Genomic DNA, 72,089 nt, shown 5'->3' with positions numbered 1-72,089 from the left:
ACTGTTTGAAATGGCCTCAGAAGAAATACACACAGGGATAGCTAATGGAATGTGAATTTACTGAAGTGCATATATGCAGGATGCTCTCAAACTGTCGTAAAACTCTGCAGGAATTTTACATCTGGATCACTCTTTGTAGTGTAGCTGTTTTCACCCCGGCACAAACAGATAATGAGTCTTGGCACATTATTGTGCATAGCAAGGCTCATAGAATTAATGTGTTACAGGAATAAATTATTTATATCCCTGAGAGCTGATGAGAATTGCAGTCTCTGTTTGATGGCTGGTGACTGTGATGTGTGTGGTTTCTGTTCCAGCTGCTCACATACTGTCATTTCAGGAAGACCCCTTAAATCCCCACTCAAACCTGCATCAGGGGGGAATCAATGGAGATGGCAGATAAAATCACCTGGGGACTGTTTTGGACTGCAAATTAAAATTTAAGGCAAACTGATTCAGCTTTCAAAAAGGGCAACCATGTCTTGTTTTTCTTAAGGAAGCTTATGTTTTCAGGTTGATAATTTGTTGCTGGTCATATTTTACCTGTCTTTTAGTGAATCCTTGATTGGCTGTTCTCAATCTAAGAAACATGACAAAATGGTGAATATTGTTAAACTATGTCAGAAATTCATTGGTGCTGATCAGTTATGATTTTTAAGCATATTCCATCCTAGAGGACTCTTAACACCCTTTTTTTAATTCCAACTACTCCCCTCAGTACACAGATACAGATTTCCCAACTTTAGAAACAAACAGGTTTAAGTTCTCATTTACACCTGTGGCTATAACTTAACAAATGATTCTTTTGTGTATGTAGTTGTATAAAGTTTTTGTTGGTGGTTCTTTATATTGGCTGGTGCTGCAGATCAAATTGCCCCTTGGGGAGAATAAAGATTCTCTCTCTTTAAATGAGGGTGTGATCTCTAAGAAAAAAATGATCGATAAATGCAAAACATTTCAAAACAGGAAGGTGGCCTCTTCTCATTTGAGGAAATCCGTGTACAGTAATTCACAAAACAATAAGGTAGAAATCCCTAAAGCAAGATTTGATCAGATGCTTTGTCTAAATTCTCAAAAAGAAACTCATAAAAGACATTCTGCAAGGAAATCTCTTCATGTTCCTTATGATAACTCCCTGCACTAAGCAAACATAGTACCATACAATTTCTGTGCAAATTCAAACAGTTCACTCGTTTTCAAGTAGGTATTTTTAAACCAACGTGTATTCTACTCCTAAAGCACTTTACTGTTTTGTCCCATTGTAACCCTTCTCACCTGTAAAAAGAGGGGAACTGTGATGGGGTTATTGTCTCTTTAAAACGAATGAAAAGCGACTAAACTGAAATTTGATTTCTTTTGACACAATATGAACATAATGTGTAAAAAGGGTGAAAATAAAATTGTCATGGTTTTTATGAACATCTACACCAGCTGTTTTCAGTTTCTTTAACCAGCATTTTAGCATTTTAAAATATAAGTGCATCTCATAAAATTTTTTTGGATGCAATTTTGATTTTTGGACAATGGTTTATTGTTTATTCACAAAATATTTTTCATTATTGTTTTGTAATAACGTTAGCAAGTGAGTAATGAAACCAGAAACTGTGGCCTTGTCAAAAAAAAAGTGGTATTAAACAGCCTGTGTCACATTTTCAAGGAGAATCTCATCAGCAATCCATAAAAATATTGGCTGAATTCCCTGCAAAACAAAGACCGCTGGGAGCCGTATAGCTCTCAGGAATTTCAAACAGAGAGAAGCCATATACTGCAGCAGAAATATGAATCTGCCATTAAAAATTCAAGAGTTTTAATGACAGCCAACTGATCTGATATAGTATTACAGGAAAAAGGCATTAGTTACTACAGTAGTAATATAAATAATGTGGCACACAAACGATGCTGCGACCTGATACCCAAGTCACGATCTTAGGTAGAATATAATGTTCATGTTTAATACAAGGAAAAGCAAAACAAATATATATATATAGTACCCTCCATATTTGATGAAGTAGGAACAGAAAACATCATAGAGAAGAAAGAGTTATGGATTGAACAGTGTGTTTCTCTTTAATAAAATATAATAATGTTGGGGGTCACATTTATATACATCTCTAAGCATTTTTTAAAATAAAATTGAAAGAATCTACGCCAACATTCTGCATTGGGGAAATACAATGGAAGCTGCTGGAACAATATAAAGTCCTCTGAAGATTCCGTTTCCTTGGGGAGTCAGTGGATATCCCATACAAGGCAATGTAGTGGCTCATTGCACCAGAACCTATCCTGTTTTTTTAGTGTGAAGAGAGAGCATACTGTAACTACTCCTGGATGGGATGCTAGTCCATCCCAGGGCTTATCCCCAGTTGTGCTTGTCTCCATTCATACACCTGGATGGTCTGTAGCCAGTGGGGTAAAGTACTGTACCTCCCTCAAGGTACCTGTACAGCAGCAATGTGTGCAGCAGGGGCTTGAACCTACAGCCCACAAGTTGTGAGTCCAGAGACTTACCCATTACACTACACAGCCAGTCCCCAGGGAACATAAGGAAGTAATAAACTAAAACACCCCGGTAGTGGCATGTATCATCATGGTTAAGATCAGATAGCTTCAGGAAGTGATGTCATGAATATTTCTGATTTAAAATTTCAGGAACAAAACTGGCCTGGTTGTTGTCATCCCTCCCAAACCTCAGTGAAGAGCATCCATTTCTTAATCATATTTCAAACTTCAACGATTTGCTTTCAATGGTTGATGTCGTGTAATGCACAGAGAGGTAAGTGAATAAAGAATCATGAGGCACTCAACCTGAGTGAGACAAATGTGTGAATTAACCTTGATCTGGTGGTGTGTAGGTGCTCGGAGGGGTAGAGTCAATGAAGAGGAGACTTTATGAGATTAGTTAGGTCACAAAATAAATCAAAATGACCAACACTGCCAACAATACAGGTAACAGGAATTTAATGTGTCGTTTTTAAACTCCAGACTACTCCTGCAAAGAATATGCTATGTGAAGGAATATGGAATGTGGCATAAATATCCCTTATCATTAGAGAATTTCAAAGTGCAGTTTTGCAAATGTTCTTTCAGAAAGATACAGATACAGTATGTGACATGTTGTTATAGCTTTAGGTGACTTAAAAGTGTCTCTTAGATTTTAGATGAAGTTTGTGACACTGGGAAGAGTAAACACTTCAAACTTCAAAGGAGAGAGGATGTTTGCTGAGGTCTGGGGGTCCCTTGAGCAGTAACAATTGTAAAGTTTATCTTAGTATACCTAGGCAAGTTGTGGGTTAATGATTGCAAAGGAGCAAGACAGAATCAGACAATATTAGATCACATTAAGAGCACAGAGAAAAGAAGGAAGAGACAAAAATAGCAGGCAAAAAGGAGGAGAGAGGAGTCCAGAGGAGTTAGGACTCGAAGCTTGCACTGGGCAAGAGCCCCTACTTCATGATCATCCAAACCTAACTGGAGCTAGGTATTTGAACCTTGTTAGAGAGAGCGTGCTATTCTGTGTTTTTAGGGAACTTGGGTTTCCAGGTATCTCAGTTAGAAACGACTTTCCTGCTTAGGGTGCATTTTTATGGATTGGGATATAGGCTCTAATTTATTTTGTTGCATCCAGGGTGCAGGGAGAGAGATTTAACTGCAGGTTGCTTTGTAGTTAGTTAGAAGGCAGCTCGTCTCTTATGTGGCCTCTCGGGGCATATTAAGAGTTTAAAACTTAGCAGCAGTCTTGTTTTTTTCTGGGAGACCAGAATGTTAGGCCTTTGAAACGCCTTGTTTGAAAATACTGTAAAAAGAGTAACTTGTGTGTTATATGTTCTGTTGAATGTAGTGTAATTTGTGTCCTGTCATTGTAATAAATATTGTTTTAGCCAAGTGTGCCTGAATTATTCCTCCTCTCAACAAAGCTGTGCCAGAGAATAAAGAATTCATGTGCCTCCAATTATACCAACTGCTGGGATATATTGCTAGAAAATCACTTACAAGTGGGGGGGTTATAAATAATTATTTTACTTATTGACTAAACTGCTCGGTCAAATCCTGATTTTTACCGGTTTGGTAACCCCCCCATCTGTAACAATATCTTATATTTGAGGCAAATATTACTGTAACTGACATTGGTTTCTCACAGCCATGAAATTCAGTGTATCTATTATATTCAATGGCATATTCGATACTATTTCATAACTTCCTTTTCAAAAAGCATGTTGTCATATGAAAATTAAAATAAATTGGAAAAATCTTGTTTCACCTATTGTTACCTTTCCTTTTAAACCAAAGTCCAGAAAATCTCTGTGCACATACTGTATTAATAATAAAAAATATATTATATGTAATTCCCACTGTGGGGAACATTGGAACAATGCTTGTCTTAGGAAATTGCGAAAAGTTAATGAATATGAAATCACAGCAACAAGTAAATTCATTTACTAAGATTTCTGTTTTTCAAGGGAGAGTGTATATGAGCTAAAAGCCTTCAAATGAAAAAGTAATAGAAAATGGGATGCTTTTTACTGCTCTTAATTTCATAATTTTTCTGTTGTTTCTGCTTGAATTGGTATCTGTGTAGTTTCTGTAGACGAAAGTGGTTTCTGAACAGCTACCTCCAGGCTGGACAGGAAGAAGTGAGAGAGTTATTTTTTTAGTCATTTCTTCGTGTCCAGATGGCTGTCTTTCTGGCTTTTCTCTAGAAATTTGTTCCATGTATTATATAACTGTCTTCCTGTCCAGGACTGTAAGATTGATAAAGCTTTTAAAACCAGCGAGGCCAATGACAATACATAATTGTATGCGTCTCCTTAGTAAAAATCAATACACAGGTGTACTTCATGGTTTTACATTCATATTGATTGATAGACTGGCTTCCAAATCTCATTTTCTGATTAGCGCACAGGCTTTATAGTGTCAGTGGGGCACAGTCATTTCATTCCGATTGTTTCTCATTCGCTGTGTTCTGGGTGGTGTTCATTATGTTTTCATTATTATCTGCAGAGTTTACTTGCCAGTACAGTAAATCCTGAGTGACACAGTCTCTATTGGAACTGATATTTAAACATGTTCCTCTTCAGGCTGTTATCAAATCAGAAGTTGTTTCTTTACATACAGTAGTAGTAAAATTCTGACATTATGCCACTAGCTAAATGTAAATTCTGTAAACTGAATTACGTGTGTTTGAGTTTATAATAACCATTAAAAAATACCAAAAACATCGGGTTTTTTTAGAATATTGTACTGTATAGTTTGTGATTCGATTAAGAGCTTCTCTGACTCTGGCTCTCTGTTCTCTGTGTGGGTGAATGAGAATGGCTCAGTAGCCCAGCTTTGTTTCTACACAAGTTGTCGAGTTCCTGCCAACATGTCATCAGCTTAGAGCTCAGAGGGCTACACATAAGAAAGGGTGTGTTTCAGACAACGCCCTTAGAAGTATTCTGTCTTTCGTTAAAATGCTAAATGACTCAGAAGCACCAGGAGACATTAATTATTTCCTAGGCTTTAATGGCTGCTTTAGACATCACTCTCAGGGACATTTCCAATACCAGTGTCACTCAGTTCTGTCCCTTGGGTGTAGAGATGCACAGTCATTTTGAAATATTGTTGCATATAGAGTTAATTTTCACCTACCATAGAATTATCTGCAGGGGAGTTGGGGTAGTAGAGAAGCTCTTTAAGAACATCAGACAGCCTACAAACAAGAGGAGGCCATTTGGCCCATATAGTTCCATATAGTTCTTAGTAACCAATTGATCCAAGGATTTCATCCAGCCGTGTCCTGAAAGACACACTTTCAATAAGTCTGTGCCATACTCCTACAACTCTTTGTTTAAAGAAGGTCCCTCTGCTCTTTGTTTTAAATGTGCTACCAAACGTGCTCTGGTTCTTGTTTCAGTGTTCACTCTGAAGAAGTCCACTTTGTCGATGCCTTTTTATAGTGATCCAGTCACAATGGATCTCCTGATGGAGCAAGGAAAGTTCCGAAATGCACCAAACAAAGAGGAATTTTCAGTGTCTTCCAGAAGGTGCTGCTACTTGTATTGGATGAGGGGATGGAGAGTAGATTAGATTCAAGTGGAGCTTTTGCCAGATGAGAACATTGAAGTACTGATCCAGTTGAATGATCTGAGGTTTAATATCACACGTGTTTTGAAGGCTGTTGAGCTCTTAGTCTCGATGTTGCCACATTTGAAAAAGTTTGTGGAAATAGAAAGTGTTTGTGGAAACAAAAAGTTCTCACAGGAGAACCGTCAGGTCTTTGATGGTTCAGTGTTTTTTTATACTTTTCAGTCCTTCTAAAACGTGAGCAGTTTGGAGATTACTGGCTCACATGAAGTTTTGTTCCACGCTTAATGAAAGAAAACTTCAGGTTTCTCTTACATGGATTCATCAACAATCCAGGGTAAAATTAATTCTTCTAATAGTGGTTATTAAAATACAAAAACATTAATCGTATAATGTAATGCACACATATCTTCTGTTAAATCATTCTAAAGAGAATTTAAGAATGTTAAACGTGCTAGCCTGCGGCAGAATGAACCAACCAAATATTTTGTACATTTTTCATGCTGGCATTACATGATGAATTGTCCGTTGTAAAATGTGCTAACATGAAAATTAAATTTCCTCCATTATAAAGAATAGCAAATTAGTGAAGGTGACAAACTGTTAAGAAAATGTTAATATATGATATGAAATTCATGAGGGTAATGAATCTTTGATGAAATACGTGATAGTGATGAATTATTGTATAAATGAATTACCTGCTGTAGGAAAATATAAAAACTGATACAATTATATTAAATTAAATATACTCTGTGACCTTAATTCATTTTTGTTTCCAAATTAAGCCTTACATTTAGGCTCCGATGTCACCAGATGGGACACATCAAAAACACTCCTTTGTGGAAAAAAAACACAGACTTCAGGGTCCAACAAACTTTGAAACAACATGTTTCCACTGTAATTCATCTAGGCATGTATAAAATCTGAAAAACAAAAAAGTACGATCTGATAATGTGAAAGGCAAGAGTTTTCAAAGTAATTGTATTAGCATGTTTCCTACAAGGGCTTTTTTTGTCAAACTAAGTTTTATATCCATACATATAATATTTTCTTTGGATGGACATATAGTTACACTTTTAAGCATCTTTGACCTCTTTCTACCTGAGCAGATAAGATTTTTGGTAACAGCAAAGTAAAGGAATTGACTCTACTTCATCCACCCAGGATAGAAATACATTCACTATCATTGTGCAATGAGCTCCTGATTTCAGAAAAAAAATGTTATATAAAAACAGTATGTGTCTTGTAAAGCAACCTTTTCATGCCTTTCTTTTCAGATATCTGATTGGAAGAGGCTCTTTGGCTGTGTTCGTGAGGATTACTGCACATATATTGTAATGAAACAGGGGAAAGGTGCTAACAAACTTTGGAGCAAATCTATTCTTCTTCAGGATTGCTATGGATAAAAGATGTCATTGTGTCACATGTTGACATTTATCCTAGATGACTGGAGGTCTCATTCTGCTGCAGCCTTCATCTCATAGTCTTCACCAGATTCCAGGTGGGTCATCTTCTTCTGCTTGTTTTGTCATTGAGGGCTTGATTTCCAGAGTCTTTTTTGCTGAGGATGTGGGATGCAGGAATCCTAACAGGCCATCATGGTAAACAGACTCTGGGACTGAAGGAGTCCTTCAATAATTCACCCTGTCGTTGTTGACTCAATTTTATTCATTGCTCAGGTTCCACAGCAAGGACAAGAAGGTGCACTTGGGAACCCTGCAGAGACTACAGCACTTCAGCGGTTGCCATGGAAACCAAGATGAATAATTAAGGCCACAGAAAATTCTTGATTCTGTTTTAAAAGGTTTATGTATCTCATTTTCTTGTCAGATGTCCACTCAGTTGTTTTAGAATATTTTTTTTATTTCTTTGAAGATCAGCATGTATGTGTCACAATAGATCTTAACATAAATTGAGGAAGAAAAAGAAAAATACTGTCAACATTACTGTGAAGGAAGTGAAGGTACATCTACAGTACATATCCCCGTTATAAATTGCTTACATATGCAGTTTGATGAAGAACAAAGTATTATAGAACTTACCAGTTTTAATTGACTGAGCAATTGTATTTTAGTAATAAATATGTACTGTATATTGAGCAAAAATAATATATTTAAGTAAAAAGTAGCATAGAAAATAGAAGAAATGGACTACACGATATTTAATTTGGTCATTGTCTATTGAAAAGAATTGTGTATACAAATGGTCACAGACAAAAGAATTTTTTTTCTTCATTTTATTAACAATGAATATTTCCTTAAACATCTGCTTTTGTTTCTTTAAGATGCATTATTTTCTTCTAAAAACAATTAGCACCACGAGGGTTGATATGTCTCCAAACACATCACTAACTAGCCCTATGTAAGAAAATGGAAATATCCATCACCAATAATCTAATTCACTAATTGCCACCTAGTTTTTCTATTTACAGATGATAGAGGCTTTTGGCAGCCTGTACTGGCAGGTTGGTCGCAATTAAAGTTCCCTTCCAAGACCAGCCTGTCAACCAAACAAGCTCACACTGCATGCCTCACATTCCCCTCACAAGGGAATTGGAAGCAAATTGAGGTCATTGAACTCTCACTGATAGCACTGTCCTACTGAAGCACGCCCAACCTTGACAGCACTCAGCAGTTGTGCTTCATCACTCAAAAGCCTCACATTTTTACTATTAATCAGCACAAAAGTGTATATGTATATTCACCATTATATAAGGGTTTCTCAACTCCCACAGCAGAAAGACAACAGAAACTAAACTCATCCTGAAACTAGGTTCACACCTTCCCCCTTCTCTCAATGACAGACTTATTTTTGTGTAAACTTCTCCATTCTCCTGCAGGTTTTGACTTCACACCTTTCTCCACCCCTCTCCACTTTGCACTTCCTGAGTGGCCTCTCTGCCTCTCCGCCTCCCCCCTCTCCCTCTTCCTCCACTTTTCCAGCTTTTGTTCTCCTGTGCTATTTAATGTTTGCTGTCTTTCTCACACCTCACACGTTTCAGGATCTAAAGGATACTTTTTTGTTTTTATCTATTTTATACAGTATATCTCAGACTGTTGGGCTTGTCATGCCTGTGGCACCCTGCCATGGAACATTGCTCTCTCACATTGTGGCTGATCTAGTCACTTCTACAGCTACTGTACAACAAAGGGTCTGGTCTACTGTAGTCTTTTTAATACTTTATTCCCATGTGTAAATTAGCTCAGGTGTAACTGATCACCTTCAAAATCACACACCAAGTTAATTGGCCATCACCTGTGTTAAATATAAGTGATTTAGTAGTCATGTGATTTCAGGATAAATTCTACCATTAATCTCGGTTCTCTTTGCTGGGTGGTGCATTTCAAAGCAAAGACCTAACCATGAGAACTGAATAGCTTTCAAAAGAACTCTGGGCCAAAGCCGTGAAGAGGCACAGATCAGGTGATGGGTATAAAACATTTCAAAGGCCTTGAATTCCCCGGAACATTGTCAAAATGGTTATTAATAGGGGGGAGCTGTATGACACCACTAAGATCCTGCCTAGATCATGCCTTCAAACTGCATAACCTAGCAAGAAAACAAAAAGAGGCTACCAAGGAGCCAACGGCAACTTTAGAAGAGCTATAGGCTTTAATGGCCAAGACTGATCAAAGTGTACCTATGAAAACAATACCCCAAGCACTCTACTGTGCTTGCACAATAGCACTGCATCATTTGGCTTGTACAGTATGGTAGGATGGCAAGAAGGAAGTAATTACTCAACAACACAGCAACAAACCATTTAAGTGGTGCTGAAAACATGTGACAAAAAGCTTGTATTAATACAAACTAATATGGAACTTTTTGGTCTAAATACAAAGTTCAATGTTTAATGCAAATCCAACACAGCACATTACCAAAGAACACTAACCCTACTATGAATCATATTGGTGGCAGTATCATGTTATGGGGATGTTTCTTATCAGCATAAAATGTAGCACTTGTCAGGACAAGGGAAAATGAATGGAACAAAATACAGAAAAGAACTTGAGGAAAACATTTACCCTCTGTAAGAAAGCTAAGCCTGCTATTCATCTTTCAGAGAATGACACAAACCAAAAGGACAAACATAAAGCTACACTGAAGCTAATGAACAAAAAAAGACAAATGTCTTTGAGGGGTCCAGAGCCCTGATTTAAATTCAATTTAAAAATTGCACATTTGTGGCCTGATTTGAAGATTGCTATCAACACTTTCCAATAATCTCGACCGAGCTTGAACAGTTTTGTAAAGAAGAACAGTCAAATACTGCCAAATCTAGGTGTGCAAAGCTAGACATACCCCAACATACTCATTATTGGTAATTGTCGCCAATTCAAAGCTGCTTCCATTAAGTATTAACTCTGGGTGGTGGAGACTTTTCCAATTGTGATATTTCAGTTTTTTTTAATATATACAGTATACATACATGTTTCACCGTAAAAGTGTGGACTGTGTTGTGTAGATAAGATGGAAAAAAAGTCCTCTATTAAATGCATGAAACTCTGAGGTACTGACGCAACAAAATGTGAAATTTCTAAGGGACATCCACTATAGGCATTATAGCATACCATCTAATCCATTTTGAATTTACACACAGACTTTACACAGGACCATACAGGCACTTCCAGATTAATTCGAGCAATAATGATTGCACATAACGCTCTTTGTCACAGATGAAATCAGGGTGTGCCTGGAACCTCCTTGCACACACTTTGGCAGTGTCCTGTGATTGAGTGCTCTGGGTATATGCAATAGATATGCTTTTGGATTTCACTCATGCAATTGTGCTACTAAGCCCCTTCTCTGTGACAGCTCTCGAATTACCATTTATCTTCAGGCATGATGACTTTTGTTACCTTGTCAAACTGCAGCCAAAAAATCTAATTTTGCAACATTGCATGGAGACAGAGATATCCTTGACTTGGTTTCATTTTTATACTGAAATTATTCTTATGAATAGAAGTACACGATGTCTTTTACTAGTACAAAAACTGCAAAGGCGTTATTAGGTGGTCTCTCAATTGATAATCTCCAAATCACATTTAATTAGCTCCATTATCCTCATTGTTCACTTTCCTCCAATTTCCTGCGTGTGGATTATTTTCATTCCTGGTGATCTTTATTTTAGCCTCTTTTTAAAAATCATTTTTAAAAGCTATGGTAATATTTTTTACACTATTCTTTATCACAAGGCAAATCTATATCTTAATTAATTTGCTTGGTATCCACCTTATCGCTGACCGATTGTTGAACTCACTTGACCTCTGACATTCACAAGATCAAACTAAGCAAAATGGACAAGCCCAATCAAAAACTCGATAGCAGGACTGTCTTGTCATGTTGAGCTAAAGATTTAAGACAGACCACCAGGTCCCAGAAGCAATGAGATATGGAATCAGTTTTTTTTATGACCTCCTTGTGCAGATGCTGTGCTTAATATTTTCCAGGCTACTGCATTTGTGGAGCTGCATTAGTCTTTTTTTTAGATGACTTGGTTAACAGGATCATATATAAATAATGTGCCTGACAGAAAAAAAATGACACTAGGGAAAGGCTGAGAAGTTAGTGAAAAAATCTTTAGACCGTGATGATTTTTTCCTGTATATCCATTCCAGAAATAGTTAATTCTACTTGCAGATTCTCTCAAATCTATTAGCCTGTTTGATTAAGCATGTTCCTTGTGTTCAAAACCTACTGCTTTAGCATCATTTGTACAAACGTAACACAGCCTATTTAAGCTATCCACATTTAAAGGAAATAAATACTGCCATATACATCTTTGCCTTTGCTCACTGCCAACCAAAAAGTAAGATCTGCTCAGACAGAGTTATTTCAAATCATTTCAGGACTCCAGCATGTTTCAAATCCAGTGAATTAATTTCAGTACAGAGGCACTACTGCTTTAATTAATTAACGTAATCTTGGAATAAGCATTAGGGTTTACAACAAATAAGAATATTTGACAGAAGGATAAAAACAGTAAAAAAAGAACTAACACCTTGTATATTGTAAATGAAAAGTGATGGGGGTCTGACATCCTGGTCCCTTGTAGAAAAATGTGTTCATATACAATTATAGTATAATACATATATCAAAATTCTAACTTACACCAAACATTTCAAAATTGTTCTCTCAGTTTCTATTCTTGTAGGATGCTGTTCAGACTGAACTTCAAATCCTTAAATACAAGTGCAGGAGGTAGGGCAACAAAAATTAATCCAGATTAAGGTATTGTAAATATAAAGAGGCCTAATTTTGGAGCCTCCATTGGATTTAATCAATTCCACGGTTATCACCTTACAGTTTTTCCAAAATGTAATTTCTGAAGCAACTGCCTAAAACAAAATCACCAAAATTCTCCATTACATTAAAGAATGTTGCCTACGTTGCAAAATTAGGTATTTTATTGTTCAATTTTTGTGCCCAAATGCTTTGCTTTTTAACCTTTGGGTTTGGAAACTTTCAGTAATGATAAGAAGCTGTCATTCTTTTTGAATGTGTGATTCAGACTGACAAGTTAGGCCTCATAGGCAACTAGAACTGCATGAGACTCAAGGTAACCCATTAGACCAGGCTGCTGGCTCACTAAAGTCATCTGATCTTTGGGAAATGTGACAGCAAGTCTGCCCTTTTTGCTGGTCAATGAAAATCCCTCTATTTGACCCTCATCTGATTCACAGTATGAGGAGTCAGCTGGTGTTGTGGAGTACTCGGTTGTTAGAGCTATGAACTCATAAGCGCAGGTTTGCGGATTCAAATTCCAGCTACAGAACTGCTGTTGTATCATTTAACAAAACACTTTGCTCAGAATGTTATGTAAAAATGTGCAGCTGTTAAAAAAGGATACAAATTGATGCTGCTATTGATAAAAGTCTAATAAGTTAATATCGATGTATTGAAAGTAGTCATGCTTCTGTGCGTCATAATTGAAGACAATAAAAAGTATCCTGTCAAAACTTTATATTTCTGGGCATATAAAGCCAGTTCTTATTCAATGACTCACTTGAACTCATTTCAATATTGATGTACACAAAGTCTGATTAATAATTCATGTTGCATTTACTGCTGTTCTTGTTTTGCCATTGGCACACACTGCAACGACCGCAACCGCATCCCAGTGTGATTGCATGAAACCATGACCTGGCAACATTTCAGATACTTGAAATTCTAGGTGAAAGATCAGAGTTGCATTAAAAAATATTTAAAAAGCATTTTTGAAAACATTTTTTTAGCATTATGTACATTTAGCATTTTTTAAATGTGCAAAACAACAAGTTTAGATCAGTTTCTTATAGTACTTTCTGTAAAAAGTCTGCTGCTAGGCTGCAGGAGCTGAGTTCTGTGTAACAAACACTATGGGAGATTCCTGAAGCACCGAGTGGGAGATTTTGATTTAATCGGTTGCTGTAGAGTGTATAAATGTAAATCTATGTTGTATTTTATTAATAGAAACTTGTAATCCTGAAAGAACTTTTCCCACAGTACATTGCTTTTAACAGTCTGTCAGTGCTTGACAGAACTGCAATGATGAGAGCCTTTTCACCATATCTCATTCATATAACATGAAGTCACATAAATTTGAACTACTTTGCATTCACCTTAGTTCCAGTTATACTCCACTGGGTTTGAATTGCTTGCTTTTGAACTAAACAGCCTATGAAGGAGAACAGAAATGCAAACAATCTGAATGTTTCATATGAATTAAAAATATAGCCTCACCAAATAATTATTTTACACTTTCCAAAGATTCCAAAGCAAACATAACATAATACATTTTATAGAATTTGAATGCAAATATGCAGAGCACATTCTTAGTTCGTAGAACTCATCTCCACATTATAAAGCACTATTTGACGTATAATGACAGCAAAATTCTGTTAATATGCAAAAACCTACCTCGAGGCCTATATTAACTCAAGAGTTGAGGTGCCACAACAGTTATTTGTTGTAATGTCTGTTGGAGTGAAAGGATCCAATTTATTTCCTCAAATTAAAATAACTGAGCAATGGATTCTTTTTCCTGCACTTTTAAGATCTTATTCCTGCAGTTGAATTTTGTTAATGAAAAGTTCAGAATACTTCACCTGAAACAGCCAGTTATAATGTGGGTGGTTGCATTCTGGACTGCTCGTAGAATCCTTTTACATTGTCCATTTTTCCAATTTCTTTTTAATATTTTCACAAATTAAAACAGTTCTTGTGGTTAGTTGACAAATCAATTTCTATATACTGTCATTTAGCTTTCAGCCATCATTTCAACTCCGTAGGTGCATGAGGAGTTATCCAGTTTCTGTTTTCCTCATGGAACCTTTTCTTCACCCACATGGGTTCAGACCCCTAACTCCGACATTCCAGGGCTTTTAAGGAAAGCAGATCCAAAGTATGTACATTCCATGACATCATTGTTTTTTATGGCTTCTAAGGCAAGATATTCCTAACTTAACATTGGTATCTGTTGGCTTCCTAAAGAAAGCCAGGAAACTCTTGTACAGTAGTTGTACAACTCTTGTTGTAGAACAAGAGAAAGAAGAAGATTTAATTAAAAATCAAATTAAATGCCTCATAAACTGCTCCCATCTTTGGTTCTGATTTGAGCACATGGGACACATCCATTAGTTCCACTTGAAGCTACTTCAAGAGATTCACCATTTTACAGGGAAACATTTAAATTTCTATTACAAAACTATGGAATTAGAGAATGTTTTGTTGTGCTTGACAGGACTATGAGTTAGAACAAATGTGATCTTTTGCACTGCAGTGCCATTATACTGTTTGTGGTTTGCACAGCTATACCATATGCATCCAACTTTACCGGGGCTGTTAAAATTTCAGACCTGTGCATCCAGAGTTTTTTATGTTTATTGATCCTGTTTTCCTCTAAAGGAAATTAACAAACCTTTCAGGGTGATAGAATGAAAAACTGTTGAGAATTATTTCATTTAAGCATGATATAAGCCATGAAATCATTCCATACCTATAGTATACACAATATTCATTACATATTGTGTTGTAAAATAGGATAATAGCAGTACAATAGGTGACAGGCGAGTGAGGCAGGTGCAAATCAAACAATCTCCTGTACAAGTATAATCTCAGCAGATCAATTTTAATGAGCACCAGGTTTTGAGAGAAGGTAGAGCAATTTAGTTCAGCATTATCCTATAGCATTTAACAAACGTCTTATTCAATGTTCTATAAGACTTATTAACAAGGCCTAATGAGGAACAAAAATCATACAGCCTTTTAAGTAACATTTTTAAATCCCATCATATTCTTTTAAAATGTTTGGTAAAGCTATATTGAAATAGAGTGGATGACTTTTACCAGCAGAAATTGACAAGTTGAGATATATTGACTCCTGCTATATTACCAAAGAGATCAGTTGCTAGGCAACTAAGGTTGGCTGAGCAGCTGTAGTAGATCTGAGTGTGAAAAAGAACAGAGAAAAACTTGTGTTTCAGTAAATAAGACTTGATGGCAAAAGTAGACTTTGGCAGCAAAAGGAGTAACACATGAAAAGGAAATATAATACAAAGATGAATTTCTCAAGTTCTTTCTCTGCTATTTAAACTGGATATACATGTCAGCAGTAAATGTATCACAGCCCTTTTGACACACCCTGGAATTCTGTATACTAAATCTATTCCCTTTATAGCTACTTCAAAGTTTTGCTCTTTATTGTAGATTGCAATCAGCATGGAAATAGTATTTATTTTAGAATACATGAAAATAAATAAAATTAAAATAAATAGCTCTTGACAAGCAATGAAACAGCCTTCCTTCAAAACCACCACTTGTGTAATTATAAATCACATGCAAGAACAAAACAACCATTGCTTTATTGACAGACTGCATCTTAATGTCCCTGCTGTATTTCTTTCAGTTCCTTCTATGGAACCTGTCTAATTTTCACGCTGAAAAAAATCTGTTTAACAACTGTAGTCGCCTAGCAACTGACCTAGTTGCCATGCTCTGCAACGCTACTGGGTGTGAGGTATTTTTGTAAACAATATTTCCCCTATTGTGTTCAGGTTATCTCCTCTTCTCAGAACTGTAAACTTCATTTTAGCTACTACACACCTAAATTATCTGATCAATTTGGTTATTAAATAAAACTAAAATCTATCCATGCAGGATTTTATTTTATATTTTTCTTGAACAACAAAACAACTGTAACAAAAAAGTTTATACAATTCTTTAGCTATATTCCTGCTTCAGAAAATAGCTTATAGCCAGAATAAAAATGTTATATGCAAAGCAGGGAGCAAAAGTAAACAAAAATAAAACAATTAGTGAATTGTAGATATCAGAGTCATTAAGGATTTTTAAACCTCCACACAAGCACATTATTTAAGTTGAAATGATCAACAATAAACACATTCCCTTAAGAGAAAATCTACAATGCATTTCCATGCAAATATTTAAAGATCTACTGTAAAAAGCATTCTAAAAGTTAATGATCTAAAAACACAAATCATGTAATACAGTTTACATAGCATATGGTATCTGTATTTTTTAAATGTTTTGGAAAGATTCAAAGACTCCAAATTCATTTAGACAGAATTAAAAAAAAAACTGTTGCTCATGCGGATTTTTTAGAATCTGGCATCAGTTTCTAAGTGGTAACAATCCTGGGTTCAAAACAGTATGCCATTGATACCCACTGAGCAAAACTCTTTCAGGTGTTGGTTGACTGTGAATAAAAAAGTTACCGAGCTAGACAAACACTAAGAAGACCCTTCAGTAGTTGACCATACATGTAACATGTCCTAATTAATGCATCTGATTCTATTTCTTGCATAGCCAGTGCTGATTGCATTGGAAGATCCCCCCAAGTATTAATTCCCTCAAACACATCCCAGACACTTTAATAAAGTCAAACAAAAGTTAAAAAGGTTTATTTGCACTAGGCCCTTATATAGAGTTAGTCATTTTTCCTCCAGGTTGTCTACAATATTTATAAAGAATATAGAAGGGGTGGCATAGGGTATGAGAGTAAGGCTTGGGTCTTATAACCACTAAGGGTAAGTACTGAGGGTAATTCCTCATCAGGGGGAGTGGGAGGAATCACATGTGCTCTCTAGTGCACTTAAAACCACAGAAATGAAGATGGGCCCTCATATGGACTTTGCCTTTTTTAATGTAGAATGAAGATTTTATGATTCCAGTGCCTAAGGGGTGACTGAGATTTAACAGCATAATGTGCACACTATGAAGTTACAGTACTGTTGTGTCCACTCTTTCTGAAGGAAAGGGGTTGTTTGTCTTACAAGGTAACCTTATTTCAAGGCTTTAACCACAGAAAAAAATATTATGCATTATCAAAGCCATTATATAGATGACTTAATTTCTAAATCAATCAGATGCAACAAGTACAGAGAGTTTCATTACATGTATATCACAGTACATTAAAAAACTTCATAGCACAGTCTTAACCATTTCCCAGGATACATGAGTGCATGTACTTGTGTATTTCACAGATTCTGCAGTTACAGGATTTGTCCTTTTTTTATTTTTATTTATTTTCCACTCAGACTGGAATGTCCAGAGGTTTGTGCTAATTTCTTACCTTACAGCAATGATTCCTGCTTTCTTATGGGGAGAATGGAAAAAGAAAGACAGGTCTCCTCTGGCCTGCCCACACATCAAGCTAACCATCTCTTAGCACACCACAAGCTCCAGGGTAGCCTACAGAAGGAGAGGCGTGTCCCGCTCTGATGTCACCGCAAGCCTGTGGGCACCCAGGAAGTCACAGGAGTCCATGTCAATTAAGCCAAGACGACCATGACTAACCCCAACCCCACTCCCAGAGGCACTCTGCCAGCTGTGCATCACATGTCATTTAAAAATGACGACAAATCAAAAATCAGCTGAGCGCGTTGTCTGCATGAGAGACTTGAAAAATGACAATGAATATGAAACTTTCAAGAAAGAACCTAAAAATCAGTACCTTCTATGTTAAAATTAAAAACATCTTTGTTTTGCCAAAACCGCAAGCCCTTTACTAAGATATGGTTTTCTCAATTTCTCAATATGCTCTTCACACAAAGGAGTCTGCTTTGTGTATATGAGTGCTCTACAGATTTAGAACTGCACCAGATCCCAAAAGGTTTAATGCCGTACGTTGATGCAGTACAGCTGTGGATCATGTAGTCTACTCTGCTTTCCTTACTTGAATACTGCAAAGGAACAAGTAATAGGTTTATTCCATGCTGAAAAGAGAAGAAAGAAAACACAACGTTTCAGCCATGGAGCCTTCTTCAGTTAAATTAAATACTGCTACTCTTCCAATGTCCCAGAACTAAACTGAGAGATTTTATCCAGCGCTGCACTTTTAGAACTGTTTTAAAACACGAGGATGTCATGCCAGTCCATTAGGAACAGAATGCAGGAGAGCTGCGTGTCTGTCAGGCACGATTAAATTGAAAAGACAGTGATTGGCAGCCCAAGGCTCTGGCCAGGGCTGAGCACTGTGTTTACTGCAAGGTTCAAGTCTGCTCTGTCAGGAAAAGAACAATGTCAGCAACAGTTATCAAGAGCAGTTTACAGTTATGTCACTTCACCCTTTTGGTCTGTTTCACTGTAGACTTCTCTGGGCTCAGAAGAGTGTGTTTGATCCCCAGATCTTATTTCTTTGCTAAACTGGGAAGCCATTTAAGCAAACTGTTATGAAGGTGTTTGTTAATCTTTATCATTTTGCTTGAATTTGAACATTCGGTTAAAATGTGCAAAATAAAAACAGTGTTGCATAATCAGCGACTAAGACTGTCCAAATGTATGTAACCCCCCAGGTATTAATTAGGAATTTAGATGAATAGTATGTGAATATTTTGTGCCCAGGATATAAATGTCAGGCATTTCATAATGCAGATATGCATTGTCTTGTCCAATTTGTGTTGGAAGTGTTTGGCGGTTAAAAGCATAAAAAGGGCTACAAATAAGTTTCATTTCCATGTGAATGTAAAATTTCACTTCTTAAATGAACTCAAAGTTTGGACCTCAACCATCTAGCTGTCAGACCCACCTAACTCATTGTATAAATTCTCTATCCTAAATTAATTCTCTTTATGTTAAAATAGTGGCCTTTTATGAACAAACAGTATTCAGATCAGATCACTTTATTAGGCCTCATTGTATCAAGCACTCTACCCCAGCCTACCTCTGACTAGAATATCTGTACCTTCTTCAGTGATGGAATGAACTACCTCCAGAAATCAAAACTGCTCAGTCCCTGAGCAACTTTCTGCATCTACTCAAGAAACATCTTTTCACCAGAGAGACTTCAGTTATGCTACATGCCTCAATAACTCTTAAAGCAGTACCCCACTAATGTTTTTAATTCTCAGACTTGGTAATACAACTTGCAGAAAAGCAAAAGGAAGAAGGAAACAAAAATTAAAATGAAAGAAAATTAGAAAAGTCACGATTGCCTAACTATTCAAATGATTGATCGATCGATTGATCGATGGACTGAGTACCCTCGTGCGTGCTTGAGTGCAGTTGCAGGGATTCTCATGATTCCAGACTAAACACACCTGTCTCTGTGAGGTTCCTGGGTCAGATCGTGAAATTCAAGTAAAGGTACATGAAAACCAAGGAACATTCAAAACTACCCAGGGATTAAGTTGTATAAAGGCACAGATCAGAGAAGGAGAAGGACAAAAAAAAATGTTTAAAAACCCTTAATATCTCTTCGAGCATGATGAAGCCAAACAGTAAGAGGTGGAAGGCACCCAGATTAGGTTATCTCTGCAAACGGAACTGCCAGGCAAGGAGGAAACTGGTGCCAATTGTGACTTTGGAAGAGTTATATCTTGCATTCTAGAGGTCAGTGGCCAAGATGGAAGAAAACGTCCAGGAATCAATACTATCCTGTAAACTCCACCGTGGCTTATTTGGAGGTAAACAAAACATTTCAAATTTGGCGTGGAGCTTGTAACAAGGAATTGAAGTGATACGACACAAAATTCAAACTCTGTGACGTAAACGGAAACTTTTACCTCTGGAACAAATCCAGTATAGTGCATCACTCAGTCAAAACCATCCCTAATGCAAAGCATGGTGATGGCAGCACTATATCGTTGTTCTGCTTCTCATCAGCAGGGACTGAGAAGCTTGTCAAGACTGAAGGGAACATAAATGGAACATAAATCTTGGAAGAAAATCTGTTAAAGCGCTAAAACAAGGATACAAATTCACCTTTCAGCAGGACATTGATCCAGAGAACAAAGCCAAAACTACACTGGAGTGGCTGAAGAATAAGAAGGCGAATGTTCTTGGGTGGCCCAGTTAAAGTATTTGCTGGAATCCTATTGATAAGCTGTGGAAAGGCTTGAAAAAGGCCCATAAGGAATCCTCAAAAAACCTTAGAGAACCTGAATATCTTTGCCAAGAAGAACAGGCAAAAATTGCACTAAACCAGTGTGCAAAGTTGGTAGAGACTTAGTGAAAATGACTGCCAAAGGTGCTTCCAGCAAATCAATATATTTAATTTTTTTTAGGTTTTATTGCTATGTATCACTTATCCTTAGGTTGAACATTCAGGTTTTGAATTGAATAATACATTTAAAAATGCTTATGCATAATTTTGTTTTTTCACAAACATTATTTTGTAGATCATTATCATAAAATCGGTCAATGCTCTTAGCATACTGTTGTCAAAAATATCAATATGTACTGGTTGTCATAAAGCCTTTTTAAAAAGCTTAAAATAAGCTTCCTGAAAAAGTTAATATTAAATAAGCAACAAAAAAAAAACTAAAAAAATACTATAATGATAAAAAAACAATACCTTTTCATCAAATTGCATGTTATTTAAACTAAGTGAAAAGAAAGGAAAATAAACATATATGATGTTTTTGGACATTGAACATATAGATTAGAAGTGGTGGCTAAGGATCTACACCTGTGGCTGGAAAGTTGCTGGTTCAAATCCTGTAGCTGGCAGTGGAATCCTACTCCATTGGGCTCCTGAACAAGGCCCTTAACTCCAGCTGCTCCAGGGATGCTGTACAATGGCTGACCCTGTGCTCTGACCCCAGGCTTCTCTCTCCCTGTCTGTGTGTCTCATAGAGAGCAAGCTGGGGTATGTGAAAAAATGAATTCCTAATACAAGAAATTGTATAGGGCTAATAAAGTGATCTTATCTCTTACATTACCTAGCTATAATATGCAAAACTGTTGTATTTCATTGATTCAGCTATTATACAAATAAAAGCTCTCCTTCCCTTTCTGTTTTGTGAATTAGACTGGTTAGAGACTTACAGATATAGGCTACTTGACAGTTTGCACCACTAATCTGTAATTGCATTTTGCTGCTCTTTGAAGTCTGCTCTGAAGCTGCTCCGTGATCTTCTCATCTCCTAAACCCCCCAGCAACTTGAAGACTTCCAGGCTAAGCACTGATGCTGGTGCTGAGCGTATCGATCTAAAACAGCTTTGTGTGTTTGCATAAGGCTGTTTTGACACTGTTTTCAGTTTGGGTACTGAAAAAGCAGCATTTAGCTCTTGATTTACTCCATTTCGGAAAAAGTTGAAGTACATCCACAAAGAGTGTTTTGCAAGCAGACACATTTCAGCTTTGAAATATAAAAACAGCAACCCAATGTACCAAACTGTGACGTGTTCTGCTATAAGTGCCTGACTTTTAATCTACTATTTTATACTGCATTATATGCATTTTATACCAGGAATGAGGCTGAGAGGTCATTGTCTGTACCTACAGTAGATTAAATTAAAAATGTGCTTTTAATTTTAATTACTTTGAAGGGCAATTAGAAGATAATGTAAACCTAAAAGAGCCTTTCTCAATTTCTAATCTCATTTTTACACATAAGAGTAGTTCATGGTATAGAAGTCTAAAATGATATTGAAGACATTCAGTCCTTTGGGAATTTTGAATACTTGTGTCAGGCCCCTCATAGTTTTCTCCTTTTCAGACTGAAATGTATAGTTCCATCAGCCTCTCAGAGAAAGACATTTCCTAAAGCCCTGAAGCGTATCTAGTTGCTCTTTTCTGGACTGATTCCACATTTTCTGTAATATGGCTATCCGAAACTGCACTCAATATTTTAAAGAAGATACAGAGTATATGAAAAGAATACTGTTAGTTAACATCCTTTTCATTCAATCTTAAATGTGGAAAGACTTGCAATAATTTTACCAGGCTGCAGATGGAAAGGATGGTAAATGTATCAAATGAATTACCTGAATGATGAATGAGTCTCATCCCCTGGAAGATAACTGGTTTATCAAATGGTTTTACCAAAACAACCTGCCTTCATTAATTTCCAATAATTTGTTCTTACTTCAATATTCAATTAATATCTAAAGATATTACTGAATGGAGACTAAGAATTGTATGATTGTATTATCTGAGGGCTGTTTTTTAATTGGCCATTATTATCATTTTTTTGCAATTAAATGATTGTCTGACGTAATTTTTGGAGCTGTCATTATGAAGTAATATAACCATATTTAATAGATCCATCAAAATATTAAAAAATAGAATGCCTATTTACCATTTGAAGATTGATTGCATGATTTTCTTCAATGTCATATATTTAAAGACTGGTAAATAGTTCACTTTATGAGTGATAACTAGGTGTTATTATGTGGCTTTTTCACCCTGTAACAGAAGGCAGCACGTTTTGACAATTTCCACTGTATCTTACACATTTGGAAATCAGTATCCTTGAAATGACAGGCAGACATAAATCAGTGAAGCAGCTCTGGCAGGGAGAACCAGTCTCCTAGATTACATTAGTCTGCTGCTAGTGCATTTTGCCTCTAAAATCAAATATGTTTCCCTCTGAATTAATGTGCTAGATCAGCCTTTCCGTGTCTGTTTTCTGGACAAGCATGACTGGTTTGGTGTAGAAGAGCTTAGACTGTCAAAGGCTTTTAAGTTTCTAAGTCTATAAGCATGGGGTATCTTCAGTGGGGGGGGGTCTCGAAAAATTACTGATTGGTTAAGGAAATGTTTCTAGCAAAATCAGTTATCTGAGACTGGTAGCATTAAACAACTACATTATAGATACAATACTCTGCACAAATATGAGTTCATCCTGATGTACTTAAAGCTGGGAGACCGTCCACAGGTACATGACATAGTGTAACGTATCAATGTAGGCTTTTCTTTTCTTTTACTGCTGGTTCATCCACCTAAAATACTAGGACATATTGTTTCCGAATATATGATTAAAATGTTGCAAATAGTTTTAGCTTACCTAGTTGTTTTCTTTAGTAGCAAATTGATCCTATAACCTCATCCAGCCATTTTTGTGAAAGAAACCAGGGTGCTTGCTTTGACACAGTGATTCCATAGCTTGTTCCAGACCCCAACAGCCCTTTGTGTAAAGAACTGGCTCTTGCTTTCACTTTTAATTATATTAAATTTACATGTTTGTTATTTGGTTCACAATAGACCACTTGTTCTCAAGTGCAATGGGTTGACTCTGTCAGCTTGAGAATTTTGAATACTTGAATCATGTCTTTTGTGTTGGAGACTAAAAAGATTCAGCTCTCTTAGCCTGTCAGAGTAGGACATTTCTTTGAGCCTAGGAATGTACCTAGTTACTCTTCTCTGGGCTGATTCCAGAGCAGCAATATGGGTTTTGTATTTTGGTAAGTCCTACTTACTGTATGTCTTGTACAATTTTACCATAACCTCCCTTAATTAAAACTCTATTACAATTATATTGTTACAGGATGGGGTAGGTGACAATGGAGGTATCAAAGAATCTAGATAAAGGGTGCAACACCTGGCAGTGTAAACATTTCCAGATTCAAAGCAGAGTGGATGTTTGCTGAGATGTAAGGGGGCCAGAGTCAATATAGAAATATGCCAAATGCAACAGTTTGAAAAGCTTAACCCCTTTTTTTCATACTTTTGCTTTTAGGGCAATTAAGTCAACATTCCCATTTAGGGAAATGCAGTGTAGAGAGCCATATAGGCAAGAAAGAAATGTGAAGATAACATTGAAATATCACTTTTCCTAAATTTCCTTTCTATCCTGGAACACAACCACACATCCTCTATGTTTTCTATAATCCTAACCCTAACCCTAGCTAAGGGTTTGGGTGGTTAGGGTTAGGGTTCAGATTGTCTCCAAAGAATCAATGCACCCTCAGGACATCAATATATTAGCAATATGTCTTTTCAACATTAATTAGCAGAGTTAGCAATCATAAAGTTTAAGTTAATTGAGTTCTGGGTAAATGATTAAGTGTCAATCAACAGTCCAGAAACACACCATGTAAGATCACATCAGGAGAAGGAAAAGGAGAGAAAAGTGTAAAAGAAGGTCAGACCACATGAGCGAGAGGTGACAGAAAACACACAAGCCATGAAATCTCCCTTGTTGAAATAAATTGCAATGTACGCTGTATGTTACATTACAAACATGGTGAATATCTTGGCAGTTTCCTAAGGTCTGTGCTTCCTAAACCTAAATGCTACTAAATCCTTCCACAGAGCAGTGCAAGGGATTAAATGCTTCATGAACAACTTAGCAAAATTAATGTCAGGATACATTTCTAAGAATAATTTGAGATAATTCTAAAATACAATTTGTGAAAAACTGAAAAGATATTTGAGAAACATTCTGTAGCTGAAGATACTCTATGAAGTGATCTCCGTGGAATTTGGATGGCCATGGTAGAACTGTTAAATATTTAGCAGAAATCCAATTTTATAAGTCTATACTTTCATTTTCAAATGCTACATGAGTTGCTTTAGGGTTAAGAGATGCAGAATGTAAAAATACTACATGTCAATTCACTGCAATCATGCCGTGCTTGACCTTTCATTTTTAAAGTGTGTTTTATCTGTTTGAGTAATTTGTACCCAGAAGGCAACAAGAGTTGGTCCAGTGAGAGCCACAGCTCTGAGTCTGTCTCCGTCTTTGGGTGCAGCTGCCTGCTGTCATTCCACATTAACAGCGGTCTCATTTTTGAAAGAAGCGCATATACAAACATTCAGAAATAGAGGCTTCTCTTGCATTTTTGGCTTCAGCGTCACTGCAGTTTCTGGTCTGAAAATTAACACCATCACACTCCGGCCCTTTTGAACAATGCTTAGGCCACCCAGTACACAATAGTGAAGTAAATCAATTCTTATGTGCATTTAGTTCAGTTCAGTGAAGCTACAGTAGCTACGATAACAGGCAGGAATACCTAATAATTTTGGTTTTAATTGTTAAAATACCTGTACATTCAACATAAGATGCAAGATTTTGATGTGTTAAAAGTTTCTTCCAAACTTTTGATTTTAGGGCAATTTAGACAACATTCCCCTTCAGGACAATGCACTGTATATTGCCATACTGTATATGTCAGGAAACAAATGTTCAGATAACATTGATATATCACTATTCTTAAATATAATGTTTGACCTAAAACACAGCAATACCATCAAAAATTGTCTACATTTTGTGTCCTAATCCTAGCCCTAGCTAAGAATTTGGGTTAGGGTTAGGGTTCAGACTTTCCACAATCTTCCACTCATTTAAGTGGAAAATATACTTCCCTTCATCAAAATATAAATCTGAAGTGACCAAGCATCCAAGCCAAACTGAAGCGAACATATCAACAATGGCAGAATTTCGTTTTTGGACAACTATACTCTTTATCGGAACTTTTGTATTGAATGTTGTTCTCAATGAGGTTGGTATCATGTTTAACTACAGCAACAGGTAAGAATACTTAATACATTTTGGTTTTATTTGTTAAAATACCTGAACATTCAATGCAAAATGCAAGAGTTTGATAAGTGTCATCAATGTCTTCCAAACCTTTAATTTTAGGGCAATTTAGAAAACATCCCCCTTCAGGACAATGCACTGTATATGGCCATACTGTATAAGTCAGGGAAAAAATGTTCAGATAACATTGATATATCACTATTCCTAAATATAATTTTTGTTCTAAAACACAGCAATACCATCAAAAATTGTCTACGTTTTGTGGAAGTCCTAACCCTAACCCTAGCTTTGGATTTGGGTTAGGGTTAGGGTTCAGACTTTCCACAATCTTCCACTCATTTAAGTTGAAAATTTACTTCCCTCCATCAAAATATAAATCTGAAGTGACCAAGCATCCAAGCCAAACTGAAGCAAACATATCAATAACGGCAGAATTTTGTTTTTGGACAAGTATACTCTTTATCTGATCTTTTGTGTTGAATGGTGTTCTCAATCAGGTTGGTATCAGATATAGCTACAGTAACAGCCAGGAATACCTAATAATTTTGGTTTTAATTGTTAAAATACCTGTACATTCAAGAGTTGTTAAGTGTCATTTATTTCTTCCAAACTTTTGATTTTAGACAACATCCCTTCTTCAGGACAATGCACTGTACAGTATATGGCTATACTGTTTATGTCATGAACAAAATGTTCAGATAACATTGATACTGTAAGTGTGCAAAAAAATGCTTAACTTTCATTATATATTGGTTCAATTTTGTTCACTAGCCTGAATGTAGTCTTTTTACTAGATATTAACCAATATATGCAGAATTATCTATAATGATTCCCTATCAACAACATTCCACTCTCTCTATTTAAATGTACCATCAAAAAAACGTATAACTCCAACAAATGTTCAAAGCTATTTTAAGAAAAATAAGAACCTTTCTTTTAGTGTGTGCTCTGACATTTTATTGAACACACATGATGTGTTTAAACCTGCAGATTTAACAGGGTCACTACTTCCTTTTTAAACAGGGTTTGTCAGCAGGACCTAGTGTATGAAAAGCACAGGCTGGTAGTGTGTGTGGCTACTGTTGGGAACAATACAAGCTGTACATCTGTGCCACATGCTTAGCACCAGGTTGCAGTTGCTGCCATATTGGCCTCTGTCCCACTCCTCATGTTGAGTCTACACCTGCGCCTTTTCACTGGTCTTTGAGACATGGAGGCTGGATGGCATCCCCAATCATCCCACCAATGTTCAATGGGACACAATTCTTGAAAATAATGCATCCATACCATAACTGGCACATTCTCATTTCACAAGAAAGCTACTGTTACATCTTAAGAAGATGTGTTGTCTTGCTGGAATGTTATCACATAAGGATGAGCCAAGAGGATGGGCAGTAAATGAGGCCTCAGGACAGGATATATATAGTGCTTGCAGACACCAATCACAGCAAATAATGTTCTGTAGCAACTGACCTTCACTTTCAACACATTTGAACTTTCCCATTGAGGCATCTTAACTCATGGTCTGCCAGATTGTGTCCTATCATTGACAGGCAGTGACTGGATGTAGCATTTTCCTGAATTAGAAATTGTTGGAAATGAACTCTGTGAACAGGGAATGACAGTATGCCTAGTCCAGCCTGCAATATACCTATCGCATGAAGGCTTTGTTCTCTTGATAAGTGTAGCATGTTGGCTCTTTTCTGTGTTTTTTTCATGATTGTCACCAAGCTTGACATTCCACAGGTTAAATCACCCCATCACCTGTGCCATGTCATTTCTCTTACTAATAAGTTGAGTTTATAAATTTGCAACAGTCAAAACCACTCAAATGTTTAAAGATCGGAACTGAAGGATTAATGAACTAAATTGAAGCCAAAAACATTTAATCAATATGTGAACTGTAATTTATTCACACACTTAAATGTTTAAAAACATATATGCATAGAGTGATGCATTTCTTTTAATACTCGGTATACCATAATGAACACATAATTAATACACACATATTTAAAGCCTCCCAAGAAGATCAGCAAGTAAAACATCTGACTCAAATGCAGGCTGAGATCACTAGGTTTAATCTGAGCAATTCCACTAGCTTATAGTGAATACAATTCTCTAAGTATACAAAAACAGGCTGAGCTTCCAGAACAGGGCAGGTTCATAGCTAGCCAAACAACAGTTACCACTAGGGGCTTTAATTGGTCACCTGTGAGCTTGCAGTTATAAAAAAGATAACAAACTGCCAAGCCCAGATACAATGTGCTGTGCATATTCTCACATTTATGTATACTGCATCAGTGGTAGAACATACAATACATAAACAGGAAAAAAAAACACTTTTCTGACCCTTTAAAGGTATGAAAAATCAGAATGCTCCAAACTGATAAAAAGAATGATAAGTCTAATAAAACTTTAAGAAATTCTGCTCTTTGTTCAAAACTGAATGCGAGTACACAGAACTGAATGCTTTGCCTTCACATACTGTACATATAAATAATGCATATGCTAAAATATTAGTACTAAAATAGAAACAGAGCTGACATTGAAAATTGAACGTCAAACGTACATGTGACAGGCTGTTAAGGACTGCTCCTGCAGCCCCTGAGTGGCTCAACCAGTAAAGATGCTTGTTCAGAACCCAAATGTCACTGGTTTAAGTGAAGATTATGTCATTAGCTGAATGTCACTGAAATTCCCCAGGTAGTCACACAAATGACCATTCGCCCTAGGAGTTGTGTGGGGTTGAGTAGGTCAGAGAAATCTTGCTGTGCCATGTGACACTAACCTCTTTGACTTGTTGGTTGCCTGTTGAGCTGATGAGTGCCAATGAGAACTGCATTACTCCTCTAATCAATAGAGCCTCTCCACAGGGCACTATGGGACTTATTGACAGTACTAGTGACAGATAACTGTAACATTTTAGAGCAGTGGTATAGAATCCTGGTTTCAGGCAGGAATAGAGTATTTCAGTTTTCAGTCCATGTGAATGATTTCATATTAATCTTTTCCTTAATTAGATGGCGTTAACATGCATTCCAGATTCCCCCTCAATGGCCTTCTGAGGTTAGCTATACAACTAACAGGACAGGCTCTCCAGGACCAGGGATAAAGGCCTCTGTTGTACACAAAGATATACAGAGGAAGCTCTGCTAATACAAGGGCTGTAGAGGTGAGTTGGGCTGACTGGCAGTTGACAATTGTGAGAGTAAAAAATGAAAAAAAATTGGTGGTTATGAAATAAGAAATATACTGCTCCCGTTCACATTCTTTCAAACACAATTTGGATTTGTGTGTTGTCACTGTCACTGCACTTGACACATGCCTCAGAAATGGGAGGAAATTAGGAAACACTACAGCTGTGGAGAAGCAGGCAAAAGAAAAATTCTGGAAAACACAGGAAGAAAACACTGGAACAAATCTTCACAAATTGTGACGAAGGTATTTATTAATTAAAATAGATGAGGTATGAAATCCAACATTACTTTGTGCAGTAATGTATTAGAACAAGGCGAGTGCTCTTTGTGAAAGGCATGTATCGGAATGCTAAAATAATTTACACTTAGAAAACTACTAGAAGAATTTTTTAAATCATTGTCCTAAACTCTAAAAATTTCATACAAACAAGCTGGTTCCCATCACCTGGGAACTGTACATTTTTCATACAACCAGACACCACTCTCTTAGGGTCAAAGAGTAGTCTTAAGTACATATCAGTGCCAATTACATGTACCCACTATTCTAATAATATGCGAAATATACACATTTATGATAAAATGATTTGCTCTTTAATTGTGATGTCTTTCTGTGTGATCTCTTTCTGTTGTGATGACCCATTTTGTTAATTACAAATGGTGAATATGTAATGCTTACAGGGCTCCCCGATCCTTCTGAGATTCAATCCCAGTCATTCATGGGAGCTGAAAACGTACAGCGCCACTCCCTAGACAGCAGATTGTTCTTCAAAAAACAGAAAGAGTTATATACTTAGCTTTCAGGGGGGGTTGAAATCACTTCTGTAACTGGTCAGTGCACGGGCCCTGTGACATAAATACATTTTTCAACTGAAACTGGTGGCGCACTGGGTAGCATTGTTGCCTCGCAGCGCTGGCCGGGTTCAATTCTGGACCTGGGGTGCTATAAGAACAGTCTGCATGTTCTCCCTGTGCTTCTTTAGTGTGCTCCAGTTTTCTCCCACAGCTCAAAGGCATACTGGTAGTTTAATTGGCCTCTGTAAAACAACTGGCCCTAGTGTGAGTCTGTGTCTCAGACTGTGCTTGGGCCTGTCCTGGACTGGAATCCTGCCCAGGGTGTACCCTGCCTTGTGCCCTTGGCTCCCCCATAACCCTGAATTGGATGAAGTGGTTAGAAGATGGATGACTGTTTTTAATCAAAACCTAAATGCTCAAACTGTTCAAACCTTCGCAAGGCACTGTACATTCATATCAGTCAATTATTTCCTGTTTAACACAATAACTTTAAAACATACAACTATTTCATGGTGTGGGCAAATAGACAGAGACCTGCAATCACGATGACTTGAGAAAATGGAGTTGAGCCATTGTTTCCATTCATCAGTGTCCCTCGGGGAGTGTTATACCATCCACCTTTGTGTGCTGTCTAACACTTTACCCTGGCAACCAGAGGGAGGGTGATTTTGGAATCAGTATGTTTCCCGCCGCGGTGGGATGAAATTCTTTGTGCTCCTAGCCAGCAGCAAAGCAAATGAGGAGTCTCACTGCAGGAATACTTACTTCATCGACCAGCCAGCAGCTCAACCACCTGTCACAAGACCCAAATTTAGCAGTGTGGGCATGCATAGCTATCAGTAGACTATGCAGTTTTATCACGTTCTAGTTATCAGGAAGATAATGTTGCATGATCTTCAAGAGAATCAAATCTCATATGTGCATTTGTGGAAAAAAAAAAGATTTGGAGAAAGAATCTGGATCCTTAAGTCTGTGAGATGGAGTAATGTTCCATGCTGGTTAAGTTTCTTTGTGTTCTGATGTATACTGCAGTAGTAGTGGAATAAAAGATGAGATGCCTGCCACCACTGTACATTAGAGTTTCTTCCAATTTCACACGGTGGCGTCATTATTTCCCGTTGGTTGGCTTCATGTATCTAAGATCTCATCATCTTTGTTATTGAAAATTTGTTATTGAGAAACAAAGCTGTCTTTTCATTTGGATTTTAGAAAACTAAAACAACCTAATTGTGTACCAAAACCCCTCAATTCAATTTCACTGCTGTCTTCAAATTCAACTTTGAGGAGAAACAAAATCTGCATCATAAATTAACATTCGAACAGAAAATAAAAATGTAAGAGATGTAGATATGAAAGACATCTCTTCCGTTTCAATTAAACCTCATAAGCCACACATCTTTGTTAAATCAAACTTTCAGTACCATACAGTGTTTGCTATAATACAAATATCAATTAAAATAGCTTATCATAAAAGTATTACAGTTTATTAAGTTAACTCAAAAGACAGACAAGTCTGAATTGTGATTATGTCATGTTATTCATTGATTCTGTGAACATCCCTTCCCCTGCAGTACAGAACAATGTACAGCTCAGAGGCCAGTGTTCAGTCTATGTCTGTCTGGAGCTGAGGAGTCAGATGTCTCCAAGACACTGTCAAGCATTCTCAGCACATAGAATAGACAGCTGCTCTCTTCCGTGTGAGTGTGAAGACAAATAAAGGAGAGAGCAGTAAAAAAAATTATAAATATGAAATAATTCTCTGCTGACAGAAACGTCCAAAGTGCTGTACAAAGACAAGATCATATATTAATTATAAAAAATCAATTAAATGAAGATATATTTCAATACCCAGCACTTTAGTTCTATCAATTAAATAAAACTTTCTTTAGCACACAGTAGAATTGAACCTCCACACACAGCTTGGAGTCAGGAGTCTGACATTGTTAATTAATCCCTGCCTTACTTAAGAAACAGGAGGCATAAGTCATTACGTGTTACCCAGTGGTGACTGTTTTAACAGACAGGATGATCTGCCATGGAAAATTGTGCACAATGCTGAACAAGGGATCAATGTAGATTAGTCTGTAAAACATTACTGAAACTGTTGACTTAATAACAACTAAATATTTGTCACTAAATGCTACAGTTTAATGATGAAGTTAATAAATGTGTCTAAAAATATACAGACAGCTGTCATGTAGTACTTATGTCTACATATTCAAAGATATAAAAAAAATCAATTCTTTTAAGGTGGTATCTTTCCTGTTGTTTCCCAATTTCATTGTTATGATTTTTTCCCCTAAAATTCTCTTTTCTATTTAGAATCTTGTTAACCCCCTTAACTAAAATAACTAAAAAAAAACGTCTGAAAATCTCTGGAGCTGTGAAGGGGAAGCTCTGCATTGCACAACGTTTTAAAACGTGAAGCACTTTTCAGTACAGTACATTGCAGCATTATGGTCACCTTTTGAAAACAGAAAACATTAATGTATGCATAAACATGTCATACAAAAAAATGTATTAATCTTTCCCACCTACCAAGCACAAGTCTAAATTACATTTTGATTTTTTTTACTTTAAAACACTACACTGTATATATCATACACCATTTTAAAACATTTCAATTATATTATTTTGTTTTTTCAGAGAGCACTAAACGATGTTGCAGTTTATTTCTGTATTTGAGTAAATTAAATAAGAATACTGTATATGTATATGTATATAAGGGTTGCCTAGTGGAAATAGGAGCTTGTGTTTTCATGTCCCTGCGATAAACATTGGTGTTATATCTTGAGCTTGTGCGTTACCCCGTTTGCTCCAGTCTTTCCAGCTGTGCAAATGGAAACTTCTTTTGCTCTGCAGGGGACTGGCGTTCCCCTTCAGAAGGCGAGGAAGTCTTTCCCGGTTGTTTAATGTCGCGGAAAACAGCTCTGGCCCCTAATGAGCCGTTGTGGAAATAACCTACGGAAAATAGAATGTAGAATTTGATCAAAGCTTATTTCTAGTTTCTCTTTGGCCATGGGTTTAATGAAATATTTAAAAAGTATTATGCATTTTATTGTGTTTTTATGATCATTAAAAAAGTTATGAAATCTTTGTGTTGTTGGACCATACATTTGCATTTGTAAAGCAAAAAGTAATGCTAAAACAAAACAAAAACTTTTTAGAATGTGAAATAATCTGACTTTAGGATATTTTGCTCTTATCTATGTTTTTTATGTCATTTATTTCTACTACTTTATATATGTGTAGTGAAGTTATTAGTAACCGTATAAACGCTATGTCGATGTGAATGCAGTATGTCACATTTTAATCTTTTTACTTCAAAACACTACACTTTATATATCATAAATCATTTTAAAACATTTCAGTTGTATTACGATTTTATTAGAGTCCACTAAACGATGTTACAGTGGTACACGCTTTGAGGGTGCGAGACAAGCCAGTTTTCAGAAGGCAAATCGAAAAAATGAAGCAAAGGCATGTTAGCACAATTTACATGTCTTACAAGTTCATAAATATAAAAAGTATTACATTTGCATGTATTCTTACTTGACAGTAAAAATAAACTGGATAATGTAAACATGTCTAAATTATAATTTAAAATAATATGTATTTCATTCTATAGTAATGGGATATCTTAGGTTTAAAGAACTGCCGTACTTCAATTATTTTTAATAATGGGTGCAGACAGAAGTAAAGGTTAAGAACCTCAACTTTCGGTTTGCATGACAGTGCGTGGGTGTTGTAGCCAATCACTGACTGGTTCCGGGTTACCAAGGGTCAAGCGTTACCATGGACACATTAAATAAACAAGACAGAAGAAGTACCAGTAAGGTATGTTTGGAGGGGTATCTAAATAGTGTAATTTGTATCAGGGTGCATAGAAAAAGTTTCCTTCTTATTTGTGTTATGGATATTGCAAACATGTTTTTGCAATATGTTTTTTTTCCGTTGTAAAATGTCATATTTACATGTTTAGGAGACATTTCCTGTAGTGTAAACCGACACCATCGAATAATATTATAGACACAATGTTAAGGAGCTGCGTTTTATACACTATAGTGTGCTGAGTTTTGTGCTCTTCTTAAGGGTCACTGGCAAAATACAACAATAACAATAATAATGTAGAATTGCTGAAAGTTATGGAAAAATAGGATAAAGGCATAGTTTTGCCCCAGTGTTCTTATAATGTATAATTTAAGGTGTTTATCTATAGTGAACTGCAAAGCAGGATTTTGGATTATTAGTCTGACATAGAATGGTTTCTAATGCAGTCAATAAAAAACAGAATAAAAACACCACTTAAAGATGGGACAGAATGTTGCCTTTTTGACTACTCAAGACTGATTGTTTAGGTGATCAATAAGATTCAACAGTGTCATCATCAACTCAACTTGCTGGTCTGCCATTCTACTCCATTGTTAATTCAGCCTGCTGTTTTCATCTTTTGAAGATGGCAGCTGAAGGGAGCTTTTAACAACATAAACAACACCATTGTCGTGAAGGGCATAAACTGTGTTGATCCTCATAGATATTTCAAATGGAGAGTGAAAACGTAATTGACGCACGTTTGCAATTAACATGAGGCTGTCCTTTTCCTACAGGGATTTGATTTATGCTTAAAATCAATCAAACAGTATGGTGGGATTGATCAGTTAGGATCCTTCAGGATTTACTTAGAAAAATGTTATTGGTACTTTTAGCCAGTAAGCCTGTAAAGAGTTGTTTTTATGCTGTTTGGAGTTTTGATGCTGACATGGTATTATGGAAAAATGAGTGTATCACTTTAGTCTGTCTCCTCCTTCTTTTCAGAAGACAGGATTGTAAACATCTAGGGCATACAGGAAGATGCCGGATATCATGGACAACCAAAGCAAGGCAGCAGCCAGTCCTGGCACAAAGCCACGCATTTATCCCCCAGTGGCCAAACTCAATCCTGTTGCTGACCCACGGAAAATGAGAAGGATCATTGCGGAGGACCCAGAATGGTCTTTAGCTGTAGTTCCCCTTCTTAAAAACCTGTGCCTACAACATATCGTTAAAAACTTCCATAGTAGGTTCTTTTTGCCTTTATCACATTTTTATGATGATATTGTAGAGCATGTACAGTATGTGAGTGGGACTTTCAAGTGAAAGCATGTGAAGCCAAGAGCCTTCTGGAATTAACATATCAGGTTTTTTAAAGTCTTATTAAACAATGGCAATATTCAGACTTCAGAAACAGTTTTTTTAAGAATATATTTAGAGACTGGAAATCCAAAGGTATCAAGGCATTAATTTGTTTTTATTTTCCATGGAGAAAGGTTTTAGATTTTAAATGCATGCTTTACATGTGTTAACACATGTGTTTACCAAGTGTTTGTTAACAGCAAAATCAAAGTGCAAAGACGTGTTAGAATGTGGAGTTTTCAGAGCACATTGTATTCTAGAGCTATGATAAAGTCCTGACTAGCTTTACTCCTGTTTTCTAAACAAATCGTGTATTCCCCAGATGACTTCTGATCTGATTCTCATTTTACTCCCTAATTGAGAAGGGTAAATTCAAATTACATGTCATTGCTTTTATAAATTGTATGACTGAAACAGAAAGAAAAAAATAGAAGCACTTAATCTAAATTTAACCAGTTGTAAAATTTTAAAGCTCTCAACAATCTTTAATGATCAATTACTACCAAAATGTATAGGTGTGGCAGTAATGTGTTTTTTAAATATGTCAGAAACCATTCACTTTTAGTTTTGAACACCAAAATAAAATTTCGTACATCTTTTTTCTGCATCATTTAACATGATAAAATATACATTCTGAATGAAGACCATGATGTGTTTGTGCCCCCAGTGAATCGTACTTTCATGAGACCTTTTAGCAGGTTTCTATATGTCACAATTCATGACACATAATATTGAACTGGTGAGCCCCAAAGTCATTTCCATTTCAGTTAGAACTTAACGCCATTTCTTCAATCAAGATTAAGTGTAAAGTCTGTTCTGCTCTGAAGCGTGCTCTTGAGTGAGGCTTAATGAAAGTCAGTGATGAAACTGTCTGATTAACCACAGAAAAGACATTTTAAATACAAGACACAGTGCGTGTTAGGAATACTAAAATTTATTAAGTTCCAGTATGAAAACCCTGTAGTGCTCTTGATCCAACACTGACACTGTGGGGATACAAATTACTTCCATTCTCTCACTTGTTATTTATTTGAAGGAGTAGTTTCTATTATGTATATTTCCTTTAAAGTACTTTGAAGCAATACTATGACTACATCATTACCTTCCCAGCTGCAAAAAATAAACTCTTAAATCACACAAAACACATTAAATTGAATATAAAAGAAATAAAACAACACATAACATTAAACAGAGTATATTTTTTCAGAATTTAACATATTGGTCTATAGGCAAATACCTCAGACATTCCAGAGATCTGCCCTTTCTTTATCTCTTAAAAAAAAATAAAATCTGTATTAATGGATGGTATTTGTTTAAGGATGGAACTCTGTATTTCATTACTGTTTGCAATTAATTAACCAATATATAGAATTAATAACTATTAGTATAAGAAATATCTGAAGATTTTTTTTTACATTACTATTAATGTATGAATGTATTCAATGATAATTTACACTGTATATTAACTCATTAACTCTGTGGATGGAGCTCTTGAATAATTACCATTTACATGCTATTTCATCTTCGATTGTTACCTATGAGAAACATTATTTCTTCTAAAAATGTTAAATTTGTTCTTCAAATGAATATATCAGACTACAGCTAAAACATATTACCATAGAAAGAAGTGACTGCTCATTGATTGGGCAAATGCATTGAGTTTTTTTTTCTTCTTGAAAGCCTAACCTCTTACCACCCAGACTTCTTAACAGACTTAACAAACACTGCTTATTTCTTTATTTCAATGAAATATCTTCTAAGATCATAAATATTTGATATACATTATGAATTTATAATATGCTCAGCTGGAATGTTCCCTCTCATCATGGGTGCATTTTTAAATAGAACTGATCTTCAGATCATAAGCAAGTATGTCTGTAAACACATTTCCAGTCCCTAAATTGTGGTATATTTGCTAGAGTGTAGTGATATTGTTTTATGTATGAAATCACAACGGCTCAGACATCATGACTGCATTGCCAGTAGAAGTTTAAGCTTTGAAGCCAGTGTTTTCTTTTTGATTAGAGAGTGCTCTGTTTTTTTAAATCTGCTTAATCTCAAGACAGTGTCGTTATTTAGTTTTGGTTAAAAATATTGAATGTTGAAGTGGTAACGACATAATAGATGCTAAAGCCTGATCAAAAGCAGGTTTTCTTACAGTTATAATACATTAAAGAATTGTTTTATTACAATTAAGCACCTCACGTTCAGTAATTGTCAGCTCAGATTAAAATTCATATTTTGTCAGTACTGTGAGTTGTAAAGTGTCATAATAACAGTAAACATTTTTCTTCTTCCAGTACTTGATTTTTTGTGCCTTTGTATTTCATAGATAATCCAATTCTTGACAAACTTCTTCCCAGTCACAAAGCCCAAGTGCTGGAAAGGCTGTCCACCAGCCTGCCTTTACAAGTGACAGCCAACCTGATAAGCGATGAGGGGTATTGGAAGAGGTGTTGCACAGAACGCTGGGGCGTCAGTGACGTTTCTTGTTACGGACAGAGCTGGAAAAGGATGTTTTTTGAACGTCACTTGCAGAACATGATTGAGCTCTTTATCCCTGATATGACAGACCCACAAATGATCCTGGATATGGTCCCCCTTTGCAGGAATTATGTGCGAAAGATAGAGATATCCCAGCTGTTACCACCTGTCCGGGAGCCACAAAATGAGGATGATGATGCCTCTGATACAGCCAGTGACACTGGTTTTGACGGTCCTTCCATGGATCATTTTGACTTCAGCATTCTCCTGGACAAGCTCAGTCATCTGGAAGAGCTGCATGTGGTGTATGGAGTCAAGGGATGTGGGATGAACTTTGAATGGAATCTGTTTGAATTCACCTATCGGGACTGCCAGTCCCTGGCTATAGCTTTAAAGTCTTGCAAAACTTTGAAGGTATGTTCTGTTCTGGGAACCTTTAATTGCAGAATGTTGTAAATAATAATAATAATAATAAGAAGAATATATTGCCTTTTTGTCACAAATGGCAATATTTGTTTTTGGTATTTACATCTATGCTTATAACATTTTTATAATTTAATGATATGTAATTAAAGGAATCCAGATCACACCATAATGCAGTATATTTACAGGCCACATATACTTTTCTATTGAAACCCAATTTCATCTGCCTTAAGAAAATACCTACAAAAGTTGCAATTGAATTGAGGTTGTTCTGCCTATCTACCTTATTTTGTTGCTAGAAATTAATTAATCCAAAATTTATTATCCAATAATATTATTAATTATCCCAGGCTCATGCAGCCCTTTTCTTGACAAATTCCATGGTTTGGGCTTCGACAGCATGGCTAAGTAGCTTGTTTGAGATTCCCAAAATCATTTGTAAGAAAGGTAAATGTCAATATTTATTGGAATACCCTTGTAATACACCTTACCATAGTACCAAGAAGTAGGCAGAGCTGTCGATTTTTCATGGCATGTGAGTATGAAAACAGTGACAAATTAACAAATATAACACAGCTGGTGTATGATTGTGACACATGAATTTTCACTTCTTTTTGAAGGTCTTCAGAATACATGAGAGCAAGGTAGATGATGAAAAAGCCCGAGTGCTTATTCACAGCTTACTGGATCACCCCTCCTTGAAGGAGCTGGACCTTTCTCACAACTTAATTGGGGACAGAGGGGCAAGGGCTATAGGCAAACTGATCAATAGAAGCCAGCTGGAAAAGCTCATTGTTTACAACAACAAAATCAGAGGTCCAGGAGCACAGGCAATTGCATATGCACTGTCCAAAAATGCCACCCTGCTGTCTTTAAACCTCAGACTGAATTGCACTGGAGATGAAGGGGGACAGTCCATTGCTCAGGCTCTTCTAAAGAATACCACCCTCGTAAGCTTGCATCTGGGTAGCAATGAGCTGACAGAGCCCACAGCCTCTGTTCTTTCTCAGGTTCTTGTTCAGAATACAACCCTGAGAAGCATCAACCTTTCATGCAACAGACTAGGAGCAGTAAGTAACTCGTTTACTCTTTTAGGTTTTCAGTGCAAGAAATAAACTAAAAATTAAAGCATTTTAAGTTTTGGCAAATAGTTATGTTCTAGATAGGTAAACATAGATCAAGGTATCTCAAACAAGGGATAGAAATCATTTGAAAATGAATATCTTAATTATGAAAAACAGGTCATTTTCAGTTCAATAAGAAGAGGTAGATCTGGAATGCAGTGTTTGCCTCCTTGACTCTTTGGACTGTGATGATTGGAAACATCAGAATCGAATCAGAGAGCCCTTGCTAATTTGTAAGCGGCAGCTGGTTAGGGTGTTAAGACGTTTTAAAGGCATTTCTGAACACTTTCCTATCTATTACATATATTCAAAATTCTCAGAAATGCCTTAACATGGGAAAGAACCTGTTAAAATTTAACTTTGCATTTGTTTTCTACCTACACTGTTTTAAGTAACAATAGGGTGATATAAAGTGCTGTAACACAGTGCCTGCATAAAACATATAATAATCATATTCCGGGATGTTTACAAGAAGTAAATGTCACAAATGTGACAGTAGTTGCTAGAAACGTTTTTTTTTATCATGTCCAATTATAAATGGATTCATTGTTTTCTTTGATTTCTGTTTTGAAGGATGGGGGAAAACTACTGGAAGAGGGCATGTCTCACAACACTACTGTGGTGGAGTGTGATATACGCCTAACAGAAGTGGGGCAGGAGAGTGAATACTGTATCAGCCAGATCCTTAGAGGCAACCAAGAGAAGGCACGCAAGAGACACCTTCAGGAATCTAGAGCAAATAAATAGATCCTCATATGTACAGTTTTCACATGAGTACTTTGACATTTAAAATGCCTTTGAAAACATTTTGAATATAGTTTATTAAATTGAGTTTTGCATGCATGGAAAACTTCAGCAAAAAGTGTTTTTAACAGATCAAGATACTTTTTAAATGTTAATGTTTGATGTTTGTTTTCATTCAAACAAAAATAAAAAAAAACATATCAATGCTTTTCTATAATATACTGTAACTGCTATAGGTTATTTTTTGAAGCATTACTGCTACCTTCACTCTGTTGTTGAATCAATGAAGAAATACATTTCCATTGAATACACAAAATGTTTTTATTGGTCAGTTAACTTGTCAGAACTCTTGACACACAGATTTGGTTTGCAATCTTTGTAGTTTTATATGCAACATAAAGGCAACATTGTGATAGTGTGGAAATACATACAGACTTGAATTTTGTAATCTCTCACAGACATTAGAAAAAACATTTGACATCAAACTTGTGATATACTGCACCTCCAGCTGTATAAATGTGAGTTTACATTTCCTATTTGTTGCCAATATGAGTCAGATATCAATGGAACAATTTGGAAAACAATTCATACAGTAGGCAGAGCACAGCTTTTTTGTGTACAATTGCCATGATTTTAGCTAAGTGAAATCACTGTGACTATGGGGGGGAAATGTATAATATAAAAGAGCTGTGACGCAAGATAAAAATTTCACAATACCTATATTTTTATGCCTATCTGAAAAGCACCAGTGTATATACAAATGTGTTATATTTTTTACAGCTGTCATGAGAAATTTGTCCAGTGATCGATCTCATTGTCTCCATAAAAGTAATAGAGTCAATTATTTTTGACATTTCATTGATGTTTATTGGGTGACATAATCAGATCATATTTGCTGACATATGAGACATTTTATTACAGGAATGATTCTTATTTTAAGGAATTCAAATACAGTACATCATTTTATTAATAGTGGAGAAAGCAATTTGTTCAGTAATTAATTAAAATTCCACAAAGACTGACCACTATTGGAAACCACAACATTTTAATCCTCATGTGAGGTTTATTGAAAACCTATAGCTGCTCTTTCAAGCCCAAAACAATTCCCAAGAAATATCTTTTTACCCCTCTTAATGATATTTTTGAGAATAAGTTGGCTATTTCTGTCTCTTACATTTTGCATCTAATTTTAAAATATTTGAATATAAAGAGAACAGGAGAAAAATGTTCAGTTTGATCTTCCATATTGATTAAATATTGTTCTTCTGTTTGGTGCTGTGCTTACTAGTAAGTGTGTGTTTGTGTCTGTGAGTGCTCTGCGATGGACTGTCATTCTGTAAACCGACAGGCTTCGGCCTCACTGTGATCCTGTAAGGTGAATGTATTAAATATACTATTATTTCAGTTTTATCCAGATCCATACATACTGTATATACTTAGATTTTGCACCATAGCAGCTCAACATGTACCACTGATTATTTGTAACTTACAATTTTACCCATTTAGACAGCCAAATAGACTTTAGTGATTGCTGCCATTGTGATTATATTTGAGTGCAGGAACAGGCCTGGGCTAATTCAAAGCTTTCATGGATCTTCCCACTGCAAACCCACATGGTGCTTCATGGTTGATGGTGGGTTTTTAATTTAGTACAGGGAAAAAAAACTTCCAGTACGCAGCCAAAATGAATAACAGGTATTAAAATTTATAATTGTTTGGTAACGAAATTGACTCGTTTAATATACTATAGTTGGTTAATAATCCAGGACTTTTTTTAACTCCTTGTAGTATGATTTTAGACAGAAACCTGCTATGTTGTCATTTTTTTATACTTTTTTTTTCTTTCACTTTGAAGCTTCCTTGGAAAATCCATCAGGCATCAGTGTCAACCAGGATTATTCAGTATTACTCAGGATCAAAAAGGTTTAGTTGAAAAAGCTTCAACATGTATCTTGTATATATATATGAAACTGAAACAAATGTAGTAAACCTGAATCAGGTTCAATAAAAAAAGACTTCCCAAAAGGTAATCATCCTGTGTTTCTGTAACTGTATAGCGCAACTTTAGATTACACTTTTCATTCTTTGTTGGGTAAAATTACAATTGTTGTTTCATGTAAGCACCTCATAATGGTAAAGAATTGTTCTGAGAAGTAGTTTATCATTTTCAGTATACGGGATTCAGGCAATGCAAATAAAAAAGAGTGCTCTGACATTTTTTATTTAATTATACAGTATTTATACAGTACCTTTTGATGTCTATATGGCTACTAGACCCATTAATTTTTTCCAGAACATGTTTCAGTATATATAGTGGTTCAGTTCCAACAAACTGAAAGTTCTACATTTCACATTTTTTTAAAATTAGTCATGTGTGACAAACTGATACAAGTTTGTACAATCGAAACTGGTTGACACCTCTTAGTTGTGCATTATTTACAGTAAAAACAGCACCCACCCTCTTTACCTTACCTTTTTCACAGACTGTTTACAATGTATGTACAATTTAAAAAAGAATATCTCAAACATTTAAGTTAGAAAATTCATAAAACATTTCTCCCCCTTAAAGGACATTTAATGTTCAGCTTAATGAGAAATGGTGTAACAGTCATTGTATTACACATGAAGATTGTACTTTATATACTAGATCTTCTAACATTTTTAATTTAAGATCTGTAACATTGTCTCCCTCTTTTAAGAACATAGATGCTTTTTGTTCTTTTTTCCACTTAACAGTAGACGTTAGGCTTTGCAAGGTCATAATTGATTTACAGTTTCTGTCTATATAGCATATCATAAGTAATTTATTTTTAAAGCCACCCTTAAAAAGCTGAAGGGTGGAGATGTTACAGATTGGACATGCCCAAAGCTTTTCCAATAATTTAATTTTCTTATGTAACTTATAGACAAGAACATGACAGTTATAAAGTAATTAATGCTTCAATGTCTAATTGAAGACATGCTGACACACTCTTCAGAACTTCAGTCAAAACATGAAATATCATTGGGCATTTTCATACGTTTTGGTCCACATTAATCAAAACAGTATTTGGGAACAGACACTGTTCAGTGTGTCTTATATAAGATTCAGTTGCTTGGACTAGATAATGCTGCAGAAAATTCTACAATTATTATACAGCTATATTTATACCAGAACAAACCACCACCCCACGCATACAGCATCTGGTGGCATGGGCGTTGTGTGGTTACATCTTTTATCAATGTGATGATATCCAATGGATGTGGTTATAGGATCCAATCACATTTCACTGTTCATTTACAAGACCCAGTCACAACAAAACCTTAACAAAATAATGAAGTTTGCTATATTACTATAGAAAAGGGCATCATTCATTTGAATTGAGCTTTAAATGAATCTTTCCACGTCATCTTAATAGTAATATTAACCCATGCTAGTCTCTACAGAAAATTTGAGAAATGTGTTTAATGGGACAGGGAGGGGAGATGTAGCACTCTACAAATGTCTGCTTTGCACTGCAAAGCATAGGAGTAAGAATGCAGTTTCCTCCATGAGAATCCCATATTTTTATTTAACACTCTCTGTGTGTAATAGGTCTTGTGCACACTTGTATGTCTATCTATTGGTTTGTTTGTTTTTTAATTTAGATTCTCTGAGAAGTTGTTCCTTGATTTATTCAGCTCATCACCTCAAACCAGCGCAGCTTAATATTAAGTATAATATTACACTAGCTATCAAACCATATAAGCTTTACTAGACCTTACTAGTGCCAAATGTAACAGTACCAAAAAATGTAACAGTACCAAAACAAGTCACATTTACAAAAACACATTTTTCCTCTTGGAAGGAATGAAGGTATAAGTTTACTTGGTATAAGTATATTTAGGTTATATGCTTTGTAAATTTGGCAAGATGTTCAAAAACAACACAAGGATATTTTATTCAGAATTCGGTATAAAATGATTCAGCCTGGGCTTGTAAGCATGAACTAGTGTCTGTTGACCAGAGTCACAGTGAAAGTTCCACAGTCCTTCCAAGAGAAAAAGAAATCCAAAGTACAGTGTTTGTTTTTTGTTGGGGAACAGTCATCTCTTCCAATGTGTTTATGGAAATTTCAATACTTATTGGGGAAGAAAGTGGCCTTATTGGGCACCCAAGATGTTGCTCTATGGGTCTTGCATAGATGAATGTGTTTTGAGAATAACACATATCAAAGGAAGGTAAAGGATTTTGTACCTTGGCCAGTGCATTTTGTTTCAAAATCTCACAAGATTATAGAATGAAACACTACAGATAACACTCCAGTATGTACGCTATTATGTTTTTATCTGTATTTTATTTAGGAAAATGTGACAATAGAACTGTTGCTCTGCTTGCTGCTTTTCCATGACTATGTGCTCTTTTACTAAACATATTAAACTGTGATAGTGTCTTTAGTATTCATCAAAGATAAATCATTAATGATTCTGTTCCATCCTATTCGGTATTCCCACTTAGCATGAGAAAACAGAATTCTTTGAGGAAATCAACAGAGACACGAATATTACCATCTTCTAATTTGAACTGATTTAATGATGTGCACGAATGTAAAACACGATTCTGAGCACTAATTATATACTATTACATATTTACAAGGGATTTACAAAGGTCTGTCAGCTCCTTAACCAACATAAAACAACTCCTATTTTACAGTTGTTCAATTTGAACAACCCAGCATATCAACATTCCTTACTATGGAACATACTGTATCTTAATCTAAAGTCCCTTCACTGTACACTACAGCAGAGGTAACCAAAATGAAGTATCAAGTAAACCCTACACACAAGTTAAGATTTAAAAAGAATATGTAAATGTTGACATAAAAATTAAGTCAATTTTTAATCTGTTAATGTACCAGGCAAACAGGGGGGGAAAGAAATTATATTATCTTCATTCATATAGGAATTATTTTATTTGTATAATTTTGTGAAGTTTTGCAAATTGATTTTCCTTCTGTTTTGTTTAAATCTTGTTAGGCAACATTACAATAAAGCAAAGTAACTAAGGTCAAGGTATGTTTAAACCTAAAATAAAATAAAGATAATGAGACAATTTAGCTGTTTAGTTTTGAAGGCAACATTATGCAATGTTTAAAGAAATGCTGTAACTCTCAATGAATCAATTACCATCCAACTCTCCCTTTCCCTCATGTCATCTGTTGTGAATTGACATCAGTCTGAAATCCCTATAGCATCTGCTAATTTCAATTTTAAGTGTAGGATTTTGAATTTAATTTGTTTATTAAATGGGATGTCAGATACTTTTAGCCATAGTCATACAGCATGATCTACACTGTACATCATATCTAGATTATTGCCAATCAGTAAATTAGGTCTTGAGTCTGTGTTTTGACTGCACTGGGTTTTTCTTGGCACATATGGTTGCTCTTTTCTTGAAAGTACATAATTATTTCTTGTACAAATTTACTGTTTACAGTTACATACATTATTAATAATATGTCTGTAAGTTTTTTATGATCGTATCTTCTTTCCTAAGGGAAAACAGCCTGCCTACTGTATGTATGTTCTTGATAAGGAAAAATGTTGGCAAATAAATTCAGGATTTATTTTTGTTTGTGGTAACATACTAATATTAAATGATTTAGCTGTTCAAATTAAATTTATTGTGATTTGACCATTACTACAATTGATTAATGTGTTGTACACTCTATGTAGATTAATTCAAAGGCATTTCTTGACTACACCTTTCGTGATTTGAGGAAAACCACAAAAAAAGATGATCATTGACATAAAATCTCAGCTGAAAATGTTTGATGACTGATCTTAAAACAAACTATAATACAAAGTTTAGAAAATTAAAGGTGATGAACAACAACACCACAAATTAAAGAAACAATAAAACAATAAAAGTACTTGTATATTACCAAGAAGATTTTTATTAAAAGTTGTTCAAAAAGGTATGGGAGAAGATGTCTAAATCTGTGCAGAAGCTTCCCACTCATGGTGATATAAATAGCTTCTAGACCAATGGGATTTCTAAGATTTTGTGTTAGAGAAGATAAACATATATGAAAATATTTAGCAAATTAGTGCACTGCATTTTCAGAATTCAGTGCAGGCTGGTTCCTATGTGGATGCAGTAACTGCACAAAAACCTTTGATCATGCACCATTAATTGAGAGTCTTCAGGTAATGTCTCATTATTTGAGAAAGGAAGCAATGTTTAAAAGGTTGTTTTTCTTTCTTGTATGTGTCTCCTGCATTTTCTATAATCCGACTGTAGTGATTAATCATTTTTAATGGGGGGCCAAGGTATTCAAACAATATTGCAATTTAAATGACAGCCTGGAGCTTTGGTTTATTTTCAGACAGCTTGATGTCTGCTCTTATTGTACTGAGAAAAGTGCAGTTGTCAAGCTGGATTGTGTAGCATGAAGTAAATTCTAAACTATCTGTTAATATATCTATGGAATGCTTTTTTTTATTTTAAACAGAACAAATAAACATGGCATGTTGTATTATCCTTCACTTTTATAAATCCTTTATCTAATGCAGAGTTGCAGGGGAGACAGAGCCTATCCCCGGCAAGCAATAGGCTCAAGGAGGGCCATTCCATAGCAGGGCACACACACTCATCACAGAGCGAATTTTACACATGCCCATTAACCTCCAAGTGTGTGCTTGGACTATGGGAGGAAACCGAAGCACTCGGAACAAACCCATGCAAACATGGGGAGAACATACAAACTCTTACCACTTACCACTATGCCACCACACTGACCATGTCATATACATGTTACTTCTATAAGACTTTAGAAGCTGCATGCACACTTTTTCTATGGTGTAATTAATTGATCATCAATAAACAACAAAAGACGGTTACAACAGATAACAATGTGGACTGAATGGTTTTCGTTTTTGAGTGTACCTTTGCAACAATTAATTGCGACAATTAACCACTGCATACTAAATAATTCCTTTTTGCGAGACTGAAAAGAATAATAGACTCATAGAGTACAGTGGCACATGAGACACTTTATATACCAGTGACATTCAATTGGTGTACAATCTCTCATCTCAGTATTAACGCTGGAAGACTGTGAAGACATCTCTGCACTCAACTGTATGCTAGGGTTTTAATTTATATTCAAAAGGGATAGCAATGAAACCTGCATTTGAGTTCAATGGCAGCTGTTTTACAACAAGAAACAGATCACTGTCTCTAATTTGGGATCCTGCTCATGTGTTTCAATTGACTTCCAACTTTTAATCTGCGCTGGAAGTTTGTACTGAAATAGACTCTAACACTTTCATTCTGTCTTTGAAAACAAACAGGCAGGGCAACATATTTAAAAACAGTCTCACAAGTCTCAATGGCACTCAACGCTATTAGGTCATGTAACATATCACAGACATTAAAATTGGGAAAAATTACAAACAAAATAGAATTTTCTAGAATCGTCTGTGCTGATTCTATGCCTTTGAAGTGAAAGCATAGAAAGTGAGATTTCTTTCATTTCGTGTGTTTCAGTTGTATGAAATCAAAATGTGGCAACCCTCACAAAAAAGACTCAGGACACTTATTTCTTCTAAAATTATACAATATGATTTCTGTAACATACAATGACAGTCATAATATATATATACTGTATATGTTTTCTGCTATGCTGCAGTGTGCAGAAAAAAATGTGTATAAAGACCAAAACCATGTTAATTCAGATTATTCAGATTTGATTGTGGTTGTCATTTGTGGACTGCAGACTGACAAAAGGCCAAGGCATTACATCTCCTTGGGCAGTTAAAGAGTGAAAGATTAAAGGTAGAAAGTAAGTCACTGTTAGCACCAATCTCTGTTAACATTTTTGCTCTAGATAACAGTTCTTCCTAATTGCCCTGCTCTGTCTACCCATCAGCAAAGAATATTATGATAGTTCTAAGACAGCAAGTTTCACAGCCAACCAGATCAAGAACTGGTTCTACAATATTGTCCAACTGAAACTCCACATGTATCTGAGAACTTTGGAAACTAATCCATATTGTGTAAACAGTGAAACTGCATCTTAAATTACAGTTAATTTCAATTTCAATTACAGTTGAGGCAGAATCCCCCAATAAGCCTTATTTTAACACCTCGTTTACACAAAGTTGCAAGCTATGCTTTGAAGTGACAGCGTATATTTGTATGATAATAAGATGAAAAGTATTTCAAAAGCATTTTATTCTAAACTCCATTCTATCATGCAGATTCATTTTCTTCTTCATTACATTTGTTAATAGCTACCTTGACTGTATGTCCTGTCCAGTTTCTTTATTCCCCTATTCACTTTATCTGGAAAGAACAGAATTTGATTGTCCAGATGGTCTGTCTAGATTAGAGTGAGTGTATCCTAGTTTGACAAGATACTGTACTCCCACTCAAACCCGAACAGACCATCAGAGAGGCAGCTTTAACAAAAGGGAATAAATAATTAAGTCATACTTTTTTTCAGAAAAGAGCTTTGAGGTTTTCCAAAGGTTATTGCTATGAATTCCTTGACTGTGTTGCATACCACCCAACATTTCAAATGGCATGACTGGGACAAATGCAGTATATTAAAATCAGTGTAACATATAAAATGAATGTATTTTTCTGCTTGTTGTTTATTGTTGTGTAGAATGAAACCCCTTGAAAGTTAATGAATGCAACAGTACAACACATCTTGAAATTAACATTAACAGCCAAGCTACAGCAGTGACACAAATTCTTCTGAAATCACCATGGAAAATACACAATGTTAAATAATTGCCTGAGATATACACCGAGTTCTGACATTACACAAAGAAAGAAATCACTACTTTCCAGATACACTTTCACACCTGGTTTGAATTGCATTTTTTGCTCACTTGTAGCAACTGATTCTTCCTTAAGCTGGAAAGATGTTGGAAATGTACCGATTCATCCGGGACAGGGTCTTTAGGGCATGAAGCAGGCTTGTCCTGCAAAATGGAGAACTTCTAGGAGGAATGATGTTGTAATACACCCCAGTTCATGAAATGAATTGAATTGTGTTATAAATGGACAGCAGGGAAAAGATTACATTCTTCAATATTCAGATAACTTTGCTTTTCTCGAGAAACTGGACTTATTTTTCTTACCCTACTGTGTAAGATTTCAAGTATTACTAGACAGAAATACATTGGTATCCCATTGACTGCAGGAGTTTATTGTATTGATTTAGACTGAAGACTTTTTTTGGTATGGACTCACTTGTCTGTTATTAATACTTACTGGACCCCAGACCACTATGGCAAGAAGTCTTCATCAGTCATTTATCTTCCAATAACAAGCAAGGCAAATATTGATGTTATCCTCCATCTTCCTTTATGTATGCATGTGATGTTGTACAATGCCATCTGTTACATCCTTGAGGAACTTTGTATCCAGGGAAAGTCCTCCATAAATACATTCCTGTGTGTTTTATTGTCTCGTCCGAGTGTACGGCGAAATGTGTAGTCATAAGGAAGTCTCAACGCAGGAGGCGTTTCTGTGCAGGGACCGGTGGTTATGGTTGAGGCAGCCTTCATTCCGATGTACAATCAAGACGGGAAAGTAGAGAGCATCCTGGTAGGGAGGGGGATCTTCTTCGTTTGTCATCTGCCCTGACAAGCACCGGGTGTTCTCACTGGGGCAGTTCTGCTCATTAAGGCTCCCACTCCTGCTCCTCCAAAAGCAGCTCCGTCGGGAACCGTACAGTCGCCCCAGGGAGAATCGGCTGGCACTGAAGGGGATCCTGGGGCTGCCATTGCATATGCTGAGTGCGCTCCTGGAGAAGATGGAAGAACTGCTGATGGCCCTGTGGCAGCGCTCGCAGTTTTGCCGGTATGCCCCGTAGTTGCACACAGTGTAAGTGTTGCAGTTGGAGAGCTGGGCCAGATCCATCAACACAGCCTCTGAGTAGCTGGGCACGAGCTGCTGATTGGACCGAATGTGCCACTCCAGCTCCGTGCTGTCGATGGTGTTCACCCGTGGGATGCGCCGACAGTAAGGTCGCTCCTCAGAGGGGGTCACAGGGACGTAGTCGAAGCCAAACAGCTTCTCCACGTGGTAGTGGACGTAGGCAGTGCGGTATTCGGTCAACACACGCAGAGGCCACGACAGGGTGAAGAGGGCTGCCACCCAGAAGACATAGTGGGAGACATACCATGGAAGATGGTCTGGGTCAGAGAAGGCAATCATGTACTCCTTAAAGTCTACATTCTTGAGATGCATTCCTTCTCTTGCCTCCATGTAGTCATCCAGCCCCTCATTCTCTGTGAAGAATCTGGCCCTCTGGGTCAGGTAGGAATTTTCAGACTCTACATTGGCAAAGCTAAAGCACTTGGTGAACCTCAACTTGGTGACAGCAAAGCTCTCCAGGCCCAGGAGGTCCTTGGAAATGTCCTTTACCCCGCAGTTGCCATAATCAAACTCGGCCTCAGCCACGTGGGTGTTGACTCGCTCGTGGTACACCTGAGTGGTGGTGTAGGCATCACCATTCCTGTACCGCGTGACTTGTCTGGTCCTCCGCACGTAGTGGTAGCTGATGGCCTTCCACCAGATGCACGGGGTGGCTTGCTGCATTCTCTGGATGCGTTCAGAGATGCTCTCCACGTCCACTTTGTACTGCAGTTCGTTCCTGGTGTAGCAGTGCCAGCACTCCACCAGGTAGACCACGTACAGCATGACAAGGAAGGCCAGTGGGATGTAGACGTAGCCATTGGAACAGGGGCTGTCGTGGTACATCATGGACTTCCCCTTGTAGGCACTGTCGAAGGTCAGCCGGGTGACTTTGGTCACATGGCACCAGGTCATGGCTCCCATGCAGCCATACATGAGCAGGGACAGCAGAAGACATTTCCAATGGGACTCTCTGCACAGCGACTTGCTGAGGGACTGCTTCAGTGGTCGTTGCTGCATGGGGATCAAGATGTGCAAAAAGAATAACAACAGTCACTTCAATGCATCCATTTTAAATAAAACAGATAAGACTACTAACAGTAGTAAGCAGTTCCCTGTTACATTTTCATTTTATGTATTGAAAACTTTATAAATAAAAGGTTGGTTTAAAATGATCATATAATGGTGATGGAATGCACAAATGTTTATTTTTATAGAATCTTCTCTAATCAGATTAATTAAATTGGACTCTAAAGCTTTAATACTGTACATTACACATATTACTTTGGTAAGAAATGAGAACAAGAAAAGCATCCACAAAAATAATATTGCTTATTTTTGTTCTTTAAAAGTTATATATAACATTTTTAGACTATTTAAACAGTTATGGGCAGCACATAAAAGTGACCTCAGCAGCAAAAATATTCATATCAATTAGCACCTAGCAAACAAATGAGCTGGATGTGTTACGATGTGTCTTTCAGGACGCTATGCGGACAGCACAATCCGGAAGGGAGTGAACACACATGGGGAGGAGATGAGGAACTGGGCTGGTAGACGAAACAGGGGGGCGTGACAAAGGTACTCAGGGGCGCGTGGTCCAGGCAAACAGTCCAAAAGGGGAGTCCGAAGGGAAAATCCAGTGTAGGCAAAAGTCCAGAGCCAAGTGATCCATCCAAGACAAACAAGACAAAGTTAAAAACCGAAGTGGGATCCGGCGAAGGGTCGGGGAAAGAAGGGGGGACAGGACCAGGCGCTCCAGGTCCCGGACTCGGCTGGTTCAGGACACCTAGGAGGTGAATGCCCTCCGAGCCGCGGACATAGGGCGACTCGAGTTAGGCAGGCCTCCGGGCATCCTTGTTCCAGAGCTATCACGATCGCAACCCCTCCCCTTAAGGGCGCTCCAGCCCTTCCTTGTTAGTTCATCTCCCACACCTGTTCCTTGTTCCAGCCCCTTTTCAGTTCCCCCTTAAAAGCCAGACGCAGACACTAATCCGGGCTCTGCATTGGTTCCCGCATCATGCGATTCCGGGACCTGGATGCGCCTGGCTCCGTTATGGTTTTAGTTTCTGTTCCTGTTCCCATTCCCGTTTCCCCTGCCGGTCCCGACCCGGTTCTGGATTTCAATCTTCGTTCTTGGACTTTTTGCGGCGTTTTGGATTTCCCATTTGACTCATCTCTGGATCGTTTGCCTCGGCCACACCTCCCCCGACCACTAGCACTCCATGGACACGCCCCCCCGTACTCATCCCCGTATCCTTTTTTCCCTGTGTTTTCTCACTTTGCCCTGGATTGTGTCGTCTCCATAGGGTCCAGAAAGAACTCACTCTGACAAGTGCAGAGCCCGGAACAGAGTGAGCGTCGTCTGGCTTTTGTAGGGAGGCTGGAACAGGGAGTAGGTGCACAAAATCAACTAAAATGTGAACAAGCCGGAGCGCCCTTAAGGGGGAGGGATTGCAATCGTGACAAGATGTCCCATATAGCCTCCTCTAGTTCCAAACCTTTCTTGTGTTCTAACATACTTAAGTCTAAGACTCCAAAAATATTAGAAGGTGACACAAAACTGAAATTCGAATGTTCCTTGTGCTAAAAAAAGACAATGAAAGCTTTTTCACCCTAAGGGGCACCATGAGTTTTGAAAGTAAATAATAGATATATCATACAATTGCTTTTACTTTTCTGATTCAATTAACACTCATTGTACATGATACAGAAAGCATTACTGAATGTCAGTAACATTAACTATTGCAGGACAAAAATATGAACTGGACACCCCAAAAGCTAATGAATTTCTGCATTACAGTGTTAAGCACATCTTTAGTTTACATACAAATAACAGTAGCATGTACAGACTGAAGCACCCCGCGTATCTCACTCTGACACCTTCCTAATGAAAGCAGGTATCTGTCAGACAATCCTTTCCTTATTGCCGATAACAAGACTTTAATTTGTTAGAAATCTAAAAGGCTCATTCTTACTGTCAAGAAAAAAAAAGTATACCTTGCTACCTTGATGTGAGAAAAAAGGCAAGTTTCACCTGTTATCTGAAGCTCAAATGTAGGTTAAAAAGGTTGTTTTGAATAGAACCCAAGCACGTACTCTACGATCCCATCTTTTCTAGGCATTGCTGTGAACAAGTACAGATGCATGAGATGACATTCTTACTTAGCCATGTTCACTATATTAAATATGAAGAGAGAAATTCTGCATTTTAAGTGCTTTTAAATTGTTTCTGCCTGAGCTGAGATGTCCATGTGCATTCCTGTATTTTGTCATAATCAGAAAACAGAAAGTGTGTTGTTTTTATTCCTATCCAAAATAACTCTGGTGTGGCTGGATTCTAGTCATTCCAGAAATGTATCTTATAGATTTAAATCAAGCAGTGGGAGAACTCTCACATCCAAATGATTTTGAATAAGAATGTACTTTTCTTATTGGCTGGAAGGATATATAGTCTATAAAGCTAAGGTAAATGGAAGTGCTTACATAGCAAAATTCACAATTTAGCATTATTTAAAATTGAAAAGTTAAGGTGTGTCATAAATGAAATGACCACAATTCTTTTCTGTATGTACTGTACAAGAAGACTGTCTCACAAACTTCACTTCACTTATTGTACATGATACAGAAGAAAGAAAAGAAAAGACTATAACATAGAAAACTAAGAAAAGTCAGTAACTAACTTTTGCAGTACAAAATATTAACTGACCATCCCAAAAGCCACTGAATGTCTGCATTATGTTTTTAATGAAACCTTTAATTACATAAAAATAACAGTAGCATTTACAGACTGAAATGACTCCTGTTTCTTTGTCTGGTACAATACATTCCTTCCTAATGAAAGCAGACATCTGTCAGACAATCTTGTCCTAATTCCTGAAAACAATATTTTAATTTGCTCTTAAAAGATCAGAGAAATGGTTTAATCTAATTACTCCTGTTTCTAAAATTGGGCTCTCTTTAGTTATGCAATTGTAAATGCATATCAAGTCTATTTTTTAGAAAGCAACTCAATCTGACATCTCCACATTGCTTCTGTGCTACACTTTTAACGAGCACAAAAATAGAACGAATTTTGCTTGATACTGATTTGACTTGATACTTCCCTTAGAAATGCTTATGGAGTTTTCTAGTAGTAGTGCCTGCTTTTTAGGTTCATCTAAAGGTACATTTTCTTTAATATACTGTTAGCTTAGTCCAACATGCATTTCTTATAGTAGCAAAAAAGGTTCATCAGATAAATTAATGAATAGGAAAAAAATAGGATTTATAAAATCTAAATGTGAGTAAGAAACAGGAGAAGGTATCCTAAACATGGAGTATACTATGCATTAGGTAGCATGCAACTGTTTAAATTCTTTTTAAGAAAGTCCTGAAGTTCTGAAGAATATATTAAATAACAAGAGCAAGACACACCCACGTCAGTCCCTATGAGGTGTGTACTGGTTTTTCCAATGAGAATAGAAAACCTTTTCACATAGTGCCTTGCCTTATTATTTGCATTTTTTGCAAAACCTATATATATATATCATATATGGGATGTTCTACCTATAACATAAATCCTAATGCTGACCAATAAGGCTCTGCATGGCTTGGCACCTCAGTAACTGTCTGAGCTACTATCATCCTACTCCTCACATCACAACCTTCGGTCTTCTAAATCTGGTCTCCTATCTGTCCCCCAAGCCCATCTACACTCTATGGGTGACAGGGTCCTCTCCTATTATGCCCCAAAGCTCTGGAACTCTATCCCCAAGGATAGCAGAGAGTCACCTTGAACTCTTTCCAATCAAGACTCAGAACCTTCTTCTTTAGAAGGGCCTTTACTTACAGTAACTAGCTCTGTTATATTCCCTGTTCCCCTTAGCTCCTACTGTATTCTGTACCCCCATCTACTGTCTCCGCTCATTGTGCATTTTTATTGTGTATATATTGTTGCATTGTTGTAGTTCTGTAACGTGCTTTGAGAAGCCATCTTCAAGGGCACTTCCAAGGCCTTTTACTATGTCGTGTGATGGCCCATTCATATTACATCTTAAACATAACATTTAAACAAACTTGTTTTTTCCTTAAAAAATTAAAAATGTCCTTGAAGCATAATCCATTAAAACACACGACTTTTTATGTTCTACATCATGCTTACTGTATATTGTTATGGGCCAGGGGGAGTGTGTTTGCAGTTGACATCTTATTGCACTCCTCAAGGCCTTCCTCAGAAAGCCTAAAACAACAAAAGTGTTTGTCTAGCAGCAGGTGGGCTAATACACCGGTAAACACAGATGAACAAAGGGAGTTTCACATGGTTAACTCTGGTTAATTAACTTCATGGTAAATCAATTGAGCACTGAGCACAACCTAAAAACAGAGACGGGGAAACAGAAAGAAAGGGAAAACAGAAGACACAGAGGAGAAAAAACATTGCTGTCAACCTCCTCTGTCTCAAAGCTTCAGTCTCAGACCAGATTCTGAATAAGTAAACTGGTAAACTGAACTTTATTATAAATGTAAGAAATTCTGATTTCTTGTATAGTGGAATCTCTTTAGACTAAAAACATTATTTCCTAGTTTGGTGAGGCATTTTCAGAATGCGGAGATTGATTCCCATTCACTTTTGGGAATCCATGTTGTAGGAAAGGAGACTTGAGTTCCAAGTAGTATGCATTTATTATATTAGATTGCAGGTTTTTCTCTTTTTAGTCGGTTTAGGTGTCATAGTGCTGTCAGATTACAGGGGTAGAATCCTGGGTTTCTAGGACTGTGGGATGTGGGCCTCTGGAACACATTACTCTGTATACATGTTATCAACTCTGACTTATAACTCTATCACCAGAGCTGTTCAAAATGCCTCACATTTTGACTGATCTCATGCATTACAAAATATCAAAAAGAACCTTTCGCAATTTGCTCTCACCTCAATTATCTTTCTTTTGAGGGTGTTTTTTATAATGCTATTAAAGTTTCACAACAAAAAATCTTTGTAGCTCTTCATAACATTAAAATATCAAAATATGCTTCCAAGCTTAACCAAAGAAATAACACTACAATGCTGATGCATAGCTAAGTAAAATAAAAATAAAAAAATAAATAAATAAAAATGTCCAAAAAAATATCATGTAGCATTGTAAAAACGTTACTTTAAATCACACTGAAAAGATTTTTTAAGAATCCATTATTCGTACTCTAAGGCATAAAATTGTGATGTGAAACTAGGACATGGGACTGTTACTGTCATAAACGTTACTCTTTTAAGAACATAAGAACAGTTACAAATCAGAGGAGGCCATTGAACCTTTGTTTAGTAGTTAGCAATTAATTGATCCAAGGATCCCACCATTGTTATATTTCAACACCATTGTTATTGTTCTCTATGTTCTTTAGTTTTGTTCTTCAACCTCCACATAATTTCCACGTGTCCACTAGTTTGTATTTGGCTGTTCAATCTGCAAACTGGGCTGATTTTGTCAATGCATCTGACGATTTTAAATACTGGAATCCTAGCCCCTTTCAGTCTTTTTTAAGAGTAAAACAATTCATTTTTTAGCTTGTCAATAGAGGACATTCCTTTGAGTCCACAAACATACATGGTTCCTCTTCTCTGGACTGATCCCAGGGCTGCAATAACTTTGTTTATAATATGGTGAACAAAACAACACATTCCTCACATCCAGTTCCACACATTGCTTAGAAAATGAAAATAATGTGTCAACATAAACACCTAAGTCATTTTAATAAATAGCTTCTTGAAGCTCAGTGCCTCCCATCTTATTTTTATGAGTTATGTTCTTTCAACCCACAATGTAATATTCTCCTGCACTTGTCTGCATTAAACATCTTCTAGGTTTGCTCAGTCTTGAATACTGCCTATATATGTTTTTAATTTTCTTTGCTTTTCCACAATGTTTACTAATCCTTCTATTTCAGTAGGACATGCAAAGTTTACTAACTACAAAATATAGTATATATTCACCATTTATCTATACTGTTTCCTATAATGTATCCTATAATGAGCTCTAGATCCAAGAAACTGCATTACTTTGACTGTCTATTGACTACAATTTATCAATCAATGTTTAACGAGAAACTTTGTAAAAAGCTTTTATGAACTCGTAAGGATGTGAGAGTACAGTGCTAACTGTCATGCCACTATGTCATTCCACATGAGAATGTACAGGTGCAATAATTAGTTCACCTCAAATAGGTTTCACCATCATTTGTAGCAAGCCATTTCACATTAGTATAAAACAAACAATTTTAAATAACAAGAAAGGTCAAAATTGACATTCATTAAAACATGTAACGTGAGGTTGAAGACTGTGGATAGAATTTTCTGAATTTGGAGTCTTTTAAGGATAAAGCTACAAGGAAAAACAAAAACTGTTCAAAACAGGGCAGACTGTGAACATCCAAATTTGAATCTTTAATATATTAAGAATGTAATAAGTGCTAACAACACTCTACAACATTACTATACATTTGTAATTTCACACAATCCTTCATTATAACCTATGGAAACGATTGTTTTGGCAAACTGTGCTGGCTTGCTCCTCAAATGAAAATCCAGAATAAGCAATTCTCTCTGAATCAAAATCTATACAATGCTAACAAATTGGCTGTCCCTGAAATGCTTCCCTGGAGGCTGAGAGTGACTCGGCCTTCCTTTCTGATTGTTGATTTGAGGTAAGCAATCTCTTATCATCTTTCCCACAGCAGGACTACTCACCATTAGCTCTACTACTAATTGAAAAGGCACTGATATAACCATTACTCTGGTTTTCAAAGAGAAATATGGCCAATTTTTCATGTTTGAGGAAATATATTGTTGCTTCCAAACTTGTTTTTAAGAGGCTGTGACAGAAATTACAGAACATGCTTATACACACCCCCAATGAGAGAAGGCTATGTACAATACTCCACCATTCTGTGACAGAAATGTAACTAGTACTGGTTCTGCTAGTAACAAACCAGGAGCAATTTACAGTAACCAATCAAAACCTAACCTGCATGTCTTGAAGACATTGGAGGAAACCAGCGCACCTGGTCAACTTAGAACTTCTATCTATCCATTTTCTAACCAGGAAAACAATGGGCGCAAGGTCAGGTACACCCTGGACTGGACATCTTGTTGGGTAGCATGGTGGTGACTCCAGACTGTTGGCTTTGCGAGAATAACTGCTTTAAGCTACAAGGCTGTTTTGTCTTATTGTACGTATGTATATTAATGTAAAGCTTTCTATTTAGTGATTCTCTGTATTTATTTGTGAAAAGAAAATAAAGTTCTTGTTTTGTCTTATTGCTTACAAATATACTCTGATGATCTTGGCACAAGTCTAAACTACTGTTCAGTAGCTACTTATGTTTGTTGCACATTAAAATCTGAGATTTGCTTAATTCATTCAATTTGTAATTGATAAATTACTTAACACTAGCAACACAGATTCTTTTTTTAAAAGATGAAAATGTATCTAGGCCTACTTTTGTGTTACACTTCTTCATGAAATAGAAAGAGGCATACTTCAAGTTGTGCAAATTGTCCCTTTTGATAACAGTGAAGAATTATTTCCCATTTTTTTGTTCAAGACAACTGGCACAGCTGGTGAAGATCTATTTAAGTGACAAAGCTAAAATACATTTCTCACACTACAATTAACAACTTTCTTTAACATAGTATTTCTAAACAGAGTATATAAATAAGCAGTTAAATAAAATTATGAAAGACGGATGGATTTGCTTTCCAAAACCATTGAACTACACTAGTAAATTGACATTGAAATTTGAATCAATCTACATCTCAATTTTGTCGCGACTGAAAACTTATTCAAAGAAGGCAAATCTCAGGCACCTTACAGCTCTATAAAATCATTGACACAATGATGTCAATGACTCAAACTGAGCTGCAATATTTTGCAATTCGCAATTGTAGTATTAAAGTACAATGCAGTATTTTAAAACCAATATGAATTATGAAAGCATATTGACTTTTTTTGTAGAAGATGAAATGTTAAAAAAAGCAATGACCCACATCAGGAAGACTGAGCTTTGGAATGGATGCTAAAATGTTCACAAAAGTAATGGTGGAGTAGCTGTACTTTTACTTGTTATAGTTTCATTTTTTACTTTCAATGTTTTCAATACAAAGATCTCAGCCCACCCCCACTTCCTTTGACACAAACGTTTTCACAGGATTTTGTATGCTTGCTTTAGTTGTGGCTGTGTGAAATTGTAGATCATGGTAGTATACACCATGGTAGAATAAACCATTGCAACACCAGCAGCCGTATCACTCTGCAACTCACTACAGGCAACTCACTACAGGCAACCCACTGAAGCTAAGCAGGTGTGAGCCTGGTCAGTACCTGGATGAGAGACCTCCTGGGAAAAACTAAGGTTGCTGCTGGAAGAGGTGTTAGTGGGTCCACGTGAGTCCTAATGCCCCAGTATCGTGACGGGGACACTATACTGTAAACAGGCACCGTCCTTCAGATGAGATGTAAAACTGAGGTCCTGACTCTCTGTGGTCATTAAAAATCCCAGGGCGTTTCTTGAAAAGAGTAGGGGTGTAACCCTGACATCCTGGCTAAATTTCCCATTGGCCCTTACCAATCATGGCCTCCTAAAAATCCCCATCTATGAACTGGCTTAATTATAGCTTATGTGTGGTGAGCGTTCTGGCGCACTATGGCTGTCGTTGCATCATCCAGGTGGATGCTGCACATTGGTGGTGATGGAGGGGAGTCCCTATTACCTGTAAAGTACTTTGAGTGGAGTGTCCAGAAAAGTGCTATATAAGTGTAAGCAATTATTATTATTATTATAGTTGAGACAGATTAAATCCTCTTTATCAGATAACACCATCACTACAGTCTACCAAAAGCTCTGAATCGGCTGTACCTGTTTCCAAAGAGCATTGTGAGAACATCAATAGTGGCATCAAACTGTATCCTGTCTAAATGTGTTGTTGATCAGGTTTTTTTTATTTAAGCTGAAGTTTATCTGATATTTTCTCTTATTTAATTTCTTATACATTTCGGGTTTCATTAAAGCTTTTAAATGTTATTATCTGTTGCACTTCTTTATCGTGCCATCATACTGTATGTGATGCTACTGGACTATTCCAGTAAAAACAGCTTAGGGAAAGACTTGTTAAAAATAACTGGCAGGAACTGTATAGGAAAATGATCACACCCTTGCACAGTGCCTTTAATTTAGGTTTCTGGTACTTTTCACAAGTTATGTGTGATGAAAATGTATTCTTTTGATTTCCTTTTGCAGAAAAAGTCAGTATGATATGTAACAAATTAACAATTTAATTATTATAACTGAATTATACCAATTTAATTCAGTGAAATTTACACTAGGATCTGTGTTCTTTTACAGCCCAGTGTTCAATGCAGTTTCTTCAATGCACATTTAACAGCGTTTTCTTGAATTACATTTCAAAAGCTGAGAGACTAAAAAGACTAAACAATTTGAAAAATAGTAAACCTGCAAATGAAATCACAATACAAATTGTTAATCTGCTGATAACAAGGTGAAGGTATCAAGGAATTAGTGATCTAATATGCTTATCTTTGTTTATAGTCTACTTTACTCTCTATCATGTGCTAAAAATGAAAAGGCTTTTTTCATTTTTGTTATATGAAATCGAGGTTAAATACAGAAAAATATTAATGAAGAAACTGTTTTGCAATATAGAACACAAAAGAGTGCTAATGTTTTATCTTACATAAAATGTTACTGCCTTTTAATCACCAAGAAATGCATAATTTATGTAGTCAATGATTTAAAAAGGCTATAAATTCAGTACGCAATCAGGACAGAAAATGGGTTTCTGAAATGCATAAAGTAAAAAAAATGTATTCATCTTCATACCATACCATTGTATGTTTAACTAGCTGCCGCTCAACAGAATAGTGTATTTTTTTAATGTTGCTAAAATGTGAAGTCACCTTTGTTTACTGTATTTCAACATGTCCTTGTCACATTTGAGTAAAGGTTGGGTATGGGATTTTTTTAGAATGATAGCATGTAATCGAAGTCTTCGTACTAACATTATTGCGTGTCTGAGTTTGTGCCAGAGACTTCTCTGTCATTTTTAATTCAAATACCTTGAAACTGCAGAAAATATGTAATTCTATGAAAGTGGTGAAATCAACAAATTGCAGCAACTCATAAAGGGTCTATTTTTAAAGAGGAAAAGAACTGTAATATTTGTAAATGACCAACAGTGAGAAAAAGGGAGAAAAAGTCAAAATATTCAATTTTAAGGTAATAAGGTAAAATGTTGCACCCGACCGCTTTACATGCTGTTAGATATTCTCGAATAACCAGACCGACACATATCATTTAATAGCCAACAGATAAATTTCACTGGCTCCAGGGTAAAGGCATTAAGAATGATCAGATACGGTATGAACTGTCGCCATATGAATGTCCGTTCGTTTCACCCAATGACCGTTAGACTGTCTTTTAAAAGACATAGAAAACTCAATTAACCGTGCCGATAGGGTCCGTTGGTGTGTAGTACTAATGTAAGCAGAGCCAACAGATTTGTCACAAAAAAACGTTTATCTTGTGTGTTTACAAACAAGTACAGTAATTGAGTCCATTTGGTACGCAATGTGATAAAAAAGGCTAATTTACAAATATAAAAAAGGATCGTGTGTGTGACAATCGGTAATTTATATTACCTGAAGCGACCAATTACTAAAAATACTCCCACTAAGGCAAAATAAACCCCCTTAAGCGCTGAACGGCTGAGAAAAGGATGGAAGGTGCAAAATCTCCTCTCACCTCCTCTCTGACACTGTCGGCGTCTTCCTCGGGAACCGTGGGGCTGCTTTCGCTGGCTGTGGCAGCCGAGGCTGGTGGTGACATGATGGTAATAGCAATACTGAGGATGGGGCATGGACCACCTTTGTAACAAAGAGTTCGGAAAAACAGCTTTCCAAAAACCCGCCAGCAAGCATAACACACATCATCCAAGGCACCCTTGACAAAATAGATCAAAGCAAACCCATCCACGCCTTCGCCGTTCTCGCAGCATTTCTTTTAGCAATTATTATTGTTACGGTTTTAAATGTGTCTTCCAGAAAAGATGATATATATACACTATAGCCGTCTCTGTGCCTTGGGAGGGCGTTGTTAAAAAGTAGCAGTTTTAAAGATAACCCGTTAACGCGATACAAATGCTCTGGTGAGCCTCAGTATCTTTTCTCCTCCCAAGTGAAAAATATACATCACCTACAACGCTGATGAAAGAGCCAGAGCGTTTTGCAAAATGGGGAAAAAATAGTGATTCAACTATGTATCCGAAAGGTCGTTTTTCAAATAAATTAAAAGTGCAAGTTTCTAAATGCCGTTGGGAAAATACATATCAGATCCAGTTGTGTTGGTATAAAGGAGATTGTACGGTTCTAACAATCCTTAAGAATGCTTTCCAGGTGTTAACGCCGAGACAGCGTTTGGTGTCTTACACAAGAGTTTTCCTCCCTCTCTCTCTCCCTCCTCTGGGAGGGGAACGTGACCTTGTCTCTGTGCTGTGGATACTCTGCTGGCAGACTACAATGGCAGAGTACACTACGGCACCCAGTCTTGCAGGTAATCTACCACTGGACAACAAATACTAAACAGAATTACTGTAGCTAAGTGTGGCTTCATAATTTTGGGGGGGAAATTTGTGACAATGTGAACATGGAATTAAATATTATATTCAAAATGTGGTATTGCAACAGATAAATTAAATATTGTAGATTATTATTGACTACAATAAAATTGGTATTTTTACTTTGAATCACATTACAGAAAAACTAATAAAACTCGTACGAGTCTAATGCTTATTTCTTAACCTACTTCTTCAAGTAAGGCCATTTTAGTAGTGTATCTAATGGTTTTCATTTTTCCCAAACAGAACTTTCCAGAAATACATTTCTGTATTTGTGTTTTATTGCCAAAATTCGTTGAGACAGAACCTTCTGGTAATGTATCTTCTCTCTTGGAATTCTCAAACAAAACAAACTAAAATGTTACGTAATCATCAGTCATCATGCTAGTCATCGACATGACAGCACTGGTGACTTAATTCTATGTAAGCTACCTCGTAAGAATGCATCGACAGCGAATACTGATGTATATATAAGGAGTGAGCCAGTAAGTTTTACAGATTTGGGTACAGGTATGTTGTTCTTCTGGAGTTTAGCGTTCTTCCATTAAGCAACTCTGTGTTGAAAGAGAAAGTTCAGTCAAAGTGCAGAATGAAGAATATTTCTTAATTAGGATGGTAGGAATTAAGGAAGTCACACATTGAAATGAGCCACATGTCTTTTTAAAGATATAGAATTGCAAAAGATCTTTTACTTCGAAGTATAGAAAACACTTTTAAGTTGTGTTCCTTACTCTTAAATACAAAGTTCACACTTTTTGAGAAGTCTCATCTGCCTGGACATTGCAAAAAGTTGATCTGCATACAAGATCATTACAAGGATACAAAACAGCATGAATGCAATTGATCTACAAATGTACAATCAGACTTAATTTTAACAGTTCAAGTAGGTACTGTAGCTGGGTCAGCATGCATAGGCTGCAAAAGAACAAGTAAAGGTTTATTCCATGCTGAAAAGAGAAGAAAAGAAACACAACGTTTCGGCTGTGGAGCCTTCACACCTGGAGAAGATTCCACAGCCAAAACGTTGTGTTTCCTTTCTTTTCTTTTCAGCATGGAATAAACCTTTACTTGTTGTTTTAATCTTAACAGCTCATATAGTTATATAGTCCCCTAAAGCCTCAGTTTTGCTGTCCTTGGGAAGCCCTGTTTTTTGACTCACTGCGTACTGCAACAACAGAGATGGACTTTGTGATCTTTTATTACATGACACCCCATAGAAGGCAGCAGAAGCTCAGAACTGCCACTGAAAGATAGGCAGCAGACAGTACTACACAAATATGGGAAAACAGAGCCAGGGTGCCACAAGGGACAAGCCCTGGACAAAGGAACAAGGAGAAATGAGGCACGTGTAGACTGCACAAGAGACAGAGTCGCCACCAATTACCCTATATCTGAACTCCAAATATAAGTATTTATAGGAGCCAATCAAGCACTTACACCATAAGGCCCCAAAAGATCAGTCTGTGGTGTCCATGGCAACCAGTTCAGCCAAGTCCTCTGGCAACAATGCTGTTTACTTACCAGATGGTGTTACAGCATTATTCTGTATTCATTTTCTTATTGGTTTGTAACGCACCCTCTTATTAGTATTTGTTGAAGAATTTTGAAAGGGCCTTTATGTATTCCGAAGCTGTATTCATGAAGCAGTATCTCCAGGATTAAAAAAATGAGTGAAATTCATGTGTCAATTTGCTACTAGAAATAAAGACCAAATTGTAACACTGGGGAAGAACCACCAGGCCCTAGAGATTTCTTTAAAACCCTCACCCACTAACCCCCAGTTATGGAGACTGGGAACATGAAAAAAAGAAACAAGATCAGTTCTTCATCCTCCATGTTGTTTCCTACAGTAAAACCATAAGGTATACTTGCCAATACCTCTACTGCAAGTGATCCTTAAAAATATCTGAGACACTTTACTTATTCCTTTCATGTTGTATTAGATTTGTTTGAGCTCCAATGGCCATTATCCTTTCAGCCTGTCTTTTATTATTTGATCTATCGAAACCACTTTGATCACTGAGTTTCATACATATAATGTAAGCTCTTTGAATGTTTATATATTTGAATGTGACTCAGATTGTTTGAAACATTTGTTTTCTGTAGTCTTTGGATCCTGAATTTCAAAGCCATTGTCAATGTAAAAAGATATTCCTTCACCATTCTGTTTTTCCTAATAGCAGGTTCATTTCTATGAATTACTGTGTCACTTAGAAACAGGCACTAGGGAGCTGATGTGAATTTTATGCACATCCTTTTTTGTTGTTGCATCTTGCCTCTACCTGCTTTATCTCTCTTGTTTAACACAGAGCCACACTATCCTTTCTAATTTAAATGCTCCTGAACCTCCTTCTGAATTTGTGCACCAAGAGTAAGTGCACTCCCTATACTATAGATGAAGATGTTTGCTAAGCCCAGCACTTGGATTTCATAAGTGTTGAATGCTACTCTCACTGAGGCTAGATGTGCTTATCTCATAAAAGCAAATAAAATTAACAACAACCATCTTTTGATGTCGTATCTAAATTAACCAAAGCTCTCATCTGTCACCCCCTATCAATGATGCTACTACAGCCAGCTGTGATGAGTTTATGCTCTACATTCAGAAAAAAGTATTGTATATCAGAAATGAGACACCTTATGTTGACTGGCCTTCATTCGGGCATAAGTTTACTTTGACCTAATAATAATCTGCATTTGTTCCCCAAATGAAAACACATATTATGATTACTTCAATTATAGAAAGTATAGAATATCTACTTATAATTTACACCATGTTCCTATTAAATTGTTTAAGCAGTTACTTAATGATGTGCACATTATGATTCTAAGCAATAAAAATACTTTACCTTACACTAGTGTTGTAATTTTTCCATATAATTCAAGTCAACAGAATGAAGCCCACACTCAAGTAAGAGACCCCAGATAATAAATAAAGTTCTTTATAATCTGCAAATTTTAACTTTGGTTGTATCGAAGATTTTGATGATTCATTTACATGATTGGATTTCATGGACAAGAGTGTAGATAATAAACATCATTCTGGCTCAACCATTCCAAGAGGAATGATATTCTTGACATATAAATTGAACATTTTTTTACATTCTTGCTTTCCATTTAAATTTAATTTTTGTTAGTGAAGACAATTCATTTTGCCTGGGCCTTACAGTGAATGGAAAGTACAGGACAATGGAGTAGAACGATAGAGGCAAACCTTAATCTAACTGGGCAACTGTCTTAATTTAACTATGTAAAGTGCAATGAAGAATTGAAGTCATACTATAATGAATATTCTAACCCTAATCCAAGATCAGGTTGTAAAATTGCCTCGTTTTTACTGCTTAAAAGCCCCTCCAAAAAGCTTAATTCTCCAACTGGCCTAGAATGTCATCACTAGTGAGGTACTGTAGGTAGGTCCCTTTTCAGGCCATAAGGCCCATGGGGAATAGGAGGCAAGGGCCACCATTTTTCTTTGACCATCCAACACTAGAGGTAGAGGTGATGTGGTCAGCATCACACTCTGGCCGGCCTATTACCCCCAGCAGGATTAACCACCAGTAATTATTTAGAAAGCAAGCTGAGTGGACTTGGGATCTATCTGGAAGGAACTAGAGCAAACTACATCACTTGCCCCTGTCTGGGATTGAACCCAGGACCTTCAGGAGCTAAACACTCTTGCCCTCTGAGCTACCATGGCTCCCATAGATAGTCAAAGTGTAATTAAAATGGACTTTTACATTATTTTAGACTAATAAGTAAAATCCTTAGCGGAAATTGTAAAAGATTGAAGAATGCCTGAGCCACTGAGCTCCTCCACAGACTGAGGCTTCTATATCCCCTCTCTGGTTGGAACAACAGGACTTGAAAGAGCTACAGGAATGTCTGGTTGATCAAGGAGAGAAGGCAGTGTTAGCAACCCAGGGGTTACCTGTGGACCATGTCTGTCTGCAGATTATCAGGTGTCACAGTGAACTGTTCCTCTTTCCTTTCTCCATTGTTCTCCCTCTCTGTCTAGTTTTGACCTGCTCAGCTAACGTGTCTCCTGTGACTATGTGGTAATTGACGTGTGTCTAAGCACACAACTTGTCATTCAAGCTGTGACGAGTGTCACCTGCTGTACTACATGAACTACAGTACAATCCAGGAAGAGGAAAACACACACCAGGGAGAAAAAAAAACAGACAGAAGTTTTGGCCATGATAAGCAAAAATTGAAATAAGCACCCAAGTTGTGGCCCTAAACACACGCATAACATGTCGTCTATGATTATTAGTTTTGCTCCGGGTTTAGTGTTGACATTAAGCATTGTGTAATAAGAGTAATACACCTTTGGTTTTGTTTTAATAAAAGTAAATGAGAATCTGATTAAATGTGTAATATAAAGTTAAAAGGTATATCTAAATTATTTAACAAAAAACAATTCCAAGAGTAAATATCATTGTGGGAATAAGGATGAGAGAACTTGTGAGATTCAGTAGCTTGTGGAGCCTCCTGAAGCAGACTTCAACTGGACTTTTCCTGTAACTGTTTACCAGCCTCTTGTATTGAGTTTTAAGCATTGTGCATATTTGCTACAAGTGGATGACAGTTGAGGGTTTCTTTGCTTAAATTGCAAAATATTTACCCCCATTGTAAGAAAATAGGTTTATTGTCTTTGAAGTGCATTATTACATTTGTCCACAAGATGGCAATGACAGAAATGATGATTTATTGAGCACCGTTCTAACTCACCCTTTGTGTGGGTTGTAGGTGCACAGGAAAATAAGGACCTTATTCTACTAATCTAAAGCCTTTTCTTAGCTTCATAAATGTTAGTAAAATGCTTCTTAAATGACATATATTTACAAAGCTACAATTATTTGTGCTCTTATAGTGTAACCATGCTGTTTTGGAGGTCTGATTGGAGGAGCCTGTATACTACATGGGCTAAATAAAAGGAGAGACAGCACTTAAAAGCATACATTACTGCAAAATGTATTTGTGACAGGCAGCCAGCTTGAGCATTTAACTAAGGGGAGTCAGCTGTCGGTTATTTCACTCCCAGATAATTGACAAGCTGAGCTCCTCTCTATTTAAAAGCTGCTGTCACATCCACTTCAGTATCACCTAAAAAGTCTTATCCTCCCTATGTTATGTGCTCTAGTTGCACAAAACATTCCAGGATACTTAATGAGACAGGCAGTTCCTTTGTGCACATTTGTGCCTTTGTTTATTACAGTATGGACAAGAAGGACCCTGTTGGTTGTGTGTGTTTCTATCATTTTCTGGGGATTAAAGATAAAAAAAAATACAGCCACCAAATGAAAACTAAAGTCTTTTTTACACAAGAGAGGGGAATCTGAAGGAAAGCGCACAAGGGCTATGTGCTTCTTTTATCTTGTGTTACATATAAATAATTTTATATGTGCGGGATGAGAAAAATCCCTAATTCCCTGAGATAACAGTGCGTGCGCATTTAGGAGGGGGACGCAGATTTCCAGGTGATACTGAATTGGATACAACACCTGTCACATTTTTTTTACTTCATAATGACTGGATTTCTGCTCCCAACACAAAAAGCTATAACATTGAGATACAACTGTTGTTCTTAAAATCTAGGTTTTATTTTACTGTAATCATGTAAGAATGTAAGCAGAGATGCGCAAAGACCTTTTGGTGGGCAGTGACTCAAAAGGGGAGAAGGGGCACTTTCTGGGGGAGGATTTGTTACATTAGAGTATCCTGGACACAATTCAGTGCCTGCTTGTATTTCTGTGTTTCTTAATTTTACAGGTTTGGATATGACTCAAATGCATTATTAATATTATTCATATTATTACTATTATAATGTACTGGATATCTCTTGATATCCAGTACAAGGATATCTCTTGAAATTGCTCAATATACACCACCAAAAGTTTAAACATTATTTTCTACATCAACATGTAGAAGTTATAATTTTTATAACTACATCAAAGCTATAAATTGAATTCCAATAGAATTATTTATTGGCCGTGTCCTAAAAAAAAAACTTGGCAGAGATGTCCAAAAATGATAATGGAATTACTATTCATATAGCCTGTATATTTTTTGTAAATAGGCTACAGGCAGTTTTGATATTCATCAAAACTTAAGTCGTACAACATTTACCGATCTGATCATTCTTGTGAAGCAAGACTCTTCTGTTATTGAGGCGTACGTATAGTAGAATGTAGCCTAAAGAACTGGCTTTTTTGATGACCATCTACAGTACCTGTTTTTTTGCTGCTAGTTGTGACCCAGTTATGAAGCAATGTACTCCCTTTAGATGCCTCCCTAAATTCTTTCTCGGTTTATTTCTTCGAGTTCGACAGTTTGCAAACTTAGAGGAGGTGAATGAAAATAGTTTTTCTTAAACACAAAGTGCTCAATACGACACCCTTGGTGCGTTACGCCTGTACAGTCCTTCTGAAAAATCTCTGCATCTTCTCACCCTTCAAATGTTTAACACAACCTCCACAGGTGTAGTAGCCTACATTGCTTATCGCTGCCTTTTTCTCCGCTTTTTACAACAAACAGGAGGCACCTGTGCTCTGAGGAGATCAATTAGGTCCAATATTTTGTTTTCCCAATGGAAGATTCGTACTGAATACAGAAGCAGAATCATCAAGAGGCAAAACAAAATTTAATTGGTTGGACTTTTTTTCTAAAAGCAAATAAGGGCACTTGGGCCAATGGGGGCAAAGAGGCAGGGGCTTGAGCCACTGTAGCCACCCAACTCTGCACATCCCTGAATGTGAGGTTAGCAATGAGAGGATCCCACTTGGCCTATCTAGCATTTTTCTTTTCTAGGAAGCAAGTGATCTCATCTATCATCCTTGTCTTTTGAGGGTCTCTTCCATATAGTTTTTAAAGAATTTAGAGAATAGGTTAACAAAACAAAACCATGGCTGAGATGCTTGATTCAGATCCCATGCAGTTAAAAAAATAAGTCTTATTTCCATGGTTTTCATGTGTGTCCTCTGGTTCTTATTTAACTGCTCACTCTGAAGGAGGCCCTTGGGTTGACACTGTCGATGCCAATGTTAATTTTAAATGCATGAATCAGGTCCCCTCACGGTCTTCTCTGTTCAGGACTAAAAATATTCGGTTCTTTCAGCCTCTCACTATATGACATTCCTGTAAGCTATGGAATGTGTCTGGTTGAACTTCTCTGTACTGATCCTAGAGCAACAACATTTTTTGTAACAATGTGAAACCCATCCATTATCAGAAATCTGTTTATTCCTGTTAGTGCTGTTAAGGCTGTGGAGCCTTTTTTGAAAGATGGGACTATAACAGGGACAAGATGCCAGTCCATTGCAGGAAACACAGACAAGGACACAAGCACAATTTAGAGCCACCAAATAAATTAGCAAGCATGTTCTTTGGAATGTTGGAAGAAACTGAAACCATATGAACATGGGAAGAATTTGCAAAATCTACAAAGAAAGTGCACCAGTCCAGATTCAATCCCAGGACCTAAGAGCTACGTGGCAATCCTGTTTGAATTTCCTTAGACATTGACAGGGCATCCACCTGAGCCAAAAGCAACTCTTGGAACATCATTTTATCTCTTCCAGCCATGTCTACACTGAGCTTTCTGTCTGCATCCTTTCACACGGATCACCTTGATTCAAATTCTCCTACCTGAGAACAACAGAAGCCAAAATTGTCCTTTAACTGGGTCAACACCTTCCCCCGAGCTCTCAATGAACAATTCATTTCTTTCTTAATCTCTCCCACACTTCTCCAAGAACTCTCCTCTAATAATTCCATTTCTGTGTACCAGATTCAAATTTCTGTGGACTGTCTTTCTCATATCCTCCTTAAAATTCTCACAAAGTCTTTTATTTTCTTTGTCCTCATAGTTCTGCTCTCTCCTACATTCCTCACACTGAAGAAGGCTTTCTTTTTACTTTTCAGCATGATGTTAACCTCTACTTTTTCTCTACTTTTCTATCACAGCTGATACTCTGATAGGTCTCTCCTCTTCAGTGTCATAATTTTGCAATTAGTTACTTCTGCAATGCAATTTCTAATTCACCTATTTGACTAGTTAACTGTATCAGAATATAAAGCATTAATATAAATTAGGAAAAGAGGCCCTACTGAAATACAGATTCCTATTTTACTCTGCTGCTTACGTTTTGTACTCTCTTTATTTATTAATTAATTCTCAATCCAAAAACATGCATGACCTTGGCTCCCTACAGCCTTTAATTTATGCAGATCAATGCAGAACTTTATACGTCCTCATCTTGAGGCATTGTGTTAAGTTCTTTCTTAACTCCTTAACTCCTGACTGAAGTATTGAGTCAATGTGCTAAACATTTCTGTTTTGTCTAACATTTTAACTTTTTATTTATAGACCATTGTTATCTCCTGGATCCTATGCTTCATACTTCACTTCTGTTTTTCTGACATATTGAGGAAAACTTTTAGTATTTATTTATCCTGTACTCTCTTGGCCTTTCTAATATTTTTTATCTTATTGAGTGTTTTTTTTCATTTAGTTCTTCTCAGAAATCTTCTCATACTATATTTGGTTGATATTTTAAATGAATCTATGAACACTGCAAATGTTCCTTAATTATTTCTGTGTTCGCAAGTTGCATTCAGGCTATACCAATGACTGTACACTGCAGTTTCCTTCTTCAACATTTTTGAGCAATGTTTTTGTTTTCTTTTACAATGGGAAGTTAATGATACCATTTGCTGTATAGCTGTTGTATGTGTACATATGTGTGTATGTACACAAATATGTATGTGTACAAAATGTGTATCTATACAAATCATCTCTAGCTAATTTTCTCCCAATCCAATGAACAACAGAACTGTTTTCACATAAGTACATTTATACTGTATATCACTTATTTTGCCTTGAACTTAAATCATCGTCAAGGCATGAATTGGTGCTGGATATGGTTCTTCCATCCTGACAATGGTTGTACAGCAGGTAAGCTATTTATTTACCTGGATGTTTTTGTTCAAAATGTGTGAAAAATATATTGCATTCATTCCACAAAGTAAAACCACCAGTAGCATTTATGAATCAACATTTTGACTTTTGAAGAATGTCATTAACTTGAATTGTAAGAGAAGGTGTATTTTTTTCAGGTGAGTCGTTGCGCTGTACTCTGTCTGCTGATTTTCATTTTACCTGAGTTCTCAATCTCCACCGCTGATTCATGATTTCATTGATCTGCTTGCTGGGTGTTTATATAACTTGTTTGTTCAGTCAGTCCTAAAGTATGTGTCAGACATAACTCTACTTCAAGGGTACAGTTTTCAGCAACTTCAGCATTTAGAACTGTACACAGCCCCCCTTCAAATTCATTGTCATTACGTTTGACTAAATAGCTCTTACTAATTGATCAATTGATGATGAATAGACACATGATAATGACACACACCCAGCTTCCCACCCATTTTTCTTCTGATTTTTCTTCTGCAGATGGTCAGTTATTTAAATTTTCAAATGAGGCCAGTTTAAAAAAACACTAATTAATAGCACAGGGTTAATCTCAAATAAAAATCCTATCCAAATTTACAAATAGGCCCAAAATAGAAAACAGAACTGAATTAGCCCCTAATTAAGACATTTTCTGGAGCAAAAAACAAGTTACATCGTTCCATTGTTTCCATTGTGGGAACCACTGTCCTGGGGGTAATCATTGCATTTAAATGGCATTGTGTGTTAAGAGTTAAACTGCCTTTAGCAGACGAGTGTCAGTGAACTTCTACTTAAGATTGCACTGAAACCATAGAAAACCAATATGTTTGGAGGATAAACTACATTTCTAAAGCATTTTTCCACCATGCTCAGTG

The 72,089-nt window shown here is 36.6% G+C and overlaps 2 protein-coding genes and 1 long non-coding RNA gene across 3 annotated transcripts; 2 read left to right on the top strand and 1 right to left on the bottom strand.

Moving 5' to 3' along the window:
• Positions 1-2,665: 2,665 nt before the first annotated feature.
• Positions 2,666-8,204, top strand: LOC148839627 (uncharacterized). Its single transcript, XR_016086605.1, has 3 exons — positions 2,666-2,773; positions 7,341-7,564; positions 7,743-8,204. It is a non-coding gene; the product is annotated as an uncharacterized LOC148839627 (long non-coding RNA).
• Positions 8,205-34,609: 26,405 nt separating this feature from the next.
• On the top strand, positions 34,610-39,708 carry drc5 (dynein regulatory complex subunit 5). The gene is made up of 4 exons (XM_088937571.1): positions 34,610-34,814; positions 37,263-37,828; positions 38,458-38,907; positions 39,535-39,708. Exons 1-4 carry the CDS (start codon positions 34,610-34,612, stop codon positions 39,706-39,708), a joined length of 1,395 nt encoding a protein of 464 aa, XP_088793697.1.
• A 9,469-nt stretch (positions 39,709-49,177) lies between these two features.
• tmem151ba (transmembrane protein 151Ba) lies at positions 49,178-50,620 on the bottom strand. The gene has a single exon (XM_088908807.1). The coding sequence runs from the start codon at positions 50,618-50,620 to the stop codon at positions 49,178-49,180; it is 1,443 nt and encodes a 480-aa protein (XP_088764933.1).
• Between the last annotated feature and the right edge of the window lie 21,469 nt (positions 50,621-72,089).

This window comes from Atractosteus spatula, chromosome 2 (genome assembly GCF_055471065.1).
Source record: "Atractosteus spatula isolate fAtrSpa1 chromosome 2, fAtrSpa1.hap1, whole genome shotgun sequence".
NCBI classification, from domain to species: Eukaryota; Metazoa; Chordata; class Actinopteri; order Semionotiformes; family Lepisosteidae; genus Atractosteus; species Atractosteus spatula.
This window is presented reverse-complemented; position numbering and strand designations above follow the sequence as displayed.

What these genes read in the sequence shown, in the direction of transcription:
- drc5 (XM_088937571.1), top strand. Translation starts at nt 34,610, where the DNA reads ATGCCGGATATCATGGACAACCAAAGCAAGGCAGCAGCCAGTCCTGGC. An exon ending in AGTCTTGCAAAACTTTGAAG is followed by an intron (nt 37,829 to 38,457) that starts GTATGTTCTGTT and finishes TTCTTTTTGAAG; the next exon opens with GTCTTCAGAATACATGAGAG. An exon ending in CATGCAACAGACTAGGAGCA is followed by an intron (nt 38,908 to 39,534) that starts GTAAGTAACTCG and finishes TCTGTTTTGAAG; the next exon opens with GATGGGGGAAAACTACTGGA.
- tmem151ba (XM_088908807.1), bottom strand. Translation starts at nt 50,620, where the DNA reads ATGCAGCAACGACCACTGAAGCAGTCCCTCAGCAAGTCGCTGTGCAGA.